Consider the following 72,089-nt stretch of genomic DNA (forward strand, 5'->3'; position numbering starts at 1 on the left):
GGTTGCAAACGAAGAGCCCATCTGGCCAATCTTCCGGTTGGGTCTTTCAGGTTATTAAGCCAAATGAGTGAAGCATGGTCCGTGACAATAGTAAAATGGCTCCCTTCAAGATAATTGCGCAGTTTTTCGACAGCCCAAATGACACCTAAACACTCACGCTCAGTAGTGGAATAATTACGCTCCTGTTTTGTCAACGAACGTGACAAGAAACAGATTACCTTTTCTCCGTCGCCCGATTCTTGGGTCAGAACAGCGCCAAGTCCATAAGCAGAAGCGTCGGTCTGAAGGACAAAGGGTTTCGAGAAATCTGGACACGTTAATATAGGAGCTGAGGCAAGTGCATTTTTAATATGATTAAAGGCAGCCTCGCAATTGCTATCCCAGACGAAAGAGGCATTCTTGTGGGTCAATTTGGTTAACGGCGCGATCAGGGTGGAAAAATCTGGCACAAATCTTCGGTACCAACCAGCCATACCTAGAAATCTCCTAATCTCTGTAATGTTCTTGGGCGGAGGAACCGTCATTATGGCTTCAACTTTTCTGACATCTACATGAAGACCTTTAGAGTCAACTACAAATCCTAAATAATTAAGGAAGGGCATACAAAACTTACACTTCCCAGGGCTTAATGTTAAACCTGCTTTCATTAGGCGATCAAATACCTTACCCAAAATGATTAAATGCGTTTCAAAGTCGGGAGAAATTATTATAATATCGTCCAGATACACCAAAACATACTGTTCTAAATCTGAGCCGAGGACGGCATCGATAAGTCTCTGCCAAGTTGCCGGTGCGTTAGTAAGCCCGAACGGCATTCGCTTGAACTGAAAAAGTCCCCGTTGTGGTACTGTAAATGCGGTATACTCTCGACACTCCTTCTTCACTCCCACTTGCCAAAATGCCGACTTAATGTCCATGGAACTTAAATATCTGGCTCCACGCAGCCTGTCCAAAATTGATGAAACGTATGGTAAAGGGTATGCGTCTTTCTTAGTAACCTTATTAAGTGCCCTGTAGTCTACACAAAATCGATAGGCGTTGTCCTCTTTGGGCACAAGAAGTACTGGTGAAGACCAAGCGCTCTTAGAAGGCTCGATGACGTCCATTTCAAGCATTTTCTTAACTTCTTCATCAAGGATCTTCTGCTTGAAGGGTGAAACGGGATAATATCGCTGTTTAATGGGCTTAACGTTCTCCTCTAAGACAATCTCATGAGTCGCCACTGTAGTATACCCCAAACCTTTGCTCATTCTTTCAAATTTTTCATCCACTAAAGAGTTCAATCTTTCTCGTTGGTCCTCAGTCAAAGTGCTCTCGTCCGTAATACCACAAACCTCCACCATAGGGTATTCTCCAAAACGCCACTCGTTCCTTTTCAAATTCGGTACTACATCCATTGAAATCCAAAAATCGGTTCCCAAAATTAAGTTATTTGATAGCTCCGGTACCACTAAAACATTTATAATAGACACCCTCCCCATCAGGGACATTGGCGTCTTTACGGATCCAATACTCCGACAAATATTTCCGTTCGCAACAGAGCACAACGTTTTCCGAGAGGTATCCAACTTCAAACCTAAATGCATCAATGTCATATAACCTGACTTCCCAACTAAAGTGGCACTACTCCCAGAGTCTAACAAACCCAGAATGGGATGTCCCAAAACGGTAACCTCTATATGCGGTCTCTGATCCTGATTTGAATGGGATATTACGTAATCAATCAATGCTCGCTTCTGAAGAAAAGCAGAAGTGTGTACATTATCGGTCGTCGAAACATTCACAGGGGACACCAACCGACCACTTAATTCCCCTGAGTCTCGTTTTTTGAGCACTCTGGACAGTTTCTAATAGTATAACCTGGCTGCTTGCATCGAAAACAAAGTAAGCGACGTGATTGAGGACAACTGGATCGTCTGTGACCCGTCTGGCCGCAATTCCAACACTCAATTGGTCTCCTTGGGAAATCACAGCGAGGCTGCGCTCTAGGACTTTGGACTGCCGTCTCCACCGCTCTGACCTGAACAGGACGGTTTGCAGTTTGGTGACGATACGCCAAATGAGGTTCCTGCACTAGACGAGGATGCGCAGGTGGAGGACAGTATTGTTGTGCGCGCCAGTGTATCTCCTCGGCAGCTCTTCCCCTTTCCAAAAGACTCTCGATGGTGGCGATTTCTTGAAAGCTCAAGGCTACCTGTAAGTGTGGTAATAGATTTCTTCTAATAATGTTAACTTGCTCGCTCTCGGACGGTTTGCTAGAAGACAATTTCATAAAAAGATTTTGCATCCTTGTAACGTATAATAGCAATCGTTCATCTTGACCCTGAGTACGTCTCTTAATATCGTCCAACAAATCTTCGTCGTAGTTCAGAGGCAGAAATGCATCGCGGAGCTTTTGTCTTAAATCGGGCCAGTCAAGGAACGACCGCCTTCGGGGCGTATACCAATCTCGTGCATCTCCTCTCAAGATTTCGTAAGCTGAATGGAACAACTGATCTTCAGTCACTCCTCTTGACTCCGCCAAATGCTCTATATCTTCAATAAATGAAGTGACACTGCCACTACCATTAAAGAAAACGTTTCATTTGTGTATTGGTACGAATGATCCTGAGGATCGAGGCACATCTCTCTCATTAGACAAGCCTGCATGAGACGGTGCATCAATGTGACTCACTGGGTTTGTAATTAACGATATGCTGCCATTTGGCCTAGAAGTACTGTTTCCTCCGGATTGAGAGCACGTTTGGATCATTGGTACCGCGCTTGAGTCAGGATTAGTCGCAAATGATACTCGACGAGTACTAGAAGTTGCCTCCTCAGTCATAAAAGGAATCGGACAAATTGTACATGCGGCCAACCGATCGGCCAACTGGGTAAAGGCTCGACGGTTGATTGTTTGAGCTAAATTCTGCAATTCAAATTCCGTTATTCGCCTCCTTGCATCTCCAAACGAGTTCCCTGTAAGGTTGGAATCTACATCATTATTGAGCGATCGTGATAATCCAGAGTCTACCGGCCTCTCCAAAGTAGGATTATGATCAGGTGCTGCACCTCCCAGATGTATCAAATTACCCACAGGAGCATCCATTCTCTCCGGATGAATAAATTCATTTTGTGTGCACATTGCTCCAACACTAGTCTGGCAAAGGCTGGCGATATGATTCGCGTCCTGCAAGGCGTCAAAACACCCACTCAATAAAAACATCAGGTTTTGTTCCTTTGATTTCAAGTCCTGACCCTCAGCTACCACTCTGTGCAATCTGCTTTTGACATGCATTAGCCTGCTGTAAATTTTCTTGAATTCATTCTCTCTATTCTCCGCATCAAACTCTTGAATAAGGCCCACCAATTCATCCAACTTAGATGCACATATGCCCAATTCAGAAGATGGCTCAAAAAGGATGTTAATATCCTCCCGAATGTTCCGCTGAAATGCTTCCCGCTCCGAAAACACTTCGAACACGAGCGCGAGCATTGAAGATGCCAAGTGAGATTTTGGCGAAACGTCTGCAGGATTCCAGTCGGATGCAAGATTTGCAGGATTCCAGTCGGATGCAGGATTCGAGTCGGAGTTCAACGAGCGAACGGATGATATCCCGGAATATAGTGTCATCATATATATATATATATATATATATATATTCTCACGTATTGATTCACGGATGGAAAAATGTGATGACACTATATTCCGGGATATCATCCGTTCGCTGGTTGAACTCCGACTGGAATCCTGCATCCGACTGGAATCCTGCAAATCTTGCATCCGACTGGAATCCTGCAGACGTTTCGCCAAAATCTCACTTGGCATCTTCAATGCTCGCGTTCCGAAAACACTGTTCGAAGTGTTTTCGGAACGCGAGCATTGAAGATGCCAAGTGAGATTTTGGCGAAACGTCTGCAGGATTCCAGTCGGATGCAAGATTTGCAGGATTCCAGTCGGATGCAGGATTCCAGTCGGAGTTCAACCAGCGAACGGATGATATCCCGGAATATAGTGTCATCATATATATATATATATATATATATATATATATATATATATATATATATATATATATATATATATATATATATATATATATATATATATATATATATATATATATATATATATATATATATATATATATATATGTAAATGTACACATGACGGTTCAAAAACAGACTCAAAATACGTTGGGATAAAAAATTGGCAAGTAACAAAATGCAAGGAAGGAGATAGTGGATGTTAAACAATAAAATATTACAATATGAATAAATGGTTTTGTATGCAAAATTATTTATTTAACTTTTATTTTAGGTAATTGCAAAAACGCCGAAAAATAATAATTACTTAAAGAATTAAAATAGAAAAAAAATTCCATAATTGTTCAACTAATCTATTATAGAATAAAAATATATTTATTTTCATTTTATTTATTTTGTTAAATCTATGAGATGTTTACTTTTGCAATACAAAAACCCATTTTTATAAATAAATTATAGAAATGTATTCTGCTTTTTGCAATATTCTTTCTCAGAAAATCAAAATTCACACAATGTGATGATGCCAGGAACAATATCAAAATCAACTTTTAGGCAAGTAAATTAATTTTTATACTTTATCTAACACAGCACTGACAGTGGTTATTTTCAATACTTAATTTGATGTAATGTAAAGTACTGTTTTAATAAGTAACAATCTAAGTTATACAACAATTTCATATTTAATATCAATTAAGGAAATTTTTAATGAAACATTAAGTGAAAAGGTTGAAATATATAGCTTATTTTATTTATATTTATATATTTATGCAATTATTCTATTACCTTAAATATATTTCTTTCTATCAAATTAACAAATCAATCACAATATAAAAAACTTACATTATTGTTTAACATTCTTAGTTATTGTCAGTATGTCAGCTAATGTACTTAAATCTTGCCAGCAAATTAAATATTGAACCACCTTTATCTTTTTCAGATAAGATACTCTTGTATTGTTTATTTACTTATAGATAATTTTAAATCCTATACTAAATAAAGAAGCGGAACCAAACACTGTCTTATTCTATTTTCCTTATGTTTATAACAAAAGACAAAGTAATGATGTACAATCAAATGTTTTCTGGGCCAGCATCTATTGTCAGCAGAATTATTTTCTCCTTCAAAACCTAATTATTAAGTTCGATAAAATCAAGACATTTTTTTAAACTTGGTTTTTGAATCATTTTGTCATATTATATTCTACTGAAGATTATGACGATATCTATATTAAAGGTGAATAGTTTAAAAAATATGCTCCCATTTTCAATCTTGAATTTTCAACTTCCTCGATTTCTTTGCATTATTCTTGCTTTCAGATTCTATTAGCAATTTCAAACCTTGAAAGAGTTTGTTCTCACATATTTCGAGAACCAATTTATCTGTAGCTAATTTATAACTCACTGTGCCATAACTACAAGTTTTGAAAAAATTTTATTATTGCTGCGATAAATTCTTATGCTGACTTACCCTCTTGTTAAGATTCCAAGTTAAGCTTAACTCTTTCCATCACAAAATGTACTTTTTTTAGTAAAGTAAATAACGAAATTGGTTACTTGCTAGTATTGTTTCTTGCAAGCAGTACTTGAATCTTCAACTTCCCTTGCTCAGTTTGCATTATTCTTGCTTTCAGATTCTAGTGGCATATTTAAACTTTGAAAGAGTTTGTTGTCAAATATTTCAACAACCAATTTATCTCTAGCTCATTTATAACTTATGGTAAGATAACTGCAAATTTTGGAAAAATGTAATTACTGCTAAGATAAATTCCCATGCTGACTTACCCTCTTGTTTAACTCTCATTTAAAGCTTGACTTTTTCAAAAAATTTACTTTTTTGGTAAAGTAATTGAAGAAATTGGTTATTTGCTAATATTGTTATGTCCATGTAGTGCTTGAAATTTTAACTTCCCTTCCACACAAAGGAAACAAAAGTTATCATTGGTCACTATTAATTTGTTATGGGCTAAGACATCAATCTCTTATAACAGTGTCAGTACTCTGTCCAGTTTATGAATATGAGCTTATAGTTTGTCCTATCTTTTTTGCAAATCTTCAATAGTCTTCTTGTGATTTGTAGAATTTCACCTTTTAGGTTAAGTAATCGAACTTTTAACGATATTTATAAGTTCCATCGTATTACTTCACAATTTTAACACCATATTATAATGCTTATTCAATTGTACATAAATTTGATATTTCTAAGTTTTACTGAAACTTTTAATAAAAACTAAATAACATTATTCAACATATTTCGTTCTTCCTTCTATGGCCAAAATTATCTGGATCATTCGGCCACTTTACATGAATTTATTCTTTTATAAAAGATATTTTCTATAGTACAACCAAACGGCCAAAAAATTCAAATTCAAATTATTACATAGGGACTAATGATAGATATTACTTTTATTTAAAGTTTGTACAGTTTTAAATTGATGGGAAGTAAGATAATTAAAGTAAAAAAATAAAATAATGTGATGACAATAATATGGAAATTTTAGCTAGGAGTAAGATGCCTATTTTTTTAAAATAAAATTCTATATATTATTATTTTATGTTTAAGGTCAGTTTAGAAGGTTTCCAAAAATAATATACATGTTATCATTGCAACCAATAGTTTTTTCAGAAATTTTTTTTGTACATAATATTTACTATTTATTATTATATGACTGTCTATTACTGATTAACTAATTTATATCTAATTTGTGAAATATCATTGATCGGATTAATAGCATGTAGAGATATTTTTGAAATGTTAGTAAACTTGATTTCAGTATAAAATATTAGTAGGTATACAAAAGTTTCGTATAAGTTGCAGATTCTAAAACCTTCACTATATTTTTAAAATATTCGTATCAGCTACAAATCCTACAACCTTTGCTATTTAGAATTAGAATTATTTAGAATATTTGTAGTGATCTGTGGAATCGAATTTAATCTAAATGACTCTAGTATCAGGTAATCTATTTAGATATAATTAACTTTAATATGAACCCATTATATATCTATTACTATCCCAAACATGTTTTCCTCTGCTAATAGTTATTATATCATTGATTAACAGGTACAATTTAAAGGCATACATTTCATTACATTTTGAAGTACTTGTTTATTGATCATTAACTAATTCCTGTTGCAGGGCGATAAGCACAAGCGGAATTCGTTACTTGTATCAACGTTTGCCAATAAAATAAGTACGTACAAAATAACCGGCCGTTTATTATTCAGAAGTTACAACACACAATTTTTACATGACGCGCACACGACAGTCAAGTACAGAGACAAGAGAATCAAATATCTACGGTACTGAGAGGCAAAGATAAAGAGACGTAAACGCAATATGTATTGCATATTACTTATACAAATAAATGTACCTAACACGCAAAGTATTGTATTCCAACATTCTCCCTCAATATTTGCGTTACATAGGCGAGTACAATAAGATACCACATTTTAGTCCCATTTTAAGCTAAATTACAGCTAAATCATTGCAAGCTTAGTTTACCACATAAATATAAGTGTTTATTACTAGCCAGACCTTTTGTAAGTAAGTCGGCTACCAAGTCATTAGTTGACATGTATAGAAAAGTAACACTACCATCTCTAACTTTTTCTCGTAAGAAATGGTATTTAACATGTATATGTTTTGTACGCTTGTGAAATATTTGATTTTGGGCTAATTTTATGGCACTTTGATTGTCATTATATACTCTACATGCCTGTGATACATTTAAAAATTGACACTCACTATTAGTAGTGAATCAAAGATGTTAGTAGTTAGATGCTATTAGTAATGAATCAAAGATTTTAAATACAATGCCTCTTTTGTAGCTTCACACATACCTATATATTCTGCCTCTGTTGAGCTGAGAGCTAAAGTCTTTTGTTTCCTGCTTTCCCACGATATTGGGCCACTGGTTAAACAAAATACATAACCATAGTATGACTTACGATCTAGACTATCGTTGGCCCAATCAGAATCAACAAATCCTAACAAACCTGTGCGGCTTTGTCTAAACACGATACCAACATTTTTTGTGCCTTTCAAATACCTAAGTACCCTCTTAGCTGCTAGCCAATGTTCCTTAGTGTGATTTATATTAAATTGACTCAGATAAGACACAGGAAAACAAATATCTGGTCGAGTACAAACAGCCAGATACATAATAGAACGGATTAACTGTTGATAGGGAGCATGATAGTAGTCTCTACAATTAGAAAATTTTTTATTTTTCTCCAAAGGAGTGCTCACAGTACTACAGTCAGTCATTTGAAAACGTTCAAGCAATTTAGTTATATATTGCTCCTGACTTAATTTTAATTCATTTTTGGTACGATTTCTTTCTATTTTCATGCCTAGACAGTAAGATATAGGCCCCAAGTCTTTGATTTCAAAGTTTTTATGCAATTCCGATTTTAGCACTTTAATTTCTTCGAAATTATTATAGAACAAGAAAAAAACGTCAACATACAGAGCCACGATGACAATGGAGTTATCTGTAACTTTAAAATACAAACAGGGTTCAATCTCAGACTGCACAAAGTTTAATTTTTGCAAAACTACTGGCTTTTTCATACCACAAACGAGATGATTGCTTGAGTCCATAAATAGCTTTCTTTAACAAGCAAACTTTATTTTCTAAACCAGGCTCCTCGAAGCCATCAGGTTGACACATATATATTGTTTCATTCAGGTCACCATTAAGGAATGCAGTTTCAACGTCAAGATGATCAGCTTCAAGATTCAATTCAGCTGCCATTGCAAACAAAAGTCTCAAACTAGAAAAACGGACAACAGGGGAAAAGGTTTCAGTATAATCAACTCCATATTTTTGAGTAAACCCCTTTGCCACCAAACGAGCTCTATATGTTGCAAATTGGCCGCTCTGATCTCTTTTGATTTTAAACACCCACTTATTTCTAACAATATTGGTGTTAGCAGGCCTGTCAACTAATTCCCAAGCATTATTCTGTCTAAAAGCATTAAGCTCCATTTGGATAGCTAGAATCCATTGATCTTTATTTGGTGCAGACAATGCTCCGGAAACAGTCTCTGGCTCTGACTCTACATTTAAAGATAACATAGCAAAATCAATATCTGAATCAGATGAGTCGGTCAAAACATATTCGTTAAAAAACGTCGGCTTACGAGAGATTCTTTTTGGGTCCTTCGGTCCTCAGTAACATTCACATCACTATCAGGAACCTGTTGCACATCACTCATTCGCCGTTATATAGCACCTGCCTGTCCAATTACAGCAACTGTCCCGTCATCATACGGTACACCATATTCCTCCAATTTTTCTGGGGAACTTGCTGAAGAACTGTCTTCTTTGTCAACTAGAGTTCTCTCTGCATCTTCAAAAAGTTCGCTCTCGGAAACATCACTTGCCGCATCATTAGTCTGCCGAAGAAGTTCCACATTACCATTTTGCGGGCCATTCCAACTTCTGCACCCTCCAGTGGCATGGTAATAACGCCGATGTTCTGAGAACTTGCTTGCTAAACTCACAGTTTTCTGTTCCAAAAACATCACATCTCTTGCAATTCGAAGTTTGTGAGTAATGGGGTCAATTAATCTATATCCTGCAGTTACATCAGAATAGCCAACAAATATATATTTCTTGCTTTTCTGTTCCAGTTTCCCTCGTTTTCCATCAGGGACACGGACAAAGGCTGTACAGCCAAACACTCTAAGGTGACCAAGATCAACCTTCTTGCCTGTCCATCTTTCCTCTGGAGTTTCTCCCTTGATCCTTTTAGTTGGTGATCTATTTATAAGATAGACAGCCGTGTTCGCCGCCTCCGCCCACATCTGGCTTGGACAATTTGTATCAAACATCATTGAGCGCACCTTATCCATTATTGTGCGGTTGTAACGTTCGGCTACACCATTTTGTTCCGGTGTATAAGGAACCGTCAGCTCATGTTTTATACCTCTTTGTTTTAAAAACTTGTCCAAATTCTGATTGCAGTATTCACCACCATTATCAGTTCGTAATATTTTTATTTTTCTTTCTGTTTCATTTTCGACTTGAACACAAAACTCTTTAAAGCAATCTGCAACTTCATCTTTACTTTTAAGAAAATAACAGAAAACTTTTCTTGTGTTATCGTCAATTAGTGTAAAAGATATCTAGCACCACTCCAGGACTTTATTTCTATAGGTCCCATTACATCTGAGTGGATTAAGTCTAATTTATTCGCAGCAACCCCATTATTTTTATTTTTGGGGAACGGTTTCTTCGAATGCTTACCTTTAATGCAACTTTCACACAAGGATGGAGGTTGAGTATCACAATAGCTAATTCCTGAGGCCAAACCTTCTTTCAACAACTTCATGCTAAAATGATTAAGATGACCTAACCTTTTGTGCCACAGCATTTGCGATTCCATGACTTCTGCAGTATTTGCACAGATGTCACTTTCTGGTATTGTATCAAGTCTGTACAAACCATCCACATTACTTGCTGTTGCTATCAACTCTTCCCTGTTGGTGAATTCTTTCCAATTAAATATTCGGCAACCCTGCGAATCAAAAAATACACTAAAACCCTTTGAAATTAGTGAATTAACACTTAATAGTTTCACAGCAAGGTTAGAAACATATTTTATATCCGAAATGCGTCTTTCGCTGCCATTTTGCTGCAACTTGACAACTGCATCTCCCGTTCCGGCAACAGACAACCTAGCATTGTCAGCAACTATAATTTCCTGTCCTTTATTTTTGTCAGACAGCACAGGTAACAATGCACTATTACGAGTCATATGAGAAGTAGCTCCACTATCAATATTCCATACATTTGGTAAAATATGTCTTTCACTTATATTAAAAGCTGCAAACAAAGCTTTGTTGCTATTCATGTTTTTAACTTTTGCATGATGAAAGTTATTTTGATGGTTATATTGTTTCTGGGTACACTGATTTTTATAGTGCCCCTTAGAGCGACATCTCCAGCACCAAGGAGTCCTTTTACCTGTTTTTGATATCAGTGCTGTGTCTCCATTTGAGCATTTACCATTCTGCCATTTTTTATCTTGCAGGAGATTGGTCTTTACAAAATCTGAGGTTATGTCAGTTCCAGAACTTTCAAGTGCCATCACCATCGGGTCATAATCTTCAGTGAGCCCTTGGAGCATAACAACACCTAAAAACTCATCATCAATAGGTCTACCCATCGAATTAAGTTGTTGCGAGAGAGACATAATTTCATTAACATAATCCTCCACTGTATCATAATTACTCAACTTAATGGAACACAGATTCCTTAAAAGGCGCAGACGTCGATGAAGTCCCTTGTCTTCAAAGGCTTTTTCGAGAGCCTTCCAAGCTTCTATCGATGTTTTCGCCTGCATCACGTGCGGGTACGTTGACTTGTCCAAGGAAATAATTATTTTGGATAACGCTTTTTCTTCCTTACGTGCTGCAACCGCTGCTGCAGCTTCGTCAGTAGTCGCGAAAGTAACCATCTGCCCCATCACACATTCCCAAAGACCATCATGTTTCAACAGAGCAGTGATTTGAAATCGTCAGTCGCTATAATTTTCTCGACCTTTCAATTTTTCGATCGCAGAAAATGCGGAACCTACATCGGCAGCCATTTTGAATAAACGACACAAACGACAAAAAAAAAATTGGCAACGCAATAGTTCAAAGCCCTGGGCCCATAACCTGTTGCAGGGCGATAAGCACAAGCGGAATTCGTTACTTGTATCAACGTTTGCCAATAAAATAAGTACGTACAAAATAACCGGCCGTTTATTATACAGAAGTTACAACACACAATTTTTACATGACGCGCACACGACAGTCAAGTACAGAGACAAGAGAATCAAATATCTACGGTACTGAGAGGCAAAGATAAAGAGACGTAAACGCAATATGTATTGCATATTACTTATACAAATAAATGTACCTAACACGCAAAGTATTGTATTCCAACAATTCCATTATTAATTATACTGATTATCATTAATTATATAAGAATTATGACAACTATCATACAATATTCCCGATTGCCATGGGAGGACCGGTCCAGATGTAGGGGTGGAGGAGTCTGGAAAATAAATTATGCTCTCGATTTAATCGAAGCATTAGGTAGCGTCACCGCTAGTTGCTCCAACACAATAGCTAAAATATGACGTGCAATAATTTTTGAAAACATTTAACGTCATTGAGTCAAAAAATTCATGTTCAATTTAACATTTGTATAATCTAGTGATTAAATTGATATAAAAATGATGAATGTAGATATTTAATACCAATATTAAATAAATTTAGAAAATTACTGACGTTATTGAATTATTAGTTTTCCAAATGTAAATAATGAAATCATCAATAAAAGATATATCAAAGCTAAAAAAAATGAAATTTTAAAAAATAATTATTTTTAGCTATTGCTTATGAGCACTAGTAGAAACCATATGCCTTACCCTCTTGTTTAACTCTCATTTAAAGCTTGACTTTTTCAAAAAATTTACTTTTTTGGTAAAGTAATTGAAGAAATTGGTTATTTGCTAATATTGTTATGTCCATGTAGTGCTTGAAATTTTAACTTCCCTTCCACACAAAGGAAACAAAAGTTATCATTGGTCACTATTAATTTGTTATGGGCTAAGACATCAATCTCTTATAACAGTGTCAGTACTCTGTCCAGTTTATGAATATGAGCTTATAGTTTGTCCTATCTTTTTTGCAAATCTTCAATAGTCTTCTTGTGATTTGTAGAATTTCACCTTTTAGGTTAAGTAATCGAACTTTTAACGATATTTATAAGTTCCATCGTATTACTTCACAATTTTAACACCATATTATAATGCTTATTCAATTGTACATAAATTTGATATTTCTAAGTTTTACTGAAACTTTTAATAAAAACTAAATAACATTATTCAACATATTTCGTTCTTCCTTCTATGGCCAAAATTATCTGGATCATTCGGCCACTTTACATGAATTTATTCTTTTATAAAAGATATTTTCTATAGTACAACCAAACGGCCAAAAAATTCAAATTCAAATTATTACATAGGGACTAATGATAGATATTACTTTTATTTAAAGTTTGTACAGTTTTAAATTGATGGGAAGTAAGATAATTAAAGTAAAAAAATAAAATAATGTGATGACAATAATATGGAAATTTTAGCTAGGAGTAAGATGCCTATTTTTTTAAAATAAAATTCTATATATTATTATTTTATGTTTAAGGTCAGTTTAGAAGGTTTCCAAAAATAATATACATGTTATCATTGCAACCAATAGTTTTTTCAGAAATTTTTTTTGTACATAATATTTACTATTTATTATTATATGACTGTCTATTACTGATTAACTAATTTATATCTAATTTGTGAAATATCATTGATCGGATTAATAGCATGTAGAGATATTTTTGAAATGTTAGTAAACTTGATTTCAGTATAAAATATTAGTAGGTATACAAAAGTTTCGTATAAGTTGCAGATTCTAAAACCTTCACTATATTTTTAAAATATTCGTATCAGCTACAAATCCTACAACCTTTGCTATTTAGAATTAGAATTATTTAGAATATTTGTAGTGATCTGTGGAATCGAATTTAATCTAAATGACTCTAGTATCAGGTAATCTATTTAGATATAATTAACTTTAATATGAACCCATTATATATCTATTACTATCCCAAACATGTTTTCCTCTGCTAATAGTTATTATATCATTGATTAACAGGTACAATTTAAAGGCATACATTTCATTACATTTTGAAGTACTTGTTTATTGATCATTAACTAATTCCTGTTGCAGGGCGATAAGCACAAGCGGAATTCGTTACTTGTATCAACGTTTGCCAATAAAATAAGTACGTACAAAATAACCGGCCGTTTATTATTCAGAAGTTACAACACACAATTTTTACATGACGCGCACACGACAGTCAAGTACAGAGACAAGAGAATCAAATATCTACGGTACTGAGAGGCAAAGATAAAGAGACGTAAACGCAATATGTATTGCATATTACTTATACAAATAAATGTACCTAACACGCAAAGTATTGTATTCCAACATTCTCCCTCAATATTTGCGTTACATAGGCGAGTACAATAAGATACCACATTTTAGTCCCATTTTAAGCTAAATTACAGCTAAATCATTGCAAGCTTAGTTTACCACATAAATATAAGTGTTTATTACTAGCCAGACCTTTTGTAAGTAAGTCGGCTACCAAGTCATTAGTTGACATGTATAGAAAAGTAACACTACCATCTCTAACTTTTTCTCGTAAGAAATGGTATTTAACATGTATATGTTTTGTACGCTTGTGAAATATTTGATTTTGGGCTAATTTTATGGCACTTTGATTGTCATTATATACTCTACATGCCTGTGATACATTTAAAAATTGACACTCACTATTAGTAGTGAATCAAAGATGTTAGTAGTTAGATGCTATTAGTAATGAATCAAAGATTTTAAATACAATGCCTCTTTTGTAGCTTCACACATACCTATATATTCTGCCTCTGTTGAGCTGAGAGCTAAAGTCTTTTGTTTCCTGCTTTCCCACGATATTGGGCCACTGGTTAAACAAAATACATAACCATAGTATGACTTACGATCTAGACTATCGTTGGCCCAATCAGAATCAACAAATCCTAACAAACCTGTGCGGCTTTGTCTAAACACGATACCAACATTTTTTGTGCCTTTCAAATACCTAAGTACCCTCTTAGCTGCTAGCCAATGTTCCTTAGTGTGATTTATATTAAATTGACTCAGATAAGACACAGGAAAACAAATATCTGGTCGAGTACAAACAGCCAGATACATAATAGAACGGATTAACTGTTGATAGGGAGCATGATAGTAGTCTCTACAATTAGAAAATTTTTTATTTTTCTCCAAAGGAGTGCTCACAGTACTACAGTCAGTCATTTGAAAACGTTCAAGCAATTTAGTTATATATTGCTCCTGACTTAATTTTAATTCATTTTTGGTACGATTTCTTTCTATTTTCATGCCTAGACAGTAAGATATAGGCCCCAAGTCTTTGATTTCAAAGTTTTTATGCAATTCCGATTTTAGCACTTTAATTTCTTCGAAATTATTATAGAACAAGAAAAAAACGTCAACATACAGAGCCACGATGACAATGGAGTTATCTGTAACTTTAAAATACAAACAGGGTTCAATCTCAGACTGCACAAAGTTTAATTTTTGCAAAACTACTGGCTTTTTCATACCACAAACGAGATGATTGCTTGAGTCCATAAATAGCTTTCTTTAACAAGCAAACTTTATTTTCTAAACCAGGCTCCTCGAAGCCATCAGGTTGACACATATATATTGTTTCATTCAGGTCACCATTAAGGAATGCAGTTTCAACGTCAAGATGATCAGCTTCAAGATTCAATTCAGCTGCCATTGCAAACAAAAGTCTCAAACTAGAAAAACGGACAACAGGGGAAAAGGTTTCAGTATAATCAACTCCATATTTTTGAGTAAACCCCTTTGCCACCAAACGAGCTCTATATGTTGCAAATTGGCCGCTCTGATCTCTTTTGATTTTAAACACCCACTTATTTCTAACAATATTGGTGTTAGCAGGCCTGTCAACTAATTCCCAAGCATTATTCTGTCTAAAAGCATTAAGCTCCATTTGGATAGCTAGAATCCATTGATCTTTATTTGGTGCAGACAATGCTCCGGAAACAGTCTCTGGCTCTGACTCTACATTTAAAGATAACATAGCAAAATCAATATCTGAATCAGATGAGTCGGTCAAAACATATTCGTTAAAAAACGTCGGCTTACGAGAGATTCTTTTTGGGTCCTTCGGTCCTCAGTAACATTCACATCACTATCAGGAACCTGTTGCACATCACTCATTCGCCGTTATATAGCACCTGCCTGTCCAATTACAGCAACTGTCCCGTCATCATACGGTACACCATATTCCTCCAATTTTTCTGGGGAACTTGCTGAAGAACTGTCTTCTTTGTCAACTAGAGTTCTCTCTGCATCTTCAAAAAGTTCGCTCTCGGAAACATCACTTGCCGCATCATTAGTCTGCCGAAGAAGTTCCACATTACCATTTTGCGGGCCATTCCAACTTCTGCACCCTCCAGTGGCATGGTAATAACGCCGATGTTCTGAGAACTTGCTTGCTAAACTCACAGTTTTCTGTTCCAAAAACATCACATCTCTTGCAATTCGAAGTTTGTGAGTAATGGGGTCAATTAATCTATATCCTGCAGTTACATCAGAATAGCCAACAAATATATATTTCTTGCTTTTCTGTTCCAGTTTCCCTCGTTTTCCATCAGGGACACGGACAAAGGCTGTACAGCCAAACACTCTAAGGTGACCAAGATCAACCTTCTTGCCTGTCCATCTTTCCTCTGGAGTTTCTCCCTTGATCCTTTTAGTTGGTGATCTATTTATAAGATAGACAGCCGTGTTCGCCGCCTCCGCCCACATCTGGCTTGGACAATTTGTATCAAACATCATTGAGCGCACCTTATCCATTATTGTGCGGTTGTAACGTTCGGCTACACCATTTTGTTCCGGTGTATAAGGAACCGTCAGCTCATGTTTTATACCTCTTTGTTTTAAAAACTTGTCCAAATTCTGATTGCAGTATTCACCACCATTATCAGTTCGTAATATTTTTATTTTTCTTTCTGTTTCATTTTCGACTTGAACACAAAACTCTTTAAAGCAATCTGCAACTTCATCTTTACTTTTAAGAAAATAACAGAAAACTTTTCTTGTGTTATCGTCAATTAGTGTAAAAGATATCTAGCACCACTCCAGGACTTTATTTCTATAGGTCCCATTACATCTGAGTGGATTAAGTCTAATTTATTCGCAGCAACCCCATTATTTTTATTTTTGGGGAACGGTTTCTTCGAATGCTTACCTTTAATGCAACTTTCACACAAGGATGGAGGTTGAGTATCACAATAGCTAATTCCTGAGGCCAAACCTTCTTTCAACAACTTCATGCTAAAATGATTAAGATGACCTAACCTTTTGTGCCACAGCATTTGCGATTCCATGACTTCTGCAGTATTTGCACAGATGTCACTTTCTGGTATTGTATCAAGTCTGTACAAACCATCCACATTACTTGCTGTTGCTATCAACTCTTCCCTGTTGGTGAATTCTTTCCAATTAAATATTCGGCAACCCTGCGAATCAAAAAATACACTAAAACCCTTTGAAATTAGTGAATTAACACTTAATAGTTTCACAGCAAGGTTAGAAACATATTTTATATCCGAAATGCGTCTTTCGCTGCCATTTTGCTGCAACTTGACAACTGCATCTCCCGTTCCGGCAACAGACAACCTAGCATTGTCAGCAACTATAATTTCCTGTCCTTTATTTTTGTCAGACAGCACAGGTAACAATGCACTATTACGAGTCATATGAGAAGTAGCTCCACTATCAATATTCCATACATTTGGTAAAATATGTCTTTCACTTATATTAAAAGCTGCAAACAAAGCTTTGTTGCTATTCATGTTTTTAACTTTTGCATGATGAAAGTTATTTTGATGGTTATATTGTTTCTGGGTACACTGATTTTTATAGTGCCCCTTAGAGCGACATCTCCAGCACCAAGGAGTCCTTTTACCTGTTTTTGATATCAGTGCTGTGTCTCCATTTGAGCATTTACCATTCTGCCATTTTTTATCTTGCAGGAGATTGGTCTTTACAAAATCTGAGGTTATGTCAGTTCCAGAACTTTCAAGTGCCATCACCATCGGGTCATAATCTTCAGTGAGCCCTTGGAGCATAACAACACCTAAAAACTCATCATCAATAGGTCTACCCATCGAATTAAGTTGTTGCGAGAGAGACATAATTTCATTAACATAATCCTCCACTGTATCATAATTACTCAACTTAATGGAACACAGATTCCTTAAAAGGCGCAGACGTCGATGAAGTCCCTTGTCTTCAAAGGCTTTTTCGAGAGCCTTCCAAGCTTCTATCGATGTTTTCGCCTGCATCACGTGCGGGTACGTTGACTTGTCCAAGGAAATAATTATTTTGGATAACGCTTTTTCTTCCTTACGTGCTGCAACCGCTGCTGCAGCTTCGTCAGTAGTCGCGAAAGTAACCATCTGCCCCATCACACATTCCCAAAGACCATCATGTTTCAACAGAGCAGTGATTTGAAATCGTCAGTCGCTATAATTTTCTCGACCTTTCAATTTTTCGATCGCAGAAAATGCGGAACCTACATCGGCAGCCATTTTGAATAAACGACACAAACGACAAAAAAAAAATTGGCAACGCAATAGTTCAAAGCCCTGGGCCCATAACCTGTTGCAGGGCGATAAGCACAAGCGGAATTCGTTACTTGTATCAACGTTTGCCAATAAAATAAGTACGTACAAAATAACCGGCCGTTTATTATACAGAAGTTACAACACACAATTTTTACATGACGCGCACACGACAGTCAAGTACAGAGACAAGAGAATCAAATATCTACGGTACTGAGAGGCAAAGATAAAGAGACGTAAACGCAATATGTATTGCATATTACTTATACAAATAAATGTACCTAACACGCAAAGTATTGTATTCCAACAATTCCATTATTAATTATACTGATTATCATTAATTATATAAGAATTATGACAACTATCATACAATATTCCCGATTGCCATGGGAGGACCGGTCCAGATGTAGGGGTGGAGGAGTCTGGAAAATAAATTATGCTCTCGATTTAATCGAAGCATTAGGTAGCGTCACCGCTAGTTGCTCCAACACAATAGCTAAAATATGACGTGCAATAATTTTTGAAAACATTTAACGTCATTGAGTCAAAAAATTCATGTTCAATTTAACATTTGTATAATCTAGTGATTAAATTGATATAAAAATGATGAATGTAGATATTTAATACCAATATTAAATAAATTTAGAAAATTACTGACGTTATTGAATTATTAGTTTTCCAAATGTAAATAATGAAATCATCAATAAAAGATATATCAAAGCTAAAAAAAATGAAATTTTAAAAAATAATTATTTTTAGCTATTGCTTATGAGCACTAGTAGAAACCATATGCCTCTTAGTGGCTCTACTTAAAAAAATAACTTTTTTTTTAACTTAATTCAAATATCGAATTTAATATTTCAAAACATAAAATTTGGAGAATGTTTTTAATGTATTAATTTCATACATTTTCAAATTTTTTCAATTATGTAATAATTATGTACTATATCTCTTTACTAATGTACCATACACCTAGAATAATTATAGAAGAAATATTGTCAAGTTGCCAGTACAAAGTGAGGCGTTCTCTAATGCTTAATGTATATACAATTAAATGGTAACGTATAATAATATAATTTAATGATAAAGATAACAATAAAATTTTATAATTATAATTTTTCAGAATTTCCTATTTATATGCAGACACCAATAACAAATGGAAAGGAATTTATATAGCAACTATAAAATGTGCTAATTTTAAAATATGTTAAATATCAGCCACATAAAAAAAATTGTTATAACTTGAGGCTTGTGAATTAAGCATCCGCCTGTATCCAATAGCACAGCAGTGATTGATTGACTGGTGGAAAAAAGGAGAAAAACCTCTGTAAGTGTTAATCGAAGTTTACGTGCAAATGCATCAACAAATATGCATAATGACAGCAAAGCAAAAATAAGAACCTCATATGGATGCGTGATATATATTCAACCCTGAAAGTTATGTGAACAACGGGCATGAAAATAAATCCAAAAACATTCAAAGATACAAGCAAGATATCGTTATAAGTCTATTCGATCAATCTTTGGCGTATATAAAAATCACTAAAATCACACCGAAAAATTTAATTATACCGCACAACCAATTCAAACGGTACGGAAACTAAAAATCTTTTGTCAAAATCAATATTTTTCACATGCAGAATCATACAGTCGTCCCATTGAACATCCCACTCCATCGCATTCACGATCACAGGTGGTAGTAAACTCAAGGCATAATGGCAAACAACCGGCAAATCAACGTATCCGGGCGCAGTCAATTTCAATAATCAATAATGTGGAGCAAAGCGTAACACTTAACAAGAAATAAAGACCATTGACTATTGAGGTAAATTATCCAAAAACTGAAGAAGAATTAATTTTAGCAACAAATTATTATCCTCCACTACAAACTTTAAAGAATATTTCACAGCCTGGCAACTGCTCCAGTAACAAATCCCATGACACTTGTAAGCTTGACGTATAATTGCCGCTAACAAAGGTAAAACCAAGAATGCAACAAGTTTTACTCCAAAATATGTATATAAACAAGATAATGTACAAAATATTACCGAAGAATAATAAATATCACAAGCACAATAACTGCTAAACCGACGGAGAACATTCTGACCTAAAAATTGTGAAATATCTCCAAGGGCAAATTGCTCTAATGTCGCTTCGAGATACAAAATTCATTGTTAGGCTAATATAACCAGGTAATACTCAAACTTAATACCGCTAGAATTGCAATGATTAGTAATATAATAATTTCCAGCATAAGACAATATAATAGTCATTTCCAAAATGAAGAAATGTGGTCCATAAGAAACATTCCTATTCAAACAAGTCCGAAACTCAACAATATATTGACACTACAAAACGCAACATGAAAAAAGATGAATCCAAAAGTACAAAGTTACCACGCGTCTCTTATTCTGATATAACCTTCTTCCTAACTAGACCCTAGTCTACATTCGTTCCTCGGGCCATAGATGTAGGACATATTTTATTGGTTCGTTTTACGATTACCAACACGCCCCCTCAATAAAATAATTCCTTACAAGGTTATGATCCATAACAAATAACACTTATTTTAGCTTTTCTATTCTAAAGCTAAACCCAAACGTAACGTTTTAAATTTTACGTATGTTAATGGTTTTGTAAATAAATCTGCTAGTTGATTTTCACTCTTAACATATGTTACAGTTACAATACCATCATCGATCTTTTCTTTGATAAAGTAAAACTTAACATCAATATGTTTTACTCGTTTATTGTTTTCAGGAATTTGTGCTATACAAATTGCTGATCGATTGTCTTCATATATTGTTGTTGGGTTATCAACATGAAAACCAAAATCATACATTATTTTTCTCAGCCAACATGCTTCAGTTACTGCTAGACTCAACGCTATGTATTCTGACTCTGTTGATGATATGGCTACTGTTTGCTGCTTCTTGCGGGCCCAGGCGATAGTACAATTAAACATCTTAAATATAAAACCTGTGGTGGATTTGCGATCAATCGTATCTCTACCCCAATCGGAATCAACAAATCCTATTAACAAATTTTTGTCCTCTTGCTTAAACATTAGTTTTAAATCTAGTGTGCCCCGAACATAACGCAAAAAATTTTTTAAAGCTTTGTATAAGTTTTCGTTTGCTTTGTCTTGTAATCGACTTAACAAATTAATGCTCTCACATAAATCAGGTCTAGACCCCATTGCGGCGTACATTAAACTTCCCACAATAGGTCTGCATAATTTTTGCAATGCCAGGTCAACTTTTTCACATTTAAAGATTTTCAAATCTATATTACTTTCTAAAGGAGTGTTTATGGATTTACAATCCTGCATACCAAAACGAGTTAACAGATTTTTTAGATATTCTTTTTGTCCTAATTCAGTAAGTCCCTCATTTAGTCTCTGTTTAACTTCTATACCTAAGTAATTTGAAATAACTCCTAAATCTTTCAAATGAAAATTTTAATTTAAAACTAGCTTTAACCTATCTAATTCTCTGTCATCTGTACATAATATTAAAAGATCATCAACATATAACAATACAAATGATGTGTTGTTTTTATTCAATTTAAGGTATAAACAATAATCATTCTGTGATCGGTCAAAACCTTGATTTCGCATGAAAGAGTCAAATTTTTTGTTCCAACATTTTGGAGATTTTTTTAGACCATACAGTGACTTATTTAGCCTACATACTGTATTACTATTACTTTTATTTTTACCTGGTAAGGCACTTCTCACATCCATTTGGTGTATTGGTCTACCCATCTTGCTGCTCGCTACCAGTAAGATGCGGAAAGTTGTTAACTTTGCTACAGTAGCATATATGTCATTCAACTCAGGGTCACTTCTTTGTTGAAAACCGCGCGCAACAAGTCTTGCTTTATATTCTCGGTCACCTTTTTTTTAAACACCCACTTACTATCTATGACGTTTTCATTCACGGACCAAGGCACTTCAGTCCACGTATTGTTTTCACGAAGCACTGCCAATTCTTTTTCCATCGCATTCTTCCATTTTTCACTATCTGTACTGGTTATGGCTTCTTAGAAGTTTATAGGTTCTTCTGTTTCGGTGTAGAAGGTCACATCATAATCTCTCATGCAATCTGGTCTTCTAACTTTTCTCTTTTCCAACTGTTCATTCTCTTTTCTTTCTTCTGCATTCTCTTTGTCTATTTCAAATTCTGATTCTTGTAATGGTTTATCTTCACTGTTTATGTCTGTGTCCAAATCTAACAAAACTACGTTAACTTCATTTTTCTTCTCTTTTCGGTCAGCCTCGTCACTATCCGGTATAAACATTACATCTCTGTGGATTTCTACTTCCCCTCTTTGTGGAAATAGAATTCGATACCCTTTAGTTGTCTGTCCATATCCTACCAAAATTCCAAGTTTGCTCTTTGAATCCAATTTCTTTCTTTTGTTTTTAATTATGTGCACCGCTACTTTGGAACCAAATTCATGAAACATATTCATGTCGCATTTTTTGTCAAACCAAAGCTCATAAGGTGTTTTGTTCGGAATGGAACTACATCCAATTCTATTTAACACAAAAACTGAAGTGTTAAATAGCTTCTGCCCATAGATTTTTGTCCAAATGTTTGCTATGCAATAACTTTCTAGCGGCTTCTACAAGGGTTCGCATTTCTCTCACTGCTCGGCCGTTTTGCTGTGGAGTATATTCACACGACCTTTCATGAAGCATTCCTTTATTGTTTAACAATTTTTTCATTTCTGAATTCATGAATTCCAAACCGGTTTCTGTTTGTAACTTCTTAACTTTGTTCTCTGTTTGTGTTTCTACCATATTCAAATAATTCTTGATGTTCTCTGCTGCTTCTGACTTATTCTTTAAGAAATATACATATCTATAATTGGAAAAATCATCGTTCAGCATCAAAAAATATCTTGCCTCTCCCAGTGATGGTACTTCAATAGGCCCTTCCAAATCAGCATGTATAAGCTCTCCTATTTTTTTAGCTCGTGACTCACTATGTGAGAATGACAGCCTGTGCTGCTTTCCTGCCAAACAATCTTGACAAAATGGGTTGGCAACATCCTTGTATTTTATTTCATTCCTTCTCAATACCTTCTTTACTTGATCAAAATTGACATGGGCTAGTTTACGATGCCAGTTTGTCAGACTTTTTGTTATATTGCATAGTGACATACTCTCTGGAGATTTAAACTTCATTTTATATAGTCGTCCTTTTCTCTGAGCAACTGCCCTCACGTGTCCGTTTTTATCTCGGAACTCGCTCTCTTGTTTGTTAGACTGCATCATTAGACCTTTATCTAGAGCTGTACTCAATGAAAATAAATTTACCTCAAGGTCAGGTACAAACAAAACTTCACATAAATTCGTTTTTATCCAGTCATGACCGTTCCATGCTTGAACTTCTACTTTTCCCATTCCTTGTACTTCTAGGAAAGAACCGTTCCCAATTTTTACATGTCTTCTTTCATGGAGTTCTCGCATTTCTATAAAACTGTCCTTATCAAAACACATATGTTCTGTGGCTCCGCTATCTAGCCACCAGTCACATCCAGCATTTGATTCCCCAATCAAAGCTGATAAACAAGATACTATCACTAACGCTTGGGTAACATTTGCTTTTGCATTTTTTTCATCGCTGTCTGCATTACCACCTTCTTCCTTTTTCTTCATTTTTGTTAAACCAACAGTCTTTAATTAAGTGTCCCTCTTTTCTGCAGCAGTGACATATTTTCTTGGTCTTTTCTTTCTTCTTTATATGACCCTTTTTATTGCACTGAAAACATACTATATCTTTCCGTTCTTGTTGAAACTTGTTTGACCTAAATGTTTTTGTGACTAAAACTGTCCCTGAACTACTAGGTTTGTTTCTTTCTTCTTCTACTAACAATCTTGACATCAGTTTTGACAAAGTTTGTTTGTCTTCTGGCATGAATTCCCACGCTGAAACAAAGTACTTTAAACTTTCGAGTAGAGACATAAGTATCTTTGTGATTGCCATTTTAACGCTTATTTCTTCTCCTTGTAGTTTCAGATTTCCTTGAATTTCTTCAATTTTCGATATCAACCCAGCTATGCCACCTTCGCCATACTCCAAGCCAAAAAACTTCTGCTGCATTAAATCTACACTTATCTGAGGTCTATTATCATAGATTGTCACCAATTTTTGCCACATTTTCGCTGCTGTAGTACATGCCAACACATGAGTAAGATATTTATATATATTTGGATATTTGGAAAAAACTAACCAATATAATCATAAATCATCATGAAATGTCAACACTTGCAAAAAGTTGGTTCGGATTCGGATTTCTGATCCTCAGAAACCCCTTTAGCCAAAATTTTGCAAATTTTTGGGACATTACCTCGAAATCACATTTTGGACTGAAATACCAGCTCAAAAATCGATGGTACGTAATTTATGATTTATATCTCGGTTATTTTAAACTGTGAGAAATTGAAATCTATATGTTATATACCTACGTCCTTTCTCTATCCAACAACACCAAAAAGTTTCACACAAGTTGTACCGTTTGCCGTCGGGAAGGGTTTTTGTGGGATGCTGCAAATTTTAAAATAATGCTTAATTACAATTAAATGGAGGGGGCTGGGGCGAACTTTATAGTATCTGCGAATAGGCCTCATTGACCTCCATCTATAGTAAAAATTTCAAGCTTCTAGTAGCAACGTAGGTATTTTAAAAAATTAAAAATTTAAATTTTTGGGAAAAATCACGACCATGAAAATTTTAGATCGAGGTCGATGTTAACCAATCCGGATGAAATTTGGCACGAAGATAGGTGGTCGGGTGGGTTTTTAAAAAAAATAGTCGGTTGTTTAATTCTAAGTTCCTTAGTGCTTTCGGGGGATACATCGAGAAAAAAACGGATTTTTTTTATAAAATGTTCTATATTGCCGTTATTTATAATTTTAGGAATTTGAAATTAATATGTTATATACTTTAATCTTTTCTCTATTTAATGATATGAAAAGATCTTACACAAGTTGTATGGTTTTTTGTCGGGAATTGTTTTTGTCTAAGACTGCAATTTTTTCAAAAAATGTATTAATTATTATTTATAATTAAATGGTAGGACCTGGGGAGGGCTTTATAATTTCTATGGATAGACCTCATTGACCTTCATCTTCGGAAAAAATTTCAATCTTTTCGAAGTAACGTAGGTATTTAAAAAAAAATGAAAACCAAAATTTTTTAGGGGCATCATGATACCCATGAAAATTATAAATTGAAAATATTAACTAATAATGGAGGTGGCTGGAAGCAGATTTTACGGTATTGGCGAATAGACCTCATTGACCTCTAACTTTGATAAAAAATTCAATCTTCTCGGAGAAAGGTATATATTTAAAAAAATTAAGAATCTAAAATTTTTGAAGAAAAACACATTATAAATATGAAAATAATAAATTGAAAATATTAAAAGAAAATGGGAGTTGGGGGGGCGACATTATAGTATACGCGGATGGACCTCATTGATGTGTATCTTCCATAAAAATTTCAACTTTCTCGGATCATAATGAGCTGAGAAATATCCTTGAAATCTCATTTTAAATGGAAAAATCGGCTCAAAAATAAATGATCAATTTTTTAACGGTTTATATTTTATTTAATTATAATTTTAAAAAATTAAAATTTTTGCGTTCAATACTTTGATCCTTCCTCAATCCAACGATACCAAAAAGATTCCCACAAGTTATACCGTTTGCCGTCGGGAGCGGTTTATGTGTGTGACTGCAAATTTTAAAAAATAATTAATATTTAAATGGAGGGGCTGGGGGAAATTTTATGGTATCTGTGAATAGACCTAATTGACTTCCATTTTCGATAAAAAAATTCAACCTTCTTGGAGTATAAGTGTTTTAACAAATTAAAAATCTAAATTTTTAAGGAAAATTATGACAAACATCAAAACAATAAATCGAAAATATTAATTAGAAATGGGGGGGGGGGGTTGGGGGAGATTTTGTAGTATTTAGGAATAGACCTTCATCTCGAAGAAAAATTTCAACCCTCTCTGAACAATGTAAGTATTTAAAAAAAAAATAGAAATGTAAATATTCTGAGAATAATATTTCTAATTCAGGAGTAGGCTGTGAGATTTATTTGAATCCTATTTTGATTGGTTCGGCAATTATACATGCAATTTTCTTAAGCTTTAATCCTATTGGTTTATGCGTTTAACTATAAATAGCAAGCTCTGCATGTCGTCGGAGGCTCATCAATATGTTATATACCTACGTCCTTCCTCTATCCAACAACACCAAAAAGATCCACACAAGTTGTACCGTTTGCCGTCGGGAACGATTTTTGTAAGAAGCTGCAATTTTTTTAAAAATGTTACAATTAAATGGAGCGGACTGCGGGGACTTTATGATATCGGCGGGAAGACCTCATTGACCTCCATCTTCGATAAATATTTCAACCTTCTCGGAGCAACGTAGGTATTTTAAAAAATTAAAAATGTAATTTTTTGGGCAAAATCACGACGTGCTCATGACAATATTCGATCGAAGTCGATATTAACCAATCCGCCAAAATATTGGCAAAAAAAAGTGTTTTTTCGATAAAATGTTTTATAATTCGCTTATTTACAATATTAACTAAAAATTGGGGGACTGGGGGGGATTCGATAGTATCTACGAATAGGCTTCATTGACCTCCGTCTTTTCAACTTTCTCAAAGCAAGTATTTTAAAACACTAGAAACCTTAATATTTTGGAATAAATGTTTTAAATTCATGAGTAGAGTGTGGTATTTATTTGTATGCTTTATTTTGATTGGTTCAGCGATTATATGTGCAATTTTATCAAGCTTTAATCCCATTGGTTTATGCGTTTGATAATAAATAGTAAGCTCTGCATGTCATAGAAGTAACGTCGTCAATGACAACGATATCGAAACGAGAAATATTTTCAAGTAATTTTAAGATTTTCAACTAGGTTCCGGGGGTTTTAGGGTGCGCTGAAGATAATGCAATTATTTAAAATTGTCTGACGTTTTGTTTTATTAAGAAACCATCATAAGATGGTCAGGTTACAAAACTAAAAGTCCTTAAAAATTGCCTTTTTCTCGGTCATTTGTAAATATGTTTTGAACCTTGTTTAGAAGGTTTAATATTGCCAGTTAGTTCACAGACAATATAATGCTATTGCGATAAATATTCTTTGAGGCCGCTTTGGTTACTTCGCGTTTTAACCGGTTAACTCGGAAAATCTCTAATTTGGTGTGTCGCCGTCAATATATATACTATTGAACTCTGTGTCCGCATATAATAATATTAACGCAATGGCTAAGATAGAGGCCGATATTCTCAATTTATTATTTTTATTCTCTCTCTGTATGTGTACAACTTACCTTTTCTATGATTGAAAGCTGTAAAACTTAAGTTAATTAAGTTATAAGAGGTTTTAAGTATGTTAAATATAAATAAATATGTTAAAAATAGTTTCTAATATTTTGAGCTAAGAGGAGAAAGCATATACAGCATATGCGGCGGTTACGGGATTTTTTTGGGAATCGGTTTAAAGTTTAACTTTATTATGTCAGGGTTCAGGTTAATTAGGTAGCAAGAAAGTATTTCGATGGGCAGTGGCTATGGCCGAGTGGCCCCAACAAATCTGGTCAATTATATGTAATTTGCGAATAACAATGGCCGCATTCAGCGGAGGTAGCAAAACGCTCCCGATACGTAGCGGTAGCGATTGGCAACGTGTATGTATATAGAGGTTACGGTGTCTTATTTTTGTTTGCGTGTTGTTTTTGAGATTTAAATTTTTTTTTCGAAGGTATATCTTTTTCAGTGTTTGTGTGTAGCGCTGCTGATTTAACATGTGTTAATAAACATACTCTATGACCTACTACATCAGAAATTAGTAGAAACGACGTTACGGACATTTTAATTGAAAACGGGGATAATTTAGTCAAATGGCCTTGGAATTAGCAGAACCAATTCCAATATTTGAGGATAATGAAGGTGTCCAATACCAAAGAATTGCAAGACTGTAAGGAATTATGGAGGGATTTTATTTTTAAAATATTTTCGAGGCCTACACTTGTAAACTTATTAAGAGGTCTATTTTAGAATTTATCACATTCCAGCACGTTTCAGAGCAGCGAGACATTTGATATATTTAGAAGAGGATCTACCACACCTGGAAGTCGATATTGCAGATGACGTTGGAAATGAGGAAAGGAACCAAATAGCAAATATGGTCTTTTAACAAATAAAAACATGTTTTCGAATTATTGCTCATTTTTTTTTATAATTCACATAATAAGTGCAAAATTTTATTTCTTTCCTGCTGGATTTTCTTACTTCTTTCAATGGCATTTTGTAAGAAGTTAATTTCTTGTACTCGAGCTTCCTTGACATTTGTCAGCCTTCTTCGTAGATAAAACATTACACCATTTGACTTCCTAGCTTTGATACTTCTAAAATGAAAACATGTTATAAGCCTTTAATTAATTTAATTATACCAATAAAAAAATTGTTGAAACAAGCTACGGAAGGGATACACATGTATAATTTGGTTCTAAAAGCAATAAATTTTGTTCGAGGGGTAATTTAAATTACAGAATAATGTAATTCTTATTTAACCTTTGCTTGAATGGCTTCCGCATTGTTATTTGCTTCGCAAAATACAATATTTTATTATAAAAATGAATATTATCAATATTGATGTGTACGTCCGGGACAACAGAGAAGCGTTTCACAATTATAAGGAGATACCAGGGTCTTATATTTGTGCTATGACTTATACTCGTTAAGATGTTTTTTTTAACTGGTTGACAAAATATGAGATAACATCAAAACATGTTGATTTAGGACAAATTTCTATAGAGATACGAAAGTGAATTGTGAGCTACAAAAAGTTCATGAAATCTTTAGGTGTAGGAAGAATATGTAATAATTTTCACAACTTTTGGAGGAAGTTGGTAACTGAGAGAAATTTTGATCGAGACAACATAAAATTTTACAGAATGTATTGAACACTAGTTTTTAAATTATTTCAGTTCGAGTAGGTTTCATGGATAAGAAAACACTTGAAGGCCTGAACAAAATGTGCTTTTGTTCATGCAGCTTAAAATCTTTGTCTACAATAATATCTAGTTTGAAATTAAATTTTTAAAGTATTATATTTTTTGTGCTATAACCATGTAAGAGCTTACTTTACTGGGTTAATCTGTTTCTTTGTCTCTATTTCCAAATAATCAATGATGGACTCAACTTGATGAATTCTAAATAGAGGTTGGGAAAAAGTATTTCCTTTTCTTACGAAGTTGTCATACTGTTAGTGAGCTAAACCAAAGAGTCTGGACCAAACTTTTTGCAAATATTGTTAACTCATTTCCTATAAACATTCCATAAATGTTGCATTTTGTTCTGCTACACATTTAGTGCTTGATTTTGTAACTTCTGTTTGTCCTTTAAGTTTATGTCACTACTTGCTGCACTTCTGCTCCATTCAAATGACCTTCAGGTACTATCACTTCAAATAATACTTTTGTTCCTCTAACTTTAAAAAAAGCTTTATTTTTAATTAACACATGTATAGGAGAAAATGGCAATTGCGACACTGCAACGGCTAATTTGTACTCTACAGGTTTGACACAAAATGAAAATTAATTTTGTTTGTCTTTGCTTTTCTGATTATTTTAACACCCTTGTAGATTCCTGTCGAACTTGTACTTCTTGCTATATCTAAAAACTAGACTTAGCAGACTAAGCAAGAATTATAGCAACTTTGTGAAAATTTCCTAATTAAGAAGTATTCATATACCGTAAATTGGTTAAGGCTTTCGCGGCCCGTTGATAAGCTATTATCTTCATTCGGGTTTAAAGGCCGTCGTCGATTGGAATTACTTCCTAACGTTTCGCTAGCACGAGTGGCGAGCTTCTTCAGAGGTCTTTTCATCTCCGATGTTGGACGTAGACTGACGATTTCTCCTGCGCAGGTTGTATTTATGCCGATTGGTGGAGGGCGGGGCTTGTTCCGCTTCGGTTGGTCTCGGGATATCGATCGGTACTGCTCGGGCGTTCCTAAAGATCGGGTTCCAGATTTGGTTGAGTCTAAGGGTCTCCTCCTTTCGGTTGAAATTGTGAGGGTGTTTTTGAATCTCAATGGCTTCCCTGACTAGTCTGTTGTGATAGCCGTTGACCGATGCTAGTAACTTACAGCTCTCAAAGTGTATCCTGTGTTCCCCGCTGCCCAGTGCGTGTTCAGCCACTGCAGACTTCTCTGTATGTCCTAGCCTGCAGCTTGCTTTATGCTCCTTAAGTCTCGTTCCCATTGATCTCTTGGTAGTTCCGATGTAGACCTTTCCGCATGAACACGGAATGCGGTAGACTCCCGCAGCTGAAAGTGAGCCCCTCTTGTCCTTCGCTGACCTGATGGTCTGCTGGATCTTCTTTGTAGGCTTAAAGATTGTTTTGATGTCGTGTCTTTTCAATACTCTGCCAATCCTGTCGGTGACACTCGGAATATACGGCAGATATGCCTGGGAGGTGGAGGGTCGTTGTTCGGTATCCCGTGATCTTGATGATCTTGAGTTCATTGATCTCTCGATCTCCCTCTTACTGTAGCCATTTGCCTCGAACGCAGTTTTTAGGTGTTCAAGTTCCATCTGGAGGTTCTCCGGTTCGCAAATCCTTCGGGCTCGTTCTGTCAGGGTTCTGATAACCCCATACTTTTGACTTGGGTGATGGTTGGATAGAGCATGCAGGTATCTGTCCGTATGGGTTGGTTTTCTGTAAACTGTGTGGCCCAGCTTATTACCTCGCTTCCTCACTAGTACGTCCAAGAATGCAAGTTGTTGGTCATTTTCAGTCTCCATAGTAAACTGGATGCTGGGATGCTGACTGTTGAGATGCTGCAGAAAGTTGTTGAGCTTGTCCATACCATGTTTCCAAATCACGAAGGTGTCATCCACGTACCGGAACCACGTTGCTGGCTTGTACTCTGAGGTCTCGATCGCTTTTTCCTCAAAGTGTTCCATAAATAAGTTGGCTATAACCGGGCTTAGTGGGCTTCCCATTGCCACTCCGTCCACCTGTTCGTAGAAGTTTCCCTTCCACACGAAATAGCTACCGGTCAGACAGACTTCAAAAAGTTTGCAAATATCGACAGGAAATATCCTGTTCACCAGGTCCAAGCAACTCTTCAGAGGTACTTTGGTAAACAGTGAGACAACGTCGAAGCTCACAAGGATGTCGTTTTGTTCAATATTGAATCTTGCGCACGAAGTCGGTGGAGTCCTTGATGTAACTGGTGCCGTGTCCTACGTGTGGTTGAAGCAGCGATGCTAAGTGTTTAGCCAAGTAATATGTTGGTGATCCGGGTGCGCTAACTATTGGTCTTAACGGGACATCTACTTTGTGTGTCTTAGGTAGTCCATAGAGCCTTGGTGGAACAGTCTCCGTCTTCACAATGCGCTTCTTGATTTCTTCTGACAGTGATGATGACTTGATGAGCCGGTTGGTAAGACGTAGTCTAACTTGCGTCGGATCCTTTTTCAGGGGTTTGTAGCTTCCCGGGTCCAAGAGTTCCTCAGTCTTCCTTTCGTACTCCTCGGTCTTCAGAAGAACGGTTGCGTTTCCTTTGTCCGCTGGGAGTATGACGATACCCTCATCCGTGTTCAGGCTACGCAGTGCCAGTCCTTCACTTCTCGTCAGGTTAGTCTTGGGTGGTTTTGCCTTCCTGCCTTACATATGATAAGTATTTAATGTAGTAAATTTTTGCTAATGTCGACGTCATAATAAATTTTAATAATAAATAAAATAAAATTTCATTTTGGCTCTAACCAAAAATTATAATTTATTAGATACTTATACCATAAAAAAATGAACAGCAGCGTTAGTTTCATATTGTACAGGTATAAACATAATTTTTAAAAAAACGTATTAATTTATATTTTATGAACATAGTCTCGTTTTTATTTGCCATTGTTTCTTCGATACGTTCAAGAAACTTTTTGCCAATCAATTTTTGTGGATTTCTATTCACGTGTTCTTTAATCTACTGATTTTAGTGTGAAAAAGGAATTTATCATTTGTAGTAAGTTATTACCAATGTATTTTTTTCTGAAGAAATTATAATTTTCGTTATTATTTAAAATTATTAACACTATATCCAAATCGATATTATTTCTAGAACATTCTAAAGTCATCTTGAGTTAATAAAATTACATAATTAGTTTAACAGTACCAAATTCCCATTAATATAAAACATATCCGTAGTTATTATATTATATATTATTTAACGGAAATTTTTAGAAGTACATTCGACAAAATTAAATGCTCAACTGAATATAAATTAAAATACACTGCGCATGTGTAATAAATTATAAAATTGATTTATTGAATCGAAATAAACAGAAACAGGACATTTTTAATACAAATTAAATTGTTTCTAAATTACCTAAATCATTTTATATTCATCAACGAATATCACGAAAGCCTTTGCAAAACTGTTCTAAAGTATTATTGTTTAATTAAAGATTATTGTTTTTGAGACTTATTTAAATTTATATATATATATATATATATATATATATATATATATATATATATATATATATATATATATATATATATATATATTGGACGAGAAAGAGCAATGGACTGTAATTGTTTGTTTAATTGAAGCTAGAAATAACGGGGCAATTCAAAAAATAATATATCGATGTAACGAGACGAAAAATGACAATCTCTTTTCTTCTTGGCCTACCTTGATGTAGCTCTGGCTGTTGACCGGCACAATTTCGCAATACTTGACGGCACTCGAGATATTAATTCTGGCACGCGGAAAATGCTCTCACGTTGGTCTCCACCTGAGTCGTACTAGTCCCGATCACAGCGGAGTACGACAACCAAGCGACATACGAGTTTTTCTGGCCATATACCCAGTGAGATTGTCACCAAAATATTCGGAGAATATAACCGCGGCAATTAATTAAAAGAAAACCAATTTCAATTTGCTCGATATAAAAATTCCCCAATTACAAAAATTAAAGAGGAAAAATAAAACAAAACAATTCCGACTGGACGGAACATACCGCCCACCTAAAATGGCAATATTTTATTAATGAATCCAAAAAAAAGAAAATAATTAACAAAAACCGTAATAACAATTCCGATACCCACGCGAATTCTAAGCTTAAAATTAAAAATTAATATATTGGAAAACATTAATAACTAATATAATGGCAAAGGACAAACTTTTAAAACTTAGCGTTTGAGAATACCCTTTGCCGTTTTAATAGAGACTACTCTCACCACTCCGTCCGTACCCGGATGGACTTCTGTTACGCGCCCCAAATGCCAAGCCAATGGAGGAGAGAGATTTTCTTTAATTAACACCAGGGTGTCAATTTTAATATCAGTGGAGGGATCATACCACTTGGATTTTTGGTTAAGGGTGTGAAGATACTCACGATGCCACCTTTTCCAAAAATCCTGATGCATGCGCTGTAATAACTGCCAACGCGAGAGTCTTCCCAATTTAACTTCGGTTAAATCTGATTCAATAAATGTGTTAAGAGGTTGAAGATTTAGAAAATGACTAGGAGTTATAACGCTTAGATCGTTAGGGTCGGAACTAACAGGGCACAATGGCCTAGAATTTAGAATCGCTTCAATTGCGGTCAGAACTGTGATGAACTCTTCGTAGGTTAAAATATGGGTTCCTACTACCCGAACAACATGGGTTTTCACTGACTTGATGTTACTCTCCCAAATTCCACCAAAAGTTGGCGCCGAAGGAGGGTTAAAGTGCCACCTTATTTATGCCTTCTCGTGTGGAAGCATTATGCATCTTTTGAGCGAGTTGTTTGGCGGCTCCAATAAAATTAGTGCCACAATCACTGTAGATGTCCGTGACAAGACCACGCCGAGAAATAAACCGTCTTAACGCCGCAAGGAATGCATCGGTAGACAATTCAGTAGCGAGTTCTAAATGCAGAGCCTTGGTGGCCAAGCATACGAAAAGACAAATATAAGCCTTATAACTTTTCGAGCTTCGCATTTTGCCCATCGTTACTTGGAATGGACCACCGAAATCAACCCCACATTTGGTGAAGCATTTTATTTCATTTACTCGCACTGCAGGTAAGTTACCCATTACCGGAGGAGAAGAACAGGGGTTACTTTTAAAACAACGAACGCAAGAAGAGATGACCTTTCGTATCACTCTTTTAGAGGACGGGATCCAATATCTTTGGCTAAGTAAATATTGCGTAGTTTGTAGCCCAACGTGTAAGTACTTAACATGTGTATGCTCCACAATCAGACGAGTCAGCCTATGATCACTTGGAAGTAAACACTGGTGTTTATTACTATATGGAATAGAAGAGTGATGTAAACGTCCACCCACCCTGAGAATACCATCTTGGTCAAGAAAGGGAGTGAGCTTGCGAAAATATTTCGGGAAGGACTTCAAATTACACGAGTCCTTTTTAGAGAGTGCAGTTATTTCCTTGTTATAATAAAATCTTTGAATTTGCTTGATTAAAATTAAGAGGGCTTGGTCGAGTTCAGATAGAGAAAAACATTCATTTAGCAACAGCGTTGGATTTTTAGTCTATGAGATGAAGCGCATTATGTAAGCGAAAATGCGATTCAATTTTGATAAAGATGAGAACCGGTCTATTAGGTTATCCCAGCAACATCTCTCTGTAGTCGAAATAGTAAGAGTCGTCTTTCGTCTTTCTAATGTCACTTCGTTGATCTTTAGAGACTCGTTTGACCAAGGGTCACAATGGGAAGTTAGGAATGATGGCCCCGCCCACCATTTTTCTAAGTGGAGTAATTCGCAGGGTACAATGCCGCGGGTCGCACAGTCAGCAGGATTTTCTTGTGTAGACACATGAGACCATTGACTAGGAGATACCTTTTCCTGAATATGGGTAACCCTGTTGCTAACAAATGTTGCCCTCTTATGGGGTGAAGATTGAATCCACGAAATCGTAACAGTTGAATCAGACCATGCGAAGACTGAGCTGATGGATAACCTATTTCGATACGACTGCATCGCAATTTCGATCAAATCTGCTAAGAGTACAGCCGAGCATAGCTCTAAACGAGGAATTGAAATTTTCTTCAGTGGGGCTATTCTTGATTTGGCACACAAGAAGAAAGTTTTTGCTTGGTTACCTAGCACCGCTCGTACATAAATTACAGCGGCGTAGGCACTTTCAGAACTATCACAGAATCCATGTAATTCGCAGAATTTCACGTCATCGAAGGTAACCTTTCGAGGAATAGATAAAGAGGACAAGAGTGGCAGATTCTCCTTGTATAAGGTCCAAGCGGACGACACCGACTCTGGGGCCAATTCGTCCCATTCTATTCCAGAAGACCATAGTTTTTGAATTAGTAATTTGATAAAGACAGTAACGGGAGCTAAGAACCCGAGAGGATCGAATATTCGTGCCAAATCGGACAGTAAGTTACGTTTAGTACATGCATGCTGTCTGGGATCAATTTTATAAGTAAATGCATCTGAGGTGGGACACCATTGCAGACCCAAAATTTTAATAGTTTGATCACTTTCTTTGTCTAGCGAAACCGGAACTTGGGAGAGCGATTTATCTAAATTGGAAATAAGAAGGGGATTATTACTACCCCATTTCCGGAGTTGAAAACCCCCTAAGGCAAGGAGATCGATCAATTCCTTTTGAAGGCTCAAAGCTGATTCGACAGAATCAGCACCTGACAATATGTCATCAACATAAACGTTGGTTTTTATAACCTTTGAAGCTCGAGGAAATTGATCTTCGTGGCCCTGAGCCAATTGGATTAAAGTTCTAATGGCATGAAAGGGGGAGGAAGAGATTCCGTAAGTGACAGTATTAAGCCTATAATCTTGAATAGGATCGTCTTTGGAGAATCTGAAGACAATCCGCTGATAATCTCTGTGAGGTTCCGACATCAGTATCTGCCTAAACATCTGTTTTATATCGGCCGTAATAACGACAGAGTGAGTGCGAAATTGGAGGAGTAGAGAGAATATATCTTGTTGAAGTTTGGGTCCAACTAGCAAACAGTCGTTAAGAGATAAGTTATTAGCCGCCTTTGCCGAAGCGTCAAAGACAACGCGAAGTTTAGTAGTTACACTTTCAGGTCTAAGTATACAATGGTGAGGTATATAGTATTGATGATTAGTATGTGGTAAAGGTTTAACAAGTTCCATATGACCGGAATACAAATAATCTTGCATGAATAGGTTATATTCTTTGCGGAGTTCTGGATTATGCAAGAGTCGTCGTTCAAGTGAATAAAACCTACGATCGAATACCGGTAGAGAAGAGAATTTAAACGGGAGATGAAGAATGTATCGACCAGTATTATCTCGAGAGTAAGTGTCAACGAAGATTTTTTCTGCAGCCAGATCTTCACGGGAGTGGGCGTTTATTTGAAAAATCTGTTCGAGATGCCAGAATTTATTAACAACCTCTTCGAGTGAAAGTGTAGAGGTGCAACAAAGGGTATTGTTTGAGAGAGTTGGTGGTGATGTTGGTACTCGACCTGTAATAATCCAACCTAGATGTGTATTAATAGCCACAGGTTCATTGATAGAGTGAGAAATAGAGCCTTCCTTAAAGAGAAATCCAAATGCATCGCAACCAAGAAGCATGTCAATGGGACTTGAAATATTAAATTTATCATCGGCAAGGTCTAAATGGGAAAATTTACTAAAGCTAACATCCGGTAAATCAGAGCTGGGCATGTTATCACAAATTTGGGGTATAACTGCAAAATCAAGGGTTATTCGGGGTTCACTGGACATTCGAGGGATAAACGTGCAAGTAACCTCTTGAGAAACGTTCGAGGTGGTATTTCCTAAGCCTTTTACAAAAAGTGAGAGAGGCTTTCGAGTAAGTCCAAGCCTATTAGAACATTTAGATGTTATAAAGTTCACTTGACTGCCACTATCAAGTAAAGCTCGAACAGGTCTGTAGTAACCAAGCGAGTCTAAAACTTTGATTTGAGCGGTAGCTAGAAGAACTGAAGAATCTCTACCATCAGGGCTAGAATCAATGTTCGTTAAAGCAACTGACTGTGTTCCTGCATCACATTTGTTAATAAAATTATTTGAACTGGTGGAAGGATTATGATCAGGGCTGAGCTGTTTATCATGATGTAATAAAGTATGATGTGGCTTTGAGCATTTTCCACAACGTACACGAGATGAGCATTTGAATGCTGTATGTTTTAAACCTAGGCAATTAGTGCACCAGTTTTTGATCTTTACCATTTATATCTGTTAGCAGAATCCTTTTCTAAAAACTCTGGGCAACTATAAATTAAATGGCCTCGTTTATGACAAACTGGACAATTGGAGGAGTCAGAATTTAAAAGAAAGGTTCTTTTCTGCGATTTAGAGGGTTTTTCCTTTTCCGTTATCTTGGAATCAGAAGAGTGGGAGACAGTATCTAGAGCAACGCATTGTTTTTTGAGAAAGTTTAACAAAACTTCAAAATGTTTGTTTTTGTAGTTAATATCATCTAAAAAGTTTCCGCATTCCAGCTCAAATCGAGTTGCAGTGCTTGAATCTAAACGATCGAATAGCATGTAAGAGAGAACAAAGTCCCACTGTTTAGTAGGAGGACCTAAGTAGTCGAGGGCTGATAAATGTTCGGAAAATTTATCTAATAATGACTGCAGGGCCTTCACGTCCGTTTCACTCTGGAGGGGTTTTATTTTTTCTATTTCATGCCAATGACTGACAGAAATCAAGCGAGAGTTCTCATAGCGCTCAGTCAATGTCTTATAAGCAATGATATAGTTACCTTCAGTTAAAGGATTGCACTGTACAATGCTCAATGGGGGCCCTTCTAAGGAATTTATGAGGTATGTAAACTTTTCAACATTTGAAAGAGTTAAGTTATTGTGAATCATAGAATTAAAAAGGCCGATGAATGTCTTCCAAATGCGCAATGAACCATCAAATTTTTTCAATTCTAATTTAGGCAGCTTGATGTGACTTGGAGTACTGGGGTTAATTTTAGTACCATCAAACAATTGGGAATAAGTAGCGGCAATCTTGTAATATGTGTCGTCAAAAAACTTTCCTAATATGTCTCTGTTCGTCCAGGTCACTATCGTCAACCGTTGCCAAAATATTTAAAATAGCTGCATGTTGGGTTTCAAAGTCCGTAAGAATAGCTGGTAAATGTATATAACGAACCTTGAACTCCATGTGAATTGCATTATCTGTTAAAGCTCGAGTAGCCACTGCGAACATTTCGTTCAAACGACTCTTTGAGCTATCAAACCTTTAAGTTTTTTATCGCTCATTTTTTGTTTTTAAGCAAAGGAATAAATGTGAACGAAAAATTGATTATATCAATTACGGTCAGCTAATTGAGCCAAAATACAAGCTGAACTCTACAATTTCCTATAATGATCACAATAATAATAATCAATAAATAAATAAATTTAAAATATTTTAGTTAGTAGTGGACAATAGGCACTCCTATATAAATGCTTGCAAACACCGGTGAGACGGGGGTGACGGGGGGAGAGAGCGAGAGTAGAGTGGCGTGTAAATTTTTTGATTAACGAGCTAATATTTAAATTAGAGTATTTGAGAGAATATTTAAAGGATGCGACAATTAAATGCTAAACAAAAAATATACAACGCCGAAATAATAATCTTCCTTATGCGACAAAAAAATTTTGAAAATACCAATATATTTTTTGCGAGAACGCAGTGCCGAAAATAGCGCGATCGATCGTTGGATGCGACGGCGACGTCTAGGTTAAATCGGTGCGAGTTCGGTACCTGTCCGAATGGAACCCCAAAAATCTCAAATTTTTAAATTCTGTTCCTTTTGAAACGAGCAAACTGAAATTTGGCCACGTTATTTTCGCGATTAATTAAATATCCCTGATCGATTGGACCAAAAAATGGACGAGAAAGAGCAATGGACTGTAATTGTTTGTTTAATTGAAGCTAGAAATAACGGGGCAATTCAAAAAATAATATATCGATGTAACGAGACGAAAAATGACAATCTCTTTTCTTCTTGGCCTACCTTGATGTAGCTCTGGCTGTTGACCGGCACAATTTCGCAATACTTGACGGCACTCGAGATATTAATTCTGGCACGCGGAAAATGCTCTCACGTTGGTCTCTACCTGAGTCGTACTAGTCCCGATCACAGCGAAGTACGACACCCAAGCGACATACCAGTTTTTCTGGCCATATACCCAGTGAGATTGTCACCAAAATACGCGGAGAATATAACCGCAGCAATTAAATAAAAGAAAACCAATTTCAATTTGCTCGATATAAAAATTCTCCAATTACAAAAATTAAAGAGGAAAAATAAAACAAAACAATTCCGACTGGACGGAACATACCGCCCACCTAAAATGGCAATATATATATATATATATATATATATATATATATATATATATATATATATATATATATATATATATATATATATATATATATATATATATATATATATATATATATATATATATATATATATATATATATATATATATATATATTCTCACGTATTGATTCACGGATGGAAAAATGTGATGACACTATACTCCGGGATATCATCCGTTCGCTCGTTGAACTCGGACTGGAATCCTGCATCCGACTGGAATCCTGCAGACGTTTCGCCAAAATCTCACTTGGCATCTTCAATGCTCGCGCTCCGAAAACACACAGAGCGGGCGGCCTAACATCCACTGTTTTCGGGACGTATATTATAAAACTTTCGATGTATATATGATGAGGGGGGCTTAAATATATGGTTTCGCATAAGAGGGATAATTATTTTTCTTTTTAAAATTATTGGACATCAGACACTCTTTCTCACTTCTGCCATATACGACTCCGCGATTATGCCAAGTTTCTCATATATACAAGAAGTGACAAGGTATGTTTTACTATTAGACTGTATATTAAGGAAGTCAAAATGAGTAAAGAGTTTCGGCTGTATATAGAATCCGCTCGATATTGCAATCGTGGTTCACTAACCAAAACTAAATCCGTTGCACGTTTGCACGTCACTAATGGCTCCGAGTGCGTTTAAATTTAATTTTCTGGCGGTCGCTTTGTGACGTGCCGCGGATTTAGTTTTGGAGGAGCTACATATTTTTTAAAAAGATGTCAACTTTTGCTAAGATTTTATGAGAATACGACCGAACAGTAATAATTCTGACTGAGTTTGCAATGAATTTTAGAAATCAAATAGTCACAAACCTTTTTTAATATTTTTTTAAGTATTATTTTGTTTTATTTAAATTTTTATTATCTAAAACTAAATAAAAAGGATGAGTATAATTAAAAACTCTCTTTTTTATTGGTCGAGGTATTAGTTACACACACGAATAAACGCTTGCCCTCAAAAGTCATTTTTAGTTTATCGTTTACCTCGGTGTAACATGAAAACTATTTGGAATCTGTTACTTTTTCAAAAACCCCAATCGGATGGACCGTTTTTTTTTTTTAATTATCAGAATGTAAAGCTATGTCGTCAATATCAAGACCACAAGCGAAGCAGCTAGAAAGGGTCAGATTTGCGAGGACGGTCAGGCAATAAACGATTTAGCGGTTGCGGAGAGCGCTTAGGATCGTTTTTGCTTGTAGACCCTCTTTTGTAGCAAATATGATACACGTATTTTTCTCATAGTTGAATTTTTTGATTAATTACTTGTTACATAGGGATGGTACCGTTTTATTATATTTGACATTATTAATTATTTGTATTATATTTTATTGGCAACACTTCATATTAAACTAATAATACATAAATGTACATAGAAGCTAGAATAAAAACTAAAATTATATCTATGATAACACCTAAAATTAAGTAAAAGTAAAAAGTTAATCTTAAAAAAAAATCCTTCTTCCCATTCTAATCCAATATTACCGTATATCTTCGGCAAAAATAATAGGTTTTTGATTTATAAAGAAAATTGTCATTACGTTTTTTACTCTTCATTCAGTCTGAATTTGTTTCAATGTCCGATAAAATAGAGATATTTAGTGTTAGTCAGGGATCATTTTTGTCTCGCTTTTTGCTACATATTGATTTCACACATTTACAGGAACCAATACATTTCATAAATTTTCTTTTACAGGAACATAATGGTTCGTTACGCCTGAAATGTTTTGCCTAAATTAAAAAATCTTATTTAACAGAAAATTGAATGTGTCTGCCTTTTTTTACATCGACAGGTGTTTAGAACCGAGGTATCCTCTTGTAATATTGTATAATAAATTTTCCAACTCGTCGTCAATTGTCTAGAGACCACAAACGTGCATGGTTTCAACAAGTTTTTTATATATATACATTTTTTTTTCCGTTTGAACTCGCAAAGATGATCGCTTGAAAAATATTAAGTATTTCCGTTTCTTTGCTGGCATTACATGTTTCGCTGGAGACAAGAAGACTAGTTAAAAAATATAAATTATTTGCTTTTTGTAATCCTTAATTTTTTAATTCTGCATTCTGTATACCAACTATTTCCATTTTAATATTTTGGCAAATCTTCGTCATTCCTGGCGGACCAAAGGATAAATAGTTGGACGTTTCCGTTTTAGTGTGATGCACTATTGCTTCAATGGCTTGCTCCTTTATGTTAAGTTCCAGGGTTTATTAAATAAAGCAAACAACTCAGACTCTTTTAATCAACTCCACTAAACATTTTGCAAACTCTGTCCACAATCTTGTATGTAGAAAAAAGTCTTGTGGGCTTTCAGTCGTCCTGTGACAAGTAAATTGCTGTGAGTGTTTAAAGCAAACTAACTTTAACAGAGTTCAGCGATTACAGAACTATTGCCCAAGACTAACATAAGGTATCCGAACATCTTACACGATATTTGCACTCTGCGACATTATTTTTCATAGTTTTAAAAAACCATATTCCAAAGTATTTGCAACAAAGACTGCATTTTAGCATAGATATATATATATATACGTCAAACCGTCGTTTTCGGGCTATATCGTATCACTATTTTGAACTATTCAAAAGATCCTCCTCTTATATAATTGTAAACTTAGTTCATCAATTTCCGGCTAAAATACTACAATGAAAAAATTAATTTACCTTTAAACAAAATCATTTCATTCTTTAATAAAAGAGCAGTAATACATTTAATTAAACTCTAGTATAAATTAAGAACTGAAAATGAACCAATACAAATAAACAATGCCTGAAAATAACCTTTATCAGAGTTTACCTATTTAATTGATCTCGCGAATTCTACGATATTTCAGGCTTCTTACTCTTTATTTTATGTTTTCCTTCTAATTCATTTATTTCCTTGACGTTAATGTGCCTAAGCACCTTTTGTGTATAAATAAACTTTTCAAGGCGAACAAGCGGAAGAAAATTTGGAAAATTATATTTGTTTATTTTCTATAATAAAAGTCCTTTATTATTATTAAAGACAGAAAAATAATTAAGTGACAAGGTGTGCCTTATAGTGAGATTATATATTCGGGAAGTCACGATGACCAAAGAGCTTCTGGTATATATAAATTTCGCTGAATATATGAAACATGTTCGTAAAAAATTAAATCCGTTGCAAGTCATGAATGGCTTCGGGTGCGTTTAAACGTAATTTTCTTGTAGCCGCATCGTCACTTGCAAAGGGCTCACTTTTTGATGATTTGCATATTTTTTAAAAAGATGTAAACTTTTGCTTCATGAAAAAAATACGTAACAGTAATAATTATTACTGCACTGAAGTGCACTGAATGTGTTGTGGCCAAAAAGTAACAAATATTTTATAACATATGGTATTGTTTCGGATATATTTAATTTTTTCATAACTAAAAAGAACTTACTTATATTAAATAGCAGCCGCTAGTAAGCTAAATACAAAGTTTGAGTATATTTTAGAAAGAAATTTTACAAATTTTAGAATCTTAATTCAAACTTCCTTTTAAATAATGCGTTCAAAAATATTGATATTCATTTGATTGCGTCAATGTAAACAAAACGCAAACATATATTTTTGCCTCTTATAATGAATTCGTAGGCTAAGGGGTATTTGCTGTTTAAGAAATTTTTAAGGCCTAACAATCCGGACACATTTTTAAAAAATTATTTTATAATAGTTCCACCCCTAAAAAATTCATTTGAACCCTCTGTATATTATTAAAAACCTTACAAAAATTACGAGAACTACAAAAACTTCATTAAAATGGCTAGATTACATTTGTGTTTTTGATGTAACTTTAATCAAAAACTCTGGAGTTCTACAGGCTGGTCTGAGTGATTATTTTCCTATTTTAAAAACATAAATGTGTAGCAATTTTACACTGTCCCTAAGAATGCAAAACCAACTGGTCGTACAAAAATCGTATGGTGCAGGGGGTGGTGGGAGTGAATTTTATAATAAAAATGACAAAAAAATATTATTATGTTGTTGTTATCTACAACATACAGCCATTAAACTGACAAAACCGCTTTTCAATATTTTTATTAGAAATCTTTTTTTTTTCATTTTAAAAACACACCGCATAATTCTTTTATATCTTTAACGAATATACGCTTGCCCTGAAAACTCATTTTTATGTTATCGTTTACCTCGCTGTAACTTGAAAACTATTTGGTTTATCAAAAAAATGCTTTTTATAAATCATATGCATTGAAGATCAACGAATCAGCTACTTTTTCAAAAACTATAATCGGATAGACCGTTTATTTTTAATTAGCAAAATATGAAGCCCTGTCGTGAACATCACGGCCGCCAGCGAAGCAGAGAGAAAGGGTCAAATTCGCAAAGACGGTCAGGTAATAAAAGAATTGCGGTTGCGGCGGCCGCTTAAGATCGTTTTTGTTTGTATACCCTCTTTCGTAGCGAATGTGATACGTATTTGCCCTCATAGTCCAATTTTTTGATATGGATGATACTGTTTTGTTATTTTTGACATTGCAACATTGCATATTAAACCAATAGTACATAAGTGTACATAGAAGCTAGAATCAAAATTAAAATTATATCCATAATAACAACTAAAATTAAGTAGAAGTAAAAAGTTAATCTAAAAAAAAACCCTTCGTGTTGGTCAGGGATCATTTTTGTCTCGCTTATTGCTACATATTGATTTTACATATTTACAGGAACCAATACATTTCATAAATTTTCTTTTACAGGAACACAATGGCCCGTTACCCCTAAAATGTTGTGTCTAAATTAAAAAATCTTATTTCACAGAAAATTGAATGTCTCTGTACCTTTTTTTATATTGACAGGTATTTAGAACAGATGCATACTCTTGTAATATTGCTTCGGTTATCAGTACATGTGAAATTTTTCATTGAATTTTACATTATATGGCAAAAGTTTAGAGTTTCCAGGTATAGTTTCATTTATTGAAATTTGTGTGTAAGATACTGTGTGACAACAAGCGTGGCTGGTTTCAACCATTTTTTATGACTTGGTCTCCTAATAGGTTAAGAGTCCCAAACCAATAAGTTTAGGGGTATATTCTTTTTTCATTTAAACTCATCATCTTGACAAATATTAAGTATTTCCGTTTCTTTCCTGGCATTACATGTTTCGCTGGAGCCAAGAAGACTTGTTAAAAAATATAAATTATTTGGAATATGCGTTTTGTAATCCTTAATTTTAAAATTTTTAAATTTAAATTATGGCTTTTATTTCCGTTTTAATATTTTGGCAAATCTTCGTCAGTGCTGACGAAGCAAAGGATAAATAGTTGGATATTTCCGTCTTAGTGTGATGCACTACTACTTCCAAGACTTGCTCCTTAGAAAAGCGTTTCAAAAAATTTCTAGGTTCTTCTAGGTATAGATTTCGTCTTGGAGAATTCACTAATTCGATCCACAAAGTTGCCTTTAACTTTTTTAACCAAAAATCCCAATGTGCGAGTTTATTTATTGTTTTACGTGATTCTGTCAAATAGCATGAAGCATTTAATTTCGTATTTCTTTGAGTTTTAATTTTGTTTTTCCATATTAGTCATGACTTGTCAGAACTTTTGATTTTTTAAACGTTTCTGGCAAAATACGCAATTTAAAACTCGTATAGGTTTTGTAACAGTTTTTATTTCATTGTAAACTTGTTCCCTTATGTCATTAAAATTCAAAAAAATATGTAGAGCATTAGGATCCTTGCCTTAACAGATGTTCATGCGGATTTTTGCACATTCAATTAATTTTTGTCTGGATACTTGTTTTGACGTTATGAGCTTTCCGCCTTATTGACAAGGTACACATAATTAGAAGTTAAAAACTTTTCCTTTAGTGTTAGCAGCTTTTTTCGTTAAATGCTTTAATTTGATTATTGAATCAAGTTCGCAACTAGAACATGTACTGATTTTAATATCCATTTGGATATCATTCTCACACAAAAATAAATATATTTTAGTCACATTAAAAACTACTTCACTCCCTCAAAGAAAACTATTCTGACACTTAAAACGTAGACATAAAAAATAAATAAAATCATCCTCGCTGCGAAAGTGGTTGTACAAGCGCACGTCGGAACCGCAAAGTCTATTGCCTGACCGTCCTCGCAAATCTGACCCTTCCTCGCTGCTTCGCTGGCTTCCGTGATATTCACGACATGGTTTCACATTTTGCAAATTAAAAACAAAAACTATCCATCAGATTGGGGTTTTTAAAAAAAAAACGAATTTGTTGACCTTCAATGCATATCGTTTATAGGAAACACTTTTTTGATAAACCAAATAGTTTTCAAGTTACAGCGAGGCAAACGATAACATAAAAATGAGTTTTCAGGGCAAGCTTTTATTCATTAGATACTCCCATATAAAAACATTATGCGGTGATTTTAAAATGAAAAAATAAAGTATTTCTAATAAAAATATTGAAAAGCGGTTTTGTCAATTTGAGAGCAGTATGGCGTAGATAACAAAAAATAATAATTTCTTGACAATTTTTAGAAAATTCACCCCCACCACCCTCTGCACCGCACGAATTTTATACGGCCAATTGATGATGCATTCTTAGTGTACAAGAAATGATAAAAAGTGATTATTACATTTTAGCAAGAAAGTGCAAACGAAAATCCAGAACTGCAGAACTATTGACTAAGACTACCATAAGCTATCCCAACATCTTACACGATATTTACAGTCTGCGACCTTATTTTTCATAATTATGAAAAAACCATATTCCAAAGTATTTCCAGCAAAGACTGCATTTTAGCATAGATGTATATACGTCAAACCGTCGTTTTCGGGCTATATTATAACACTATTTTGAACTATTCAAAAATAATTCATAAATTTCCGGCTAAAATACTACAATCAAAAAATGAATTTATTTTTAAAAAAATTATTTAATTAAATAAAAAGAGCAGCAATATATTTAAACTCTAGTATAAATTGCGAACTGAAAATGAACCAATACAAATAAAGAATGTCTGAAAATAACCTTTATCAGCATTTACCTATTTAATTGATCTCGCGAAATCTACGATATTTCAGGCTTGTTACTTTTTATTTTGTGTTTTCTTTTTAATTCATTTATTTTATTGAAGTTAATGTGCCTAAGCAGCTTTTGTGTATAAATAAACTTGTCAAGGCGAATAAGCGGAAGAAAATTTTTCAAAATTATATTTATTTATTTTGTATAATAAAAGTCCTTTATTATTATTAAAGACAGAAAAATAATTAAACTGCCAATATTCAAATTGTGTTTATCACATCTTCATCATATCTTTTTGAACATTTTCTGGTTTTTATCTAAAACCAGAGAAGGCATTAATTTAGTACTCCATTCATTTTTAAGGGAAGTCACAAAATTTTGTTCGTTACCCGCAAATACGCCGCAAATACCTTCGGAATGAATCTATTTCAGTATATTTTGCGCCTAAAATAACGGCCTTGAAATACGCAAAAAATGCTACGTTGCCATTTTACTACCTCGTAGGAAGCCATAAAGTACTACAACTAAACATTCTGTGAAGTCCTAACGTATGGTTTACCGCGAGTTGTAGAGTACGTTTATCAATAATATATATATATATATATATATATATATATATATATATATATATATATATATATATATATATATATATATATATATATATATATATATATATATATATATATATATATATATATATATTAGTTTCGGGAATCTTCGGAATTAACCTGAGAGTTCTACACCGACGTCCGTACTCCAGATAAGTACCACGTAGTGGAATTTGTTTTTTTTATTTTCGCATACATGTAAAAGGAAATAAAACGATTCGACAAAAAGGACTGGTGTAGTGCCCAACTTAAGTTTTATTGCGAATTCTATAATTTTGTTTGTACATCTAAGATATTACCTGAACGATGGGTTGAAAAGAGGTTATTGACGGTTCCTTTTTTTTTGTCGTTAAGGGGTTACCCTCTTTTTATACTCGTCTATACTCTCGAGAGATTATTTACGCTGTAGGAAAATAAAACGTGTAAAGTTGTTTAATGTAATTACATATTGCGATCTTGTATACCGATCCCAGTGCGGCGGATAACTTTTCCCCCCATTTCGACATTAAATCGAATAACTGAATGTCATGGAGTGTTTTTTGTTCCTTTTTTTTTGTAATAACCGTAGCTAATGTCACCAGTGCGAATTAGGTTTGGTGATGTCAGTGTTTTTAGGGGTATATAAGTAAAGAAATCACCTGGCGCCCTATAAAAAAAATACTCTTTATAAGTTGGTGCTTAAATCGTGAATTTACCCACTCCCGCTCCGGCTGTAGCTGAGCGGCGCATACCTCTCAAATGTTACCTGGATGGTGATACGGCCACGGGGAAAAAAAATAGGCAAATAGGAACAATATTTCTCGTTATAGGTAACATTTATTTTTGGCGCCCAACGTGGGGCCATTAAATACACAGTGACCATAAATATATGGGGCCATTAAATACACAGTGACGATAAATATATGGGGCCATTAAATATACAGTGCCATTAAATATACAGTGCGTATAAATATATGGGGCATATAAATATATGGGGTCTGTATTTTGCCGCCCAGTGTTAGCCATCTAAGACTTTAGCGGTAATCGATGTATTCGTGGAAACAAACATTTCACGTTGCAAAATTAATTCGAACATTGAAGTTTTTGAATATGTATGATGTTTTTTTTTGTTGTTTATATTATGTTTCTATAAGTTAATATGTGTAACTTAAATAAATTGATTCTCTCTTTGGTAGCTTAGTTGGGCACTGGTATAAATTTTAAGTTGTAAAAGAGCTCTGAGAGATTACTACTTCGTTGACGGATTGATAATTCCAAAGCGTGCGAAATCTGTTAAATCTAAATAGCATTTATTCAATTCTCTTTTAGTTAATTTTCTCAAGAGTACAAAAAGAACCGCGGAGTAGAACTGTCGTGCCGCGCCATCACCAATTTTTTCCTTTCTTTTTTTTTGTCGCTTCCCATTCCTTTTCTTTATATACAAAATGGATGTTAGTCGTCTAGTTCATAGTGAACTCGAGTATGAGCTCCGTGTTCGTGGGTACAACATCACACAAGCTACGTCTTTAACGTTAATGCGCAAAAAGTTGTTGGATTTATTAAAAACGGAAAAGTTTGGAGAATTAGTTACAGTACAGAACTTCAGACCGGACGTAACGTCAGAAATTTCTGAGGTCAACAAGACCGTCGTCGAACTAGAGACACTCTTAGATAATCGTGTTAAAGTTCAGCATAGTCATGAACACAGAATTGTGGAAGCAAGAATACAGCATCTCTATGGGCGTTTAGGTCGAATAAAAATCCCTGAAGATGATCTGGACAAAGATGCACTGAATTCTGCTATTGCTAATTTATACCACCAATTGTCGGAGATGGAGTCGAGAATGGACAAATTGTTTAACAATACGGGTAGCGGAGACACATCCCCCTCAATCGTATGTCCTCCGTCGTCAGAGTTTCCCATACCCGCAGCTACTACTTCAGTATCAGGACCCTCCAACATGAGTGGGAAGAGATCAGTTGCAGTGCACAAGTGGAATCTATGCTTCACCGGGGATAAGGACAGCCTTTCAGTTGGCGCTTTTTTGGAACGTGTCGAAGAATTAATGGTATCTAGAGGCGTTGAGGAAGGTGAATTGGTATCATGCCTGATTGATATACTGAGTGGATCAGCTCTTATCTGGTACCGATCAGTAAGATCTAAAATTAAAAGTTGGACAGACTTTAAAGAACTATTAACAAGGGAATTTCTACCTTTTGATTATGAGACTGAACTGTGGTCAGAGATACGACAAAGTGTCCAAGGACCCAATGAAAGAAGTGGAGCATATTTCCCAAGAATGCTGAACCTGTTTAATCGACTGCCGCACCCACCATCAGAAGAAGAGAAATTGGCTACTCTTCGTCGGAACATTGCACCGTACTTCATCCATGGAGTCGGTTTGGCAGATATTAAAACAGTTGAAGACCTACAGGAAGCTTGTAGAAAATTGGAAAACGCGAAATACTTAGCTTCAAACTTCCGCGCAGTCACCACCCGGGTCTGTCTTTTAGAACCTGATTTAGCCTATCCTAGTGGACTTCAAGGGCCCAATAGGTCTCAAAATCCTGAAACCAGCGGTACCAAGCTCAACAGTTTACTTTGCTGGAACTGTGAAGAATGTCCAAAAGCACGCCAGGAGACCTTCTGCTTTAGATGTGGGACGAAAGGTGTTACCAAATTTTCCTGTAAAAACTGCCAGGGAAACGGCAACCGAGGTCAGCAGAACACCGGCCGCAGACCTCAGTAATTCCAAAACCGGTGAATTCCTCATGGCAAGCCTGGTTGGACTTTGTGAAAATTGAAATGAAACGTACAAAAATTAATGCCATGTTTTCCTCTGCTAAAAATGACCCCCGACCCTACTTAAAGGTTAAAATTTTTGACGAACATTTTTTTGGTTTGCTGGATTCAGGTGCTTCCCAAACCGTCATCGGTTTTCCTGGTTGGGAAAAGTTACAGAAGAGTAATCTTAGGGTCGAGAAAAATAATTGTAACGTTATAGTAGCAAATGGAGAAAACTGTGACGTCTTGGGTTCAGTTTGTCTCCCCATAGAATTAAATGGTAAGGTAGTAGTCGTTAAAGCTTTAGTAGTTTTAGATATTAATATAGAAATAGTACTTGGGGTAGATTTTTGGAAAGATATGAATATAGTGGCTTCTTTCTCAGACAATTCCTGGTGTTTCGGAGCGCCCTTCCAAGCAAAGGAAATCTGCTTAATTTCAGTTTCAGCTTCTGAAAGGGAAAAGGTAAATTCCCTCGTTTCGGAATTTGTATCAAAAATGGACAGCAAATTAGGTTGTGCAAACGGTGTAGAACATGTCATCGACACTGGTTCTCATCCACCCATAAAACAACGCTATTACCCAGTTTCCCCTTATATCATGAAAGAAATTCACGAGGAGGTCCACAGAATGCTGAGTCTTGGGGTGATCGAACCTTCTAACTCTGCTTGGTCTTCACCCGTGGTTATGGTGAAAAAAGACTCTGGGAACTATAGATTCTGTGTTGATTTTAGGGCGATAAACAAAATTACCATTAAGGACGCATACCCTCTCCCATATGTAAATAGTATTCTTGATCGATTAAGAGACGCTAAGGTACTTTCTTCTATAGATCTCAAAAGTGCGTTTTGGCAAATACCATTAGAAGAATCCAGTAAGGCGAAGACTGCCTTTACAGTCCCTGGTTATGGTGGAGGATTGTATCAATTCACGCGAATGCCGTTTGGGTTGGCAAATGCCCCGGCCACCTTTCAAAGATTTGTCGATAGAGTACTAGGAAGTGACCTCGAAGACCTGGTATTCGTATACCTTGATGACATCATAATTGCCACTAGAGATCTTGAATCACATCTGGCTGTTCTCAGAAAGGTGTTCGATCGACTGCTGGCTGCGGGGTTAACTATTAATCCTGAGAAGTGCGATTTTGTTAAGACGGAGCTAAAGTATCTGGGTTATGTCGTAGATTCCCAGGGTTTGCGTACTTGTCCCTCTAAAGTCGAGAGCATGCTGAATTATCCTACACCTAAAAATGTTAAACAAGTCCGAAGTTTTCTGGGATTAGTCTCGTGGTACCGCAGATTCCTCAAAGACTACGCCTCGCTCGCGGCCCCACTTACGAAGTTGACCCGTAAGTCTAGCAAATTTATTTGGTCAGAAGAGGCCGATTTAGCCTTTCTAAAAATAAAACAATGTCTGGTGAGTGCTCCTGTTTTAGCATGTCCCGATTTCGATAGAGAGTTTATCCTTCAATATGACGCTTCTAAAGTTGGTTTGGGCTGGGTGTTAACTCAAAACTTTGAGGACGGTGAACACGTAATCGCCTATGCCTCCCGATCGTTAACTACACAGGAAGCAAAGTTTTCAGTGACTGAACTGGAATGTCTCGCGGTTTTGTGAAGCGTCGAAAAATTCCGCCCGTATATCGAAGGTATGAAATTCACGGTTATTACAGATCACTATTCGTTATTATGGCTGCACAAACTTCAGAATCCTTCTGGTCGCTTAGCACGCTGGTCATTAAGACTGCAGGGATATACATTCGATATTGTGCATCGCAAAGGGAAATCTCATCTCGTTCCTGACGCACTGTCGAGGGCGATAGGTCTGATCGATGTAACGAGAGTTGACCATGATCCATGGTACACAAAGATGTTAAATAACGTCGACAAAGACCCGTCGAAGTTTCCGAAGTGGTGTGTTAGAGAAGGTAAACTCTACAAGCTTAGCTCTCTTGGTTCCCCATCCCTAAACAGTGACTTCGATTGGAAAATGGTTGTTCCCAAATCCCTTCGGGATACTGTTCTTGTCGAATGTCACAACGCTCCAACCGCTGGTCATTTGGGCTATTTCAAGACTAAGAAGCGTGTCCAATCTCTATATTTTTGGCCCCAAATGGACGCCGATATTGCGAGGTATGTTCGCAAGTGCGATATCTGTAAAGCTCAGAAACCAGAGCAGAACCGTCCGCATGGTGTCATGGGAGTACGAAACGTTTCTACCCCCTGGGAGGTTGTCAGCACTGACTTACAAGGTCCCTTCCCTATGTCTAGCAAAAGGAATCGCTATATCCTCGTGGTAACTGATTTATTCACAAAGTTCGTCTTACTCTTTTCGATTCGCTCCGCTACAAGTCAGGCTGTGGTCGATCATATCGAAAGGGATGTTTTCATGATCTTCGGTGTTCCCCGAGTAGTTATATGTGACAACGGTAAGCAGTACGTCAGTGATAAATTCAAAAGGATGATCTCTTCATATGGTAGTAAAGTCTTGTACAATGCATATTATCATCCTCAGGCAAATCCGACTGAAAGGGTAAATCGAGTTATTAAAACCATGATCAGATCATATATTAAGGACAACCATCGCAACTGGGACCAACATATACATGAATTTGGGTTCGCATTACGGACTTCCGTCCACGAAGTCACCGGGTATACTCCCGCTTTCCTAAATTTCGGTAAAGAACTCTGTCTGTCGGGTAAACAGCATAGCAAGTTTCAAGATTCCGACCATAGTAAGAGTTCGGCTCTTAACTTTGACAAGCGCCAAAATTTGGTTGAGCATCTGGGCGATCTTAAAAAGATATGTGAGCAGGTCAAATTTCGCCTAGTGAAAGCCTATGGTCAGAGTGCTGAAAGGTACAATCTGCGTCGAAGACCCCTTTCTCTGGATGTTGGACAGATTGTCTGGAAAAAGAACTATGTCCTATCAAGCGCTGGAAATTATTTTACCTCCAAGTTGTGCCCCAAATATATTAAGTGTAAGGTAGTTGAGAAGAAATCACCTAACGTGTACGAACTCAAGGATTTCGAGTCAGGTAGACGATTAGGTCAATGGCATATTCAGGATATTAAAGTTGATTAGGTAGTCATTTTTTTTAAGTGAGGGGGGAGTTGTTACGTTTGAAATTTGAGACACCCGGTAAACTCATGTTGATGGCAAAATACGAAAGCGTGGAAAAAAAGGAACGACGCACCGAGAGAAAAAAAGGCAGCGCGATAAGCCGTGACCGCGGTGATCGCTCTTAAATTTTGCACGAGTCATAACTAGGTTGCTTTTGCATCCCGCTTTGGCGACTTTTGTGGTACTCTGGTTGTTTTAAGAAGTTCCAAAGCTTATCTTGAATGGATATTGGGTTTTGTAGAGAAACGTCTCGTGTTTTGGGTTTGTTTTTTGTGCTGATACGAGGTAAGTTCTCTTTTTATTGTGTGCGTAGTTCTCTGTAGTTGTTCTGATCGTTTTTTTTTGGACAATTTATTTTAACTCATTTATAAATGAAAAAAAAAGGTCAATTTCCTTTACAGCAAAAGCATAATGATTTACTTTCAAAATTTAAACTCTTGAGATAAATAAGATAAATTACTTGAAATCAAAAACCAATAAAAAATAAAATTGTAGTTGTAGAATCTTTATCAATTCGTATCACTTCTTGATTTTTTTTTCTTTTCCATTCTTAGGTGTTTTTCTTTTTTTTGGCAATTTGCTTTTTGTGGTCCCGGACGGATACGAGAAACAGAAGGTTGCTGTTTATCCGGAAAAGGCCATGTATTGGTTGATATTATAATAGTACTCCTAGAACATCCGGAAAATTGGGAAGAACAAACGCCATAGTTTCGGGAATCTTCGGAATTAACCTGAGAGTTCTACACCGACGTCCGTACTCCAGATAAGTACCACGTAGTGGAATTTGTTTTTTTTATTTTCGCATACACGTAAAAGGAAATAAAACGATTCGACAAAAAGGACTGATGTAGTGCCCAACTTAAGTTTTATTGCGAATTCTATAATTTTGTTTGTACATCTAAGATATTACCTGAAAGATGAGTTGAAAAGAGGTTATTGACGGTTCCTTTTTTTTTGTCGTTACCCTCTTTTTATACTCGTCTATACTCTCGAGAGATTTTTTACGCTGTAGGAAAATAAAACGTGTAAAGTTGTTTAATGTAATTACATATTGCGATCTTGTATACCGATCCCAGTGCGGCGGATAACTCTTCCCCCCATTTCGACATTAAATCGAATAACTGAATGTCATGGAGTGTTTTTTGGTCCTTTTTTTTTGTAATAACGGTAGCTAATGTCACCAGTGCGAATTAGGTTTGGTGATGTCAGTGTTTTTAGGGGTATATAAGTAAAGAAATCACCTGGCGCCCTATAAAAAAAAAATACTCTTTATAAGTTGGTACTTAAATCGTGAATTTACCCACTCCCGCTCCGACTGTAGCTGAGCGGCGCATACCTCTCAAATGTTACCTGGATGGTGATACGGCCACGGGGAAAAAAAAAATAGGCAAATAGGAACAATATTTCTCGTTATAGGTAACAATATATATATATATATATATATATATATATATATATATATATATATATATATATATATATATATATATATATATATATATATATATATATATATATATATATATATATATATATATATATATATATATATATATATATATATATATATATATATATATATATTCTCACATATATATATATATATATATATATATATATATATATATATATATATATATATATATATATATATATATATATATATATATATATATATATATATATATATATATATATATATATATATATTCTCACGTATTGATTCACGGATGGAAAAATGTGATGACACTATATTCCGGGATATCATCCGTTCGCTCGTTGAACTCCGACTGGAATCCTGCATCCGACTGGAATCCTGCAAATCTTGCATCCGACTGGAATCCTGCAGACGTTTCGCCAAAATCTCACTTGGCATCTTCAATGCTCGCGTTCCGAAAACACTTCGAAGTGTTTTCGGAACGCGAGCATTGAAGATGCCAAGTGAGATTTTGGCGAAACGTCTGCAGGATTCCAGTCGGATGCAAGATTTGCAGGATTCCAGTCGGATGCAGGATTCCAGTCGGAGTTCAACGAGCGAACGGATGATATCCCGGAATATAGTGTCATCATATATATATATATATATATATATATATATATATATATATATATATATATATATATATGTTTAGCTTTTGGTTCTTGGGTTATAGGTCTTTGTATTAAAAGCGATTAAAATTTTTTTTGTCCATATATTGACGTTTCGGTCTTCTATGACCTTCTTCAGAAAGGGGTACAGTCTAAAATTATGTTATAGTACAGTTCTTTTTTTTTACATATACACAACGGAATTACAAAGAACCTTACCAAAAAGAGACAAACACAAATCTTAAAATTGAAGAGGTAGCATCATATGAAAGTTTATACTTTAAAAGCGTTTGGTTTTGTCATAGTGCCTAGAAATATTATTGTTTTGGTTTTTTCCAACTATGAGAATAAAAAAGTCATACCCTTGATAAAAGATAAAAGTCCAACAAAAAATGATTTGTATACGGCACTCACACACATAATACACACAAATTTAACGAAACAGTTAAAATATATATAAGAGTTTAAAATAATAATAATAATAATAATAATACCGATACGCGAGGTTTGCTCGCGTCGACGTTACTGTAAAAACATCGTACGATGCACGATTGTTTTGGTGCAAGGTTCAGAGGATATACAGAGTGTTTTTGTTAATTTATAATTTTTTTCTTTTATTTATTTTAAATTATTTTTATATATTATAATTTTATATTAATATATCCCTATGTTGTTACTTCCATTGTTGTTTTATTTCAGAATGTTGCAATATAACTTACTGAGATTGTTGGTGTCTGTTTTCGAATTTATAGAGTTCTTATTTTTTTGGATCTCAACCATTTCCAGAATTTCCCTTTTTTTTGTATTATTTTCGGTTTTTAGAATTTTTACTTTCGCAAAGTTGAAAGAATGCTTGGTTTCCGCGCAATGACTCTTCAGGGCAGTCGTATTTTTTTTGTCGTATTTGTGACCATTAATTCTGTTTTTAAGATACTGGCTTGTTTGACCGATGTACACACCCTCACAATCGTTGCAAGGTATCTCGTAAATGACGTGACTCTTCTTTTCGTCCGGTATCTTGTCTTTTAATTTACTGAAAATGTTTTTTACCAAACTGTATCCTTTGTGAGCAATAGTAATGTTGTGATTCATAAAAATTTTGCTAAAATTTTCGGACATACTGGGTATATAAGGAAGCGAAAGATAATTTTTTTTTTGTTTTTGTTGGGTGTTGCTTTTTTGTTTAGTTTGGTTATAGAATAGGTGTATACGTTTTTTGAAAATGGTGTTAATTAATCGTTCCGGATAGTTATTTAGTTTTAATGCTTGTTTTGCTTTAGTAATCGATTTTTCTCTGAAATCCGGATCAGAGAGTTTAATTGCACGGTCAGCCAAGCCAATAATTACGGATTTTTTTTGCGATATAGGGTGCTGGGAGTTAAAATTAACGTATCTGGAAGACCAGGTCACTTTAGTGTACCACTCGGTTTTAATTCCTTTTTTTAAATTATGAAGGGTTAAATCTAAAAAGTTGATTTTACTTTGGGACTCTATTTCTATTGTAAATTGTAATTTCTGATGGTAGCTGTTGAAGAGTTGAAGAATTTCGTGTTGTTTGTTTTTTGGTATTGCCGTTATGCAATCGTCTACGTATCTGTAGAAAAAAGGTATGTCAAAAAGGGCATTGCTAAGGACCGACTCCTCCAAATCTTCCAGTACAATTTGTGCGATGGCGCTGGAAATTGAAACTCCCATGGCGCATCCGTCGATTTGTTGATAAAAAACTTTGTTGTATGCAAAATAGGTTGATTTTAGTGTTATTTCGACTGCTTCTAAAAAGTCATCGAGCGGAATGTCGGTAAAGGTTTTGATGTTATCCCATTTTTTGATGATTACTTGCTTAGCAATATTTATTGGAATGTTGGTGTATAGAGAAGCAACATCTAATGAAACTAGGATGTAATCGTTGGGTAGAGAAATATTTTTAATTTTGTTTTTGAAATCAAAAGAGTCTTTAATATAGTATCTATTTTTATGTATAACGTTTTGCAAGATGTTCTTTAAAAATTTTGAGAGTTTTTCAAATGGTGATTGGATACATGATACTATTGGTCTTAGAGGGATGGATTCCTTGTGAAGCTTGGGTAATCCATAAATTCTGGGTGGCTGAGAATTAAGAATTTTTAAGCTTTGCGCTGTGCTATGGGAAATGTATAACTTTTTTTCCCAGGAGGACACTAAGTCGTTGTTCTTTCTCTGAAAAATAGCTGTTGGGTCGTTTTTCATTTCTCTGTAGGTGGTATTGTCTTTTAGTAGATCTAGCATTTTTTTGTCATACTGAGCGTCCGTCATAATAACTGTTTTATTTGTTTTATCTGGTATCAAAATTTTGAGTTCTTTATGTTGTTTCAGGAAACGTTCTGTTTTTTTAATTTTAGCGCATAGTTTTGAATTTTGTTTATTTTGATCTGTTTTTTTTGGTTTTTTGTTGAATTTATTTTTGTAATTAGTTATTATATTGCAACATTCCGATCGCACCCCGTCCCTAGTTTGAGTGTTAAGACCGTTTAAGGAAGTTTCTATACCTGCAATTATGTCACCGATTGGTAACTGATCGGCTCGTTCTAACGGTGTAGCAAAATTTGGACCAAGACTCAAAACTTCATTTACGTATTCCGGAATAACGGTCTCTGTTAGATTTTCCACCCAATCGGTGACACAAATATCTGGATTTTTGTTTTTTTTGTATAATTGTTCGAATTTCTTAATGTTTTTGTTTTTAATTTTTTGGAACAAGAATTCGGTTTTTTTTGTTTGTCTGTCGATCAAAATTGTTGATATGTTTGCAGGGACTAGAGTGGTGAGCTTTTCTATAAAACCGTCAATTTGCCTTTGTAGTTTTGAGATATTTTTAGTTGTGTCCGTGATTAAAAGATTTATTGTATTTAGCACAAAATTTCCCATGATGCCCTCTCTGAATTTCTTTTCGAGATGTTTACAATTAAAAGTGATGTGTTTCATTTTAAAATTGAGAAAAATGGGGGTTACACCGTCGTTTTTGCACCGAAGGAGGAATATTCTTCTGTTCTTCTGTTTGCATAGTTGTGTTACTGATTTGCAGTATAATTTCAAGGTTCTTGTAGTTCCCTCGCCGAAAGTGTTAGAGATGTATTCGTAGGTAAGCATATTTTCACCCATGCTGTATATATATTGTTTATATTTTGTTTTTTCTTAGACCTTCTCTATATTTATGTTTAGCTTTTGGTTCTTGGGTTATAGGTCTTTGTATTAAAAGCGATTAAAATTTTTTTTGTCCATATATTGACGTTTCGGTCTTCTATGACCTTCTTCAGAAAGGGGTACAGTCTAAAATTATGTTATAGTACAGTTCTTTTTTTTTACATATACACAACGGAATTACAAAGAACCTTACCAAAAAGAGACAAACACAAATCTTAAAATTGAAGAGGTAGCATCATATGAAAGTTTATACTTTAAAAGCGTTTGGTTTTGTCATAGTGCCTAGAAATATTATTGTTTTGGTTTTTTCCAACTATGAGAATAAAAAAGTCATACCCTTGATAAAAGATAAAAGTCCAACAAAAAATGATTTGTATACGGCACTCACACACATAATACACACAAATTTAACGAAACAGTTAAAATATATATAAGAGTTTAAAATAATAATAATAATAATAATAATACCGATACGCGAGGTTTGCTCGCGTCGACGTTACTGTAAAAACATCGTACGATGCACGATTGTTTTGGTGCAAGGTTCAGAGGATATACAGAGTGTTTTTGTTAATTTATAATTTTTTTCTTTTATTTATTTTAAATTATTTTTATATATTATAATTTTATATTAATATATCCCTATGTTGTTACTTCCATTGTTGTTTTATTTCAGAATGTTGCAATATAACTTACTGAGATTGTTGGTGTCTGTTTTCGAATTTATAGAGTTCTTATTTTTTTGGATCTCAACCATTTCCAGAATTTCCCTTTTTTTTGTATTATTTTCGGTTTTTAGAATTTTTACTTTCGCAAAGTTGAAAGAATGCTTGGTTTCCGCGCAATGACTCTTCAGGGCAGTCGTATTTTTTTTGTCGTATTTGTGACCATTAATTCTGTTTTTAAGATACTGGCTTGTTTGACCGATGTACACACCCTCACAATCGTTGCAAGGTATCTCGTAAATGACGTGACTCTTCTTTTCGTCCGGTATCTTGTCTTTTAATTTACTGAAAATGTTTTTTACCAAATTGTATCCTTTGTGAGCAATAGTAATGTTGTGATTCATAAAAATTTTGCTAAAATTTTCGGACATACTGGGTATATGAGGAAGCGAAAGATAATTTTTTTTTTGTTTTTGTTGGGTGTTGCTTTTTTGTTTAGTTTGGTTATAGAATAGGTGTATACGTTTTTTGAAAATGGTGTTAATTAATCGTTCCGGATAGTTATTTAGTTTTAATGCTTGTTTTGCTTTAGTAATCGATTTTTCTCTGAAATCCGGATCAGAGAGTTTAATTGCACGGTCAGCCAAGCCAATAATTACGGATTTTTTTTGCGATATAGGGTGCTGGGAGTTAAAATTAACGTATCTGGAAGACCAGGTCACTTTAGTGTACCACTCGGTTTTAATTCCTTTTTTTAAATTATGAAGGGTTAAATCTAAAAAGTTGATTTTACTTTGGGACTCTATTTCTATTGTAAATTGTAATTTCTGATGGTAGCTGTTGAAGAGTTGAAGAATTTCGTGTTGTTTGTTTTTTGGTATTGCCGTTATGCAATCGTCTACGTATCTGTAGAAAAAAGGTGTGTCAAAAAGGGCATTGCTAAGGACCGACTCCTCCAAATCTTCCAGTACAATTTGTGCGATGGCGCTGGAAATTGAAACTCCCATGGCGCATCCGTCGATTTGTTGATAAAAAACTTTGTTGTATGCAAAATAGGTTGATTTTAGTGTTATTTCGACTGCTTCTAAAAAGTCATCGAGCGGAATGTCGGTAAAGGTTTTGATGTTATCCCATTTTTTGATGATTACTTGCTTAGCAATATTTATTGGAATGTTGGTGTATAGAGAAGCAACATCTAATGAAACTAGGATGTAATCGTTGGGTAGAGAAATATTTTTAATTTTGTTTTTGAAATCAAAAGAGTCTTTAATATAGTATCTATTTTTATGTATAACGTTTTGCAAGATGTTCTTTAAAAATTTTGAGAGTTTTTCAAATGGTGATTGGATACATGATACTATTGGTCTTAGAGGGATGGATTCCTTGTGAAGCTTGGGTAATCCATAAATTCTGGGTGGCTGAGAATTAAGAATTTTTAAGCTTTGCGCTGTGCTATGGGAAATGTATAACTTTTTTTCCCAGGAGGACACTAAGTCGTTGTTCTTTCTCTGAAAAATAGCTGTTGGGTCGTTTTTCATTTCTCTGTAGGTGGTATTGTCTTTTAGTAGATCTAGCATTTTTTTGTCATACTGAGCGTCCGTCATAATAACTGTTTTATTTGTTTTATCTGGTATCAAAATTTTGAGTTCTTTATGTTGTTTCAGGAAACGTTCTGTTTTTTTAATTTTAGCGCATAGTTTTGAATTTTGTTTATTTTGATCTGTTTTTTTTGGTTTTTTGTTGAATTTATTTTTGTAATTAGTTATTATATTGCAACATTCCGATCGCACCCCGTCCCTAGTTTGAGTGTTAAGACCGTTTAAGGAAGTTTCTATACCTGCAATTATGTCACCGATTGGTAACTGATCGGCTCGTTCTAACGGTGTAGCAAAATTTGGACCAAGACTCAAAACTTCATTTACGTATTCCGGAATAACGGTCTCTGTTAGATTTTCCACCCAATCGGTGACACAAATATCTGGATTTTTGTTTTTTTTGTATAATTGTTCGAATTTCTTAATGTTTTTGTTTTTAATTTTTTGGAACAAGAATTCGGTTTTTTTTGTTTGTCTGTCGATCAAAATTGTTGATATGTTTGCAGGGACTAGAGTGGTGAGCTTTTCTATAAAACCGTCAATTTGCCTTTGTAGTTTTGAGATATTTTTAGTTGTGTCCGTGATTAAAAGATTTATTGTACTTAGCACAAAATTTCCCATGATGCCCTCTCTGAATTTCTTTTCGAGATGTTTACAATTAAAAGTGATGTGTTTCATTTTAAAATTGAGAAAAATGGGGGTTACACCGTCGTTTTTGCACCGAAGGAGGAATATTCTTCTGTTCTTCTGTTTGCATAGTTGTGTTACTGATTTGCAGTATTATTTCAAGGTTCTTGTAGTTCCCTCGCCGAAAGTGTTAGAGATGTATTCGTAGGTAAGCATATTTTCACCCATGCTGTATATATATTGTTTATATTTTGTTTTTTCTTAGACCTTCTCTATATTTATGTTTAGCTTTTGGTTCTTGGGTTATAGGTCTTTGTATTAAAAGCGATTAAAATTTTTTTTGTCCATATATTGACGTTTCGGTCTTCTATGACCTTCTTCAGAAAGGGGTACAGTCTAAAATTATGTTATAGTACAGTTCTTTTTTTTTACATATACACAACGGAATTACAAAGAACCTTACCAAAAAGAGACAAACACAAATCTTAAAATTGAAGAGGTAGCATCATATGAAAGTTTATACTTTAAAAGCGTTTGGTTTTGTCATAGTGCCTAGAAATATTATTGTTTTGGTTTTTTCCAACTATGAGAATAAAAAAGTCATACCCTTGATGAAAGATAAAAGTCCAACAAAAAATGATTTGTATACGGCACTCACACACATAATACACACAAATTTAACGAAACAGTTAAAATATATATAAGAGTTTAAAATAATAATAATAATAATAATAATACCGATACGCGAGGTTTGCTCGCGTCGACGTTACTGTAAAAACATCGTACGATGCACGATTGTTTTGGTGCAAGGTTCAGAGGATATACAGAGTGTTTTTGTTAATTTATAATTTTTTTCTTTTATTTATTTTAAATTATTTTTATATATTATAATTTTATATTAATATATCCCTATGTTGTTACTTCCATTGTTGTTTTATTTCAGAATGTTGCAATATAACTTACTGAGATTGTTGGTGTCTGTTTTCGAATTTATAGAGTTCTTATTTTTTTGGATCTCAACCATTTCCAGAATTTCCCTTTTTTTTGTATTATTTTCGGTTTTTAGAATTTTTACTTTCGCAAAGTTGAAAGAATGCTTGGTTTCCGCGCAATGACTCTTCAGGGCAGTCGTATTTTTTTTGTCGTATTTGTGACCATTAATTCTGTTTTTAAGATACTGGCTTGTTTGACCGATGTACACACCCTCACAATCGTTGCAAGGTATCTCGTAAATGACGTGACTCTTCTTTTCGTCCGGTATCTTGTCTTTTAATTTACTGAAAATGTTTTTTACCAAATTGTATCCTTTGTGAGCAATAGTAATGTTGTGATTCATAAAAATTTTGCTAAAATTTTCGGACATACTGGGTATATGAGGAAGCGAAAGATAATTTTTTTTTTGTTTTTGTTGGGTGTTGCTTTTTTGTTTAGTTTGGTTATAGAATAGGTGTATACGTTTTTTGAAAATGGTGTTAATTAATCGTTCCGGATAGTTATTTAGTTTTAATTCTTGTTTTGCTTTAGTAATCGATTTTTCTCTGAAATCCGGATCAGAGAGTTTAATTGCACGGTCAGCCAAGCCAATAATTACGGATTTTTTTTGCGATATAGGGTGCTGGGAGTTAAAATTAACGTATCTGGAAGACCAGGTCACTTTAGTGTACCACTCGGTTTTAATTCCTTTTTTTAAATTATGAAGGGTTAAATCTAAAAAGTTGATTTTACTTTGGGACTCTATTTCTATTGTAAATTGTAATTTCTGATGGTAGCTGTTGAAGAGTTGAAGAATTTCGTGTTGTTTGTTTTTTGGTATTGCCGTTATGCAATCGTCTACGTATCTGTAGAAAAAAGGTGTGTCAAAAAGGGCATTGCTAAGGACCGACTCCTCCAAATCTTCCAGTACAATTTGTGCGATGGCGCTGGAAATTGAAACTCCCATGGCGCATCCGTCGATTTGTTGATAAAAAACTTTGTTGTATGCAAAATAGGTTGATTTTAGTGTTATTTCGACTGCTTCTAAAAAGTCATCGAGCGGAATGTCGGTAAAGGTTTTGATGTTATCCCATTTTTTGATGATTACTTGCTTAGCAATATTTATTGGAATGTTGGTGTATAGAGAAGCAACATCTAATGAAACTAGGATGTAATCGTTGGGTAGAGAAATATTTTTAATTTTGTTTTTGAAATCAAAAGAGTCTTTAATATAGTATCTATTTTTATGTATAACGTTTTGCAAGATGTTCTTTAAAAATTTTGAGAGTTTTTCAAATGGTGATTGGATACATGATACTATTGGTCTTAGAGGGATGGATTCCTTGTGAAGCTTGGGTAATCCATAAATTCTGGGTGGCTGAGAATTAAGAATTTTTAAGCTTTGCGCTGTGCTATGGGAAATGTATAACTTTTTTTCCCAGGAGGACACTAAGTCGTTGTTCTTTCTCTGAAAAATAGCTGTTGGGTCGTTTTTCATTTCTCTGTAGGTGGTATTGTCTTTTAGTAGATCTAGCATTTTTTTGTCATACTGAGCGTCCGTCATAATAACTGTTTTATTTGTTTTATCTGGTATCAAAATTTTGAGTTCTTTATGTTGTTTCAGGAAACGTTCTGTTTTTTTAATTTTAGCGCATAGTTTTGAATTTTGTTTATTTTGATCTGTTTTTTTTGGTTTTTTGTTGAATTTATTTTTGTAATTAGTTATTATATTGCAACATTCCGATCGCACCCCGTCCCTAGTTTGAGTGTTAAGACCGTTTAAGGAAGTTTCTATACCTGCAATTATGTCACCGATTGGTAACTGATCGGCTCGTTCTAACGGTGTAGCAAAATTTGGACCAAGACTCAAAACTTCATTTACGTATTCCGGAATAACGGTCTCTGTTAGATTTTCCACCCAATCGGTGACACAAATATCTGGATTTTTGTTTTTTTTGTATAATTGTTCGAATTTCTTAATGTTTTTGTTTTTAATTTTTTGGAACAAGAATTCGGTTTTTTTTGTTTGTCTGTCGATCAAAATTGTTGATATGTTATTCCGGAATACGTAAGTGAAGTTTTGAGTCTTGGTCCAAATTTTGCTACACCGTTAGAACGAGCCGATCAGTTACCAATCGGTGACATAATTGCAGGTATAGAAACTTCCTTAAACGGTCTTAACACTCAAACTAGGGACGGGGTGCGATCGGAATGTTGCAATATAATAACTAATTACAAAAATAAATTCAACAAAAAACCAAAAAAAACAGATCAAAATAAACAAAATTCAAAACTATGCGCTAAAATTAAAAAAACAGAACGTTTCCTGAAACAACATAAAGAACTCAAAATTTTGATACCAGATAAAACAAATAAAACAGTTATTATGACGGACGCTCAGTATGACAAAAAAATGCTAGATCTACTAAAAGACAATACCACCTACAGAGAAATGAAAAACGACCCAACAGCTATTTTTCAGAGAAAGAACAACGACTTAGTGTCCTCCTGGGAAAAAAAGTTATACATTTCCCATAGCACAGCGCAAAGCTTAAAAATTCTTAATTCTCAGCCACCCAGAATTTATGGATTACCCAAGCTTCACAAGGAATCCATCCCTCTAAGACCAATAGTATCATGTATCCAATCACCATTTGAAAAACTCTCAAAATTTTTAAAGAACATCTTGCAAAACGTTATACATAAAAATAGATACTATATTAAAGACTCTTTTGATTTCAAAAACAAAATTAAAAATATTTCTCTACCCAACGATTACATCCTAGTTTCATTAGATGTTGCTTCTCTATACACCAACATTCCAATAAATATTGCTAAGCAAGTAATCATCAAAAAATGGGATAACATCAAAACCTTTACCGACATTCCGCTCGATGACTTTTTAGAAGCAGTCGAAATAACACTAAAATCAACCTATTTTGCATACAACAAAGTTTTTTATCAACAAATCGACGGATGCGCCATGGGAGTTTCAATTTCCAGCGCCATCGCACAAATTGTACTGGAAGATTTGGAGGAGTCGGTCCTTAGCAATGCCCTTTTTGACATACCTTTTTTCTACAAATACGTAGACGATTGCATAACGGCAATACCAAAAAACAAACAACACGAAATTCTTCAACTCTTCAACAGCTACCATCAGAAATTACAATTTACAATAGAAATAGAGTCCCAAAGTAAAATCAACTTTTTAGATTTAACCCTTCATAATTTAAAAAAAGGAATTAAAACCGAGTGGTACACTAAAGTGACCTGGTCTTCCAGATACGTTAATTTTAACTCCCAGCACCCTATATCGCAAAAAAAATCCGTAATTATTGGCTTGGCTGACCGTGCAATTAAACTCTCTGATCCGGATTTCAGAGAAAAATCGATTACTAAAGCAAAACAAGCATTAAAACTAAATAACTATCCGGAACGATTAATTAACACCAAGAACTCTATAAATTCGAAAACAGACACCAACAATCTCAGTAAGTTATATTGCAACATTCTGAAATAAAACAACAATGGAAGTAACAACATAGGGATATATTAATATAAAATTATAATATATAAAAATAATTTAAAATAAATAAAAGAAAAAAATTATAAATTAACAAAAACACTCTGTATATCCTCTGAACCTTGCACCAAAACAATCGTGCATCGTACGATGTTTTTACAGTAACGTCGACGCGAGCAAACCTCGCGTATCGGTATTATTATTATTATTATTATTATTTTAAACTCTTATATATATTTTAACTGTTTCGTTAAATTTGTGTGTATTATGTGTGTGAGTGCCGTATACAAATCATTTTTTGTTGGACTTTTATCTTTTATCAAGGGTATGACTTTTTTATTCTCATAGTTGGAAAAAACCAAAACAATAATATTTCTAGGCACTATGACAAAACCAAACGCTTTTAAAGTATAAACTTTCATATGATGCTACCTCTTCAATTTTAAGATTTGTGTTTGTCTCTTTTTGGTAAGGTTCTTTGTAATTCCGTTGTGTATATGTAAAAAAAAAGAACTGTACTATAACATAATTTTAGACTGTACCCCTTTCTGAAGAAGGTCATAGAAGACCGAAACGTCAATATATGGACAAAAAAAATTTTAATCGCTTTTAATACAAAGACCTATAACCCAAGAACCAAAAGCTAAACATAAATATAGAGAAGGTCTAAGAAAAAACAAAATATAAACAATATATATATATATATATATATATATATATATATATATATATATATATATATATATATATATATATATATATATATATATATATATATATATATATATATATATATATATATATACATATATGATGACACTATATTCCGGGATATCATCCGTTCGCTCGTTGAACTCCGACTGGAATCCTGCAAATCTTGCATCCGACTGGAATCCTGCAGACGTTTCGCCAAAATCTCACTTGGCATCTTCAATGCTCGCGCTCCGAAAACACTTCGAACACTGAAGTGTTTTCGGAGCGCGAGCATTGAAGTGAGATTTTGGCGAAACGTCTGCAGGATTCCAGTCGGATGCAAGATTTGCAGGATTCCAGTCGAATGCAGGATTCCAGTCGGAGTTCAACGAGCGAACGGATGATATCCCGGAATATAGTGTCATCACATTTCTCCATCCGTGAATCAATACCTGAGAATATATATATATATATATATATATATATATATATATATATATATATATATATATATATATATATATATATATATATATATATATATATATATATATATATATATATATATATATATATATATATATATATATATATATATATATATATATATATATATATATATATATATATATATATATATATATATATATATATATATATATATATATATATATATATATATATATATATATATATATATATATATATATATATATATATATATATATATATATATATATATATATATATATATATATATATATATATATATATATATATATATATATATATATATATATATATATATATATATATATATATATATAGTCACAACGTTTCCTATGTAAAACTTTGCCAGTATGACCTTGAGGGCCTTAGCAACGTTCCTGCAAAATTTTTTAATGAAGTCCCAAGTTCGACCATTTATCCGTACATTATCAATTTTAGTTCAGGCGTAGATCGTTGGCGCTCGCATCGCAATTCGCAATGTAATCTTGGTATGTCTGTCACATGTATTGACTTCCCTTTGAATCTCCGCCGTAAACCATACCTTAGGACTTCACAGTATATTTAATTGTAGTACTTTATGGCTTCCTACGAGGTAGTAAAATGGCAACGTAGCATTTTTTGCGTAGTTCAAGGCCGTTATTTTAGGTGCACAATATACTGCAAAGGATTCATTTCGACCGTATTTGCGGATAACGAACGAAATTTTGTGACTTCCCTTAAAAATGAATGGAGTACTAAATTAATGCCTTCTCTGGTTTTGGATAAAAACAAGAAAATGTTAAAAAAGATATGATGAAGATATGATAAACACAATTTGAATATTGGCGGTTGAATTATTTTTCTGTCTTTAATAATAATAAAGGACTTTTGTTATACAAAATAAACAAATATAATTTTGAAAAATTTTCTTCCGCTTGTTCGCCTTGACAAGTTCATTTACACACAAAATCTGCTTAGGCACATTAACTTCAATAAAATAAATGAATTAAAAGGAAAACAAAATAAAAAGTAAGAAGCCTGAAATATCGTAGATTTCGCGAGATCAATTAAATAATTAAATGCTGATAAAGGTTATTTTCAGACATTGTTTATTTGAATTGGTTCATTTTCAGTTCTTAATTTATGCTAGAGTTTAAATATATTACTGCTCTTTTTATTTAATTAAATAATTTTTTTTTAAATAAATTCATTTTTTGATTGTAGTATTTTAGCCGGAAATTTATGAACTATTTTTGAATAGTTCAAAATAGTGTAATAATATAGCCCGAAAACGACGGTTTGACGTATATACATCTATGCTAAAATGCAGTCTTTGCTGGAAATACTTTAGAATATGGTTTTTTATAATTATGAAAAATAAGATCGCAGACTGTAAATATCGTGTAAGATGTTGGGAGACCTTATGTTAGTCTTAGTCAATAGTTCTGCAGTTCTGGATTTTCGTTTGCACGTTCTTGCTAAAATGTAATAATCACTTTTTATCATTTCTTGTACACTAAGAATGCATCATCAATTGGTCGTATAAAAATCGTGCGGTGCAGGGGGTGGTGGGGGTGAATTTTCTAAAAATTGTCAAGAAATTATTTTTTTGTTGTCTGCACCATAGTGCTCTTAAATTGACAAACCCGCTTTTCAATATTTTTATTAGAAATACTTTATTTTTTCATTTTAAAAACACCGCATAATGATTTTATATGGGAGTATCTTATGAATAAAAGCTTGCTCTGAAATCTCTTTTTTATGTTATCGTTTACCTCGCTGAAAACTATTTGGTTTATCAAAAAAGTGTTTCCTATAAACGATATGCATTGAAGGTCAACGAATCCGTTATTTTTTTAAAAACCCCAATCTGATGGATAGTTTTTGTTTTTAATTAGCAAAATGTGAAACCATGTCGTGAATATCACGGAAGCCAGCGAAGCAGCGAGGAAGGGTCAGATTTGAGAGGACGGCAATAGACTTTGCGGTTCCGACGTGCGCTTGTACAACCACTTTCGCAACGAGGATGATTTTATTTATTTTTTATGTCTACGTTTAAAGTGTCAAAATAGTTTTCTTTGAGGGAGTGAAGTTGTTTTTAATGTTACTAAAATATATTTATTTTTGTGTGAAAATGATAAATAATAACGCATTAGTTATAATTTTTATCCAAATGGATATTAAAATCAGTACATGTTCTAATTGCGAACTTGATTCAACAATCAAATTAAAGCATTTAACGAATAAAGCTGCTAACACTAAAGGAAAAGTTTTTAACTTCCAATTATGTGTACCTTGTCAATAAGGCGGAAAGCTTATAACGTCAAAACAAATATCCAAACAAAAATTAATTGAATGTGCAAAAATCCGCATGAACATCTGCTAAGGCAAGGATCGTGATGCTCTACACATTTTTTTTGAAATTTAATGACATAAGGGAACAAGTTTACAATGACATAAAAACTGTTACAAAACCTATACGAGTTTTAAATTGCATATTTTGCCAGAAACGTTTACAAAATCAAAAGCTCTGGCAAGTCACGACTAACATGGAAAAACAAAATTAAAACTCGAAGAAATACGAAATTAAATGCTTCATGCTATTTGACAGAATCACTTAAAACAATAAATAAGCTCGCACATTGGGATTTGGATTTGGGAAGAATATACCCCTAAACTTATTGGTTTGGGACTCTTAACCTATTAGTAGACCAAGTCATAAAAAATGGTTGAAACCAGCCACGCTTGTTGTCACACAGTATCTTACACACAAATTTCAATAAATGAAACTATACCTGGAAACTTTAAACTTTTGCCATATAATGTAAAATTCAATGAAAAATTTCACATGTACTAATAACCGAAGCAATATTACAAGAGTATACATCAGTTCTAAACACCTGTCAATATAAAAAAAGGTATAGAGACATTCAATTTTCTGTGAAATAAAATTTTTTAATTTAGACGCAACATTTTAGGGGTAACGGGCCATTGTGTTCCTGTAAAAGAAAATTTATGAAATGTATTGGTTCCTGTAAATGTGTAAAATTAATATGTAGCAATAAGCGAGACAAAAATGATCCCTGACCAACACGAAGGGTTTTTTTTTTAGATTAATTTTTTACTTCTACTTAATTTTAGTTGTTATTATGGATAAAATTTGAATTTTTATTCTAGCTTCTATGTACACTTATGTACTATTGGTTTAATATGCAATGTTGCAATGTCAAAAATAACAAAACAGTATCATCCCTATCAAAAAATTCGACTATGAGGGCAAATACGTATCACATTCGCTACGAAAGAGGGTATACAAACAAAAACGATCTTAAGCGGCCGCCGCAACCGCAAGTCTTTTATTACCTGACCGTCTTTGCGAAATTGACCCTTTATCTCTGCTTCGCTGGCAGCCGTGATGTTCACGACAGGGCTTCATATTTTGCTAATTAAAAATAAACGATCCATCCGATTATAGTTTTTTAAAAAGTAGCTGATTCGTTGATCTTCAATGCATATGATTTATAAAAAGCATTTTTTTTGATAAACCAAATAGTTTTCAAGTTACAACGAGGTAAACGATAACATAAAAATGAGTTTTCAGGGCAAGCGTGTATTCGTTAAAGATATAAAAGCATTATGCGGTGTGTTTTTATAATGAAAAAAAAAAGATTTCTAATAAAAATATTGAAAAGCGGTTTTGTCAGTTTAATGGCTGTATGTTGTAGATAACAACGACATAATAATATTTTTTTGTAATTTTTATTATAAAATTCACTCCCACCTCCCCCTGCACCACACGATTTTTGTACGACCAGTTGGTTTTGCATTCTTAGGGACAGTGTAAAATTGCTACACATTTATGTTTTTAAAATAGAAAAATAATCACTCAGACCAGCCTGTAGAACTCCAGAGTTTTTGATTAAAGTTACATCAAAAACACAAATGTAATCTAGCCATTTTAATGAAGTTTTTGTAGTTCTCGTAATTTTTGTAAGGTTTTTAATAACATACAGAGGGTTCAAATGAATTTTTTAGGGGTGGAACTATTATAAAATAATTTTTTAAAATGTGTGTGGATTGTTAGGCCTTTAAAATTTCTTCAACAGCAAATACCTCTTAGCCTACGAATTCATTATAAGAGGCAAAAATATATATAAAAACAATTTCAGTTTGAAATGTTTGTTTGCGTTTTGTTTACGTTGACGCAATCAAATGAATATCAATATTTTTGATCGCATTATTTAAAAGAAAGTTTGAATTAAGATTCTAAAATTTGTAAAATTTCTTTCTAAAATATACTCAAACTTTGTATTTAGCTTACTAGCGGCTGCTATTTAATATAAGTAAGTTCTTTTTAGTTATGAAAAAATTAAATATATCCGAAACAATATCATATGTTAGAAAAGATTTGTTACTTTTTGGCTACAACACATTCAGTGCACTTCAGTGCAGTAATAATTATTACTGTTATGTAGTTTTTTCATGAAGCAAAAGTTTACATCTTTTAAAAAAATATGCAGATCATCAAAAAGTGAGCCCCTTGCAAGTGACGATGCAGCTACAAGAAAATTACGTTTAAACGCACCCGAAGCCATTCATGACATGCAACGGATTTAATTTTTTATGAACATGTTTCATATATTCAGCGAAATTTATATATACCAGAAGCTCTTTGGTCATCGTGACTTCCCGCATATATAATCTCACTATAAGGCACACCATGTCACTTAATTATTTTTCTGTCTTTAATAATAATAAAGGACTTTTATTATAGAAAATAAACAAATATAATTTTCAAAATTTTCTTCCGCTTGTTCGCCTTGACAAGTTTATTTATATACAAAAGGTGCTTAGGCACATTAACGTCAAGGAAATAAATGAATTAATAGGAAAACATAAAATAAAGAGTAAGAAGCCTGAAATATCGTAGAATTCGCGAGATCAATTAAATAGGTAAATGCTGATAAAGGTTATTTTCAGGCATTGTTTATTTGTATTGGTTCATTTTCAGTTCTTAATTTATACTAGAGTTTAA

Source organism: Cylas formicarius, unplaced genomic scaffold (assembly GCF_029955315.1).
Source record: "Cylas formicarius isolate icCylForm1 unplaced genomic scaffold, icCylForm1.1 PGA_scaffold_9__14_contigs__length_23061073, whole genome shotgun sequence".
Classification (NCBI taxonomy): Eukaryota; Metazoa; Arthropoda; class Insecta; order Coleoptera; family Brentidae; genus Cylas; species Cylas formicarius.